Genomic DNA, 69080 nt, shown 5'->3' with positions numbered 1-69080 from the left:
TTTCTGGTTTGTGAGGGAAGAGGAGAAAGGAAGGAAGACGTTATATAGGTTCATTAATGGCTTTGCTGTTGACTATTCAATTCAAAAATGGAGGCTTACGACTTATATATATATCTCCTTAATTAGCAAGGAATTTGACCACTCTCTCGTGGAAAATTTCATATCTTGACCATTTGCCATTTTCATTCACGACCATCTTCGCGAATCCTTCCGTGCATAGATAAATAGTAATCTCCCTTTAACAGTTTTCATTTATGAATTTAATACGAACTAAAAAAAATTGATCTATTAACAGATCGATGTATCCATTCAATTGACATTAAAAATAATTTTAATTTTTAATAATTTTTAAGATAAAAAATTAACTTTCAAAATTCAATCGAATTAATTTATAATATAAAAAGAAAAGGAATCATTTATGCGGAAATTAAAAGACTCAATCAAGCATGGGAAAAAAGATGATAGGAATCATGAAATATGTATTACGTGCCGTCCTATCTTTCTTTGACTCAATTAATCAACTCTAAGGTATTTAAATTCTTTTTCTTATTTAATATAGTGATTACGGGCTGACTTGGGAAATCATTTATTCCACGGTCTTTTATTTACATATATATATATATATATATATATAGAGAGAGAGAGAGAGAGAGAGAGAGAGAGAGAGAGAGAGAATGAGGGTGTTGTTAATTACCTGACACCAATAAGCTTCTTGGAAACAGCAGCTACTAGGGCTTACCTGACACCAATAAGCTTCTTGGAAACAGCACCAGAATTCCATTCAAAATGAAAAATTGAATTAAATCGAGTCAATTCGATTTAATTGATTTAATTTTAAAATTTAATCGGTTCGATTCGATTTTACATTATAAAAATTTAATTATTTTGATTCGATTCGATTTTGAAGAGAAAAAAAATTGATTAAATCGAACGGAACTAAATAGTAATTTATATATTCAAATCGAACCAAATCAAATCGAATCGATTTTTTAATTGATTTATTTTTATAGGAAATTTATGAATTATATTTAATTATATATATATATATATTAATTGTTTAATTTCTTTGATTAATAGTTATTAGGTTCAAACCAAAGTCAAAATTAGACTAAATAACTTGAAAATCAAGTCTAAATTAAAAAATCAATCAAAAATCAAAACAGATTGTTTTAAACCGAACCGAAGAGAAATAGAACGATTTAGTTCGATTTGATTTTTCACCCATTTCAATTTAGTTCGGTTTCTAAAATTTAAAATTCGATTTTTATAATTTAATTCGGTTCGGTTCAAACCTAATGCTCACTCCTAGCAGCCACTGTCTACAGAGACAAGACTTCCTTTGTGTAAGGTGGTGTCAGATATATTTTAATGGGAAAAAACCTAATGAAGATGTCAAGCTCACTTCTGCTTTGGTCCAACGGGGGGTCGCTAGTCGACCCAGGCTTAACCTAGTGGCTAAGACATCGCTCACCCTGGGTAATGGCCCAAGTTTGACCCCTTCCCAAAAAATGTACCTCTAATAAAAAAAAAATGGGGGTCGCTAGGCCCAGGCTTAACCTAATGGCCAAGACACTGCTCAACCTGGGCAATGCCTCGGTTCGAGCAACCCCCTCCCCCCCCCCCCAAAACAAAATGTATATCTGACAAAAAAAAAGGGGGTCGCTAACCTAGTGATATTGTAAGTTTTTCTCTTCATTTCATTTTATATTTAATTCAATATCCTCATCCAAGTATGTATTTGTATGTGATACAATTTCAGTGAATTATACTTCATGCTCAACCGAGAATCCTCTGTATAGCTATAGAGCTTCCTATCTATATTCATTTACAAAAATTTTCATGTGCTATATATGAGACAAATGCCAGTAGTTTTTCTATGGAGAGTAGACATGTTTCTTTCCAACGGATGATGCCTAACTTGGGCAATGGCTACTATTGGCAGTACTATTATTTGCCTCTGAAATGTCTCAGCTAATGTAAATATTTGATACGATAAAACTTCATAAGGTAACTCATTTGTTACACCATCTATCTTGAACATTATTGCCAATGAGCATAGGCAACTTCCAACAAAGGTCAATGTTATTGTAGCATATGCATCGTTGGTCTCTAATAAATCCCCTTGAGGGTCGAAGAATTAGGGTTTCAAGTTACAGATGGGTATGGTACGATAGAGTTCCTTGGTCCAGTGGTTGTTAGGCCATGAAAACTTGATTCAGATTATTGTAATGGTTCAGTAATACTCACCAATATATTGTCATGGAAAAAAAAAATTCTTTTGGCCTAATTTTTATTCTCGAGTAATTTCATGTAGTTCCACTATCAAGAGTTGTATGAGCAACTTTGCTGTAACACCCCCGGTTGCATAGCCTGGTAGATTTCACTGTTTCGGTGACCGGTGTCGGTTCGGACAATTAAGGAGATTAGGACCACACTTAAGACAACTTAAGAAGCCATAAACACAAATAGTTAGTAATGTTTAATTAGTTGACTATAAATAAGAAAAACAGAACATAAAAAGTTAAAGCAGTAGAGTCACAACGATGAGTGACCTCCTGAACGCATCACAAGTCGTTTTAAACTAAAATTTCGAACCGTAAAAAAGTGAAGCTGCGGTCCTTAGGACCCTTATGAACACAGTGGAAAAGATAAAATGACGAAAAAGAACTGTTAAGCTACCAAATAATTAGGTCGAGGAGCGAAAGAAATATTGGATTATTTGCAAACGGGATGAACCGCGAGGGCAAATTGGTCAATTGACCCGAGTGACTCGACCTAATCACAAATAAAATCGGAGAAATAAAAATTTTTGAATCAAGAATTAAATTAAAAAACTAATAGAAAAAAATAAATAGAAAAAAAAAAAGAAAAAGAAAAGAAAGAAGTTAGAAAAGTCAAAGATGATGTCATAAAAGATTAATTAAATTAATTTATTAATTTGAGAATTTTGGTCTTCAAAAATGGATAAAAATAAAAATTCAAAAACATTTTTTTTTTGCTTCTTCTTTTGCTTTTCCCGTAGCTCTCTCCTCTCCCTCTCTTCTTATTTTGTTCCACCATTTTTAAGCAAGAAAAGCTTGGAATTCTTGGTTCCTTTCCATAAATCCTCTAAATCCCAACCTAGAAATTTTATTTACCAACCTTAAACCTTGTTGATTTCCCTTGAAAGGAAGTTTGAGCAAGATTAGGAAAGGAAAAAAAAGAAGAAAATTGAGGAAGAGGAATTTCAAGTGAGGTAAGCAAGCTAAATTGCAAATTTTAGTTTATTGGTTATCTTTGTGATTTGAGTAATCTAGAAATTTAATTAAAATCAAAAGAAAACATTTGTAGAGGACCAAAGGGAATTTCAGCCAGCCATGGATGTGGGAGAGTTTGATGTATTTTGAATGAATTAAATGTGTTAGTAAGTTTGTATGAAAGTGATAGTAAGATTGAAATGCTTAAATGTGAATAAATACAACATTTTAGTGTAATTAGGGTTTGGAAGCTAGGGTTTATGAACCAAAATTTGGAGAAATGCATAAATGGCATGTTTGACCTATTGTGAAGTGAAATAATGGTCAATTATGACCAAATGGATTGTGTGGGAATGGTAGGAAATCAAACCAAATTCGTAGGTTAATGGTCATCTGCTTGGCAGCATGACCAAACCACTGAAGGACCAAAACTCAAATTTTACAAGTCCAATTGATATGCCACCAATTGGAGATGAAAATAGACATAAAAGAGCACAATTTTCATTAAGGAACCATGGCCAAAAACTGACCAAAACTTGGTGAAACAATTGACCAAAGTGAATTGATTGCAGGCTGCCACTGCACTAAACTGACCAAATGAACAGTAACTGTTCATTTGGTCATAACTCGAGTTAGACAGGTCAAATTGACCTGAAATTTGGCCAGGGGTTAGAGGGCATATAGATCTAAAACTTTCATGAAGAACATCACCCCAAATTATGCCATTAACCCATTCAAATTATTGAGCAAAGTTAGGTTACTAAACCTGCAACTCTGCAGAATTTTCAGTGAGCAGCAATGTTTGGATGGCTATAATTCCCTCTAGAAAACTCGGATTTAGGCGATTCTTGAACCGATGGAAACCTAAGACATAGTAGAACATTTCATATGAAGAAAGTTAGACTAAATTATGAACTTAACTTAATCAAATTACTGACCAAAGTTGGATCAAAATCTGCCAGAACCCAAAATACCAGTATGAACAGTACACGTGAACAGTAAACTTATTTTGGCCATAACTTGAGCTACAAAACTCCGATTGAGGTGATCCAAAAATGAGAATACACTTAAGACAATAAGGAACATTTTCTATGAAGGAAGTTTTGTTAAATTCCAACAGTAGATCAACCAATAGAATAGTGCAACTTCGGAGAACCAAAACCGAAAATTTGCAATTTTGCCAAAATGACCTAAGCTTTGAGAAAATGACCAAAACCAACAAGTTTAATGACCAAAATGTGGTATGTGGGTGAAGTTGGAGTTCCCATACCTATTAAGTCTTAGAAAGTCAACTATTTGACTTGAATAGTGCAGTGAATAGTAACCCGAAACACAAAATTTAAAGAACGTCGAATTTAGCACGTTAGAGCTAGGTAATTATGAAGCTAAATTTATTTTGGATCTGTGTTAAGTTCTAGTACTGAAACATTGTAAAATTGTGTGTTTCAGTTGAAAAGAATATCGGGAAGAAACCCGAGAAACCGAGTCGAGGCTAAGGGACGACTCGTTTGAGGTTTGTGCACAACATATACTTTTATAATCATCTTTTGCATATCATTTTGAATAATATGAAATATCGGATTATGGCATTCTTATGATGTTTAATCTAAATTGTTGAAAGTTATTGTGTATATTTGAAAAGACAATGTTTAGCAAATTGTTAAGATAAGTTTTGAAACCACAGTGTCATGACCACATATTTGAACACCTCACTAGCACGACTAGTGGGGGTAATTAGTTTTGAATTTTGATTCCTTCTCTGGAGAAGTGTTGAGGTGTGCCAGTATAAGAGGATGTGAATGGATATCCATATATTTGAGCTAGCTAGCCTTGTGATATGATTTCTCTTTAGCCTCTAGCTATTGAGATTCTATTTGTTTCGAATGGCGTGATCTAACTGTGGGTTTTATGAAATGTGTTTTGATACTTTGAAATGAACTTGGTTTACATGTAAAATCTCACAATGCATGATTGTATTTAATTTTCATGTTTAGCCAAATTTTTGAATGAATGTGCTTTAAGCTTTGCATAAAGATTATTTTAGTATATTGTACACCACTGAGTCCTAGTACTCAGCGATAGCTTTATTCTTTGTCGCAGATCTGAGAGACTAGAGGAGCAGCATCGAGTTCTTTGAAGTGTGTGAAGTCATCAGCTTGAAGCCTTCGGGTATATATACCCTAACTGTAAATACTTCTTTTGATGTATATATTGCACATAAATGTATGGACATGTAAAAATGGGTCTTGAGCAGCTTGTACACAAATTTGTATGAAGTTTGTAATAAAGTTTAGTTTATGTTTCTTTTGATATAAATTTGTAAGGTTGCGTATAAATTATTTTGTTTTTAATGAATATGAATGATATTGATTGACAGTATTTTGAGAACTATTGAACTTGTGAATTTTGAGAAATTGACTGAGTTTGATTGTGAAACCGAAGTAGTGGTTGAGAAAAACTTTTAGAAGTGCTTTTTACAGATATTCGAAGAACGGTTTTCTCAAAATACAGAGAAAACTCTGTCAAAATTTTTATAAAATTTGCGGAAAACTAAAATGGCCAAAAATATTAATTAGTTTTAATTTCAACTAAATGTTTTTAATACTTATTAGAAATGCTCACCACTTGTCAAAGATAAGAAAATTGTTTTAAAATCCCTTGTAGGGTACTTAATGAATTATCGGTAGGTGAAGTTCAGTAGTTCATTAGGTATTCTACGGGATCATGTTATGCCTTACAGAGGGGTAAGGTGTGACATTTGCAAACTTTAATCTTTGATATCATCTAAGAATAATTAACGAATGTTGGTAATAATGTTTAGTTTGTCATTGTTTGACTGTCCATGGTTTATTTCCTGTAGTTAAACTAGTATGTATAGATATATATGTTAAGAAAATAATAACTCATAAATAAATAAAATGAAATTTAAAGTGATTCATCATAAGTCTACTCTATAAATAAATATTTTATTATAAAAAAATTACAAATACTAAATGTTTTTCTTTCTTGCAAATCACTCAAACCTTTTAACTCAAATACACCTAAAACCTCACAAAAAGTTAAAAAAAAAATATTTCTCTAATTTTCTCTATCTCAAAAATAGGCTACACTATCAAAACTGAGTTGCTCTCAAGTGTAAAGTTTTGATCCTATTTATAGCAATACAAGGCAGTCCCTTTTTGTGCCAAAGAAAGTTGGAAACTTAGTGACAATTAATCCAACTGCTCTTTTCTACTTTAAAAGCTAAAGTTAAAATCTTTGACAAGTTAAAGATTTCTTGACATCAAATTATTGAAGCTCTCAGGTTTGCAGAATCCATAATCAATAATTATCATTAAATCATCATATGTATAATGAATACACTAAATAAAAATTTTCAAATTAATTACTTCAAAGATTTATCTTGGCTCCATTTTATACTTCAAGACTAAGTAAAAAATTCTTCATGGTTAACAACATATGATCCGTATGTTAATAGTATGCCCTAAAGTATATCATTTAGTATGTATCTTGTACATATTTTATTAATAAAAGACAATTTTACTTTTCCGTTTATATAATGTATTTATGTGTAATAGAAAAGGTCTATTGATATTTTGTTAAAAATTATATTCTTAAGTTGTTAAGAATATGAGTAACAATATTTCTAGTACAGAGTATCATAAATTGGTTCACAATCAATGATACTTCACAATAAGGACATGACTTATCCAGAAAGATTGTAATCATGTTTGTTCCCAAGGTATTTATATGAGATATAAATAAGATGGAATAGTGAGTCTCATGCCATATAACAAACAAGATAAGCACTTATACATAATAAGTAGACCGAACTAGTGACGCATATGATAAGCACATGGAGTTTACTCTTGTTAATGCATTGTCATATATCATATCAGTGCATATAATCTTTAGACTTGAGATAACATAGTTATTTTGTATATAGGTGGTTTGAGTTTGATACTGCTTTCATACTTGTATTGTGTATGGGTATATAGGCATGTGTTGGCTCCTACTAGTTATATATGGAGGTAGGTGTTGATCAAGATGGAATCTGTTACCCTAAGTAAACAGGGATAAAGTCCTATATTTATTTAATTGTTCTTGATATTTCAAGTTCCTGGCCAGGACAGACAGATTTAGTTAGAAAAGAGTTTCTGATAAGAAAATCTAATTAATCAAGAACTGAAATTAAAAGATAACATAATATTCATAGCAAATGGGGTTTGACATAAACCATGACTCTAACTCGAATTGAGATTTTATAATAGATAGATTCTAGTGCATGATAACAAATTAAGGTATTCCTTGTTACTGATTGGGTAGTCATGGCATATTATGCTAGGTGTCAACCATAGTCTATGAGATGCCTAAAATGATTTAGAGAAATCATTTATGGTAAAAAGAGTTCTGATGATATTAAGAGTTAATATCATATCTCATTGCCAATTAGTGATGAGCCTAGTAAGTCACACACATACACAAGATAATCACCAAGTAAAATGTGATTTAATTTATTAATTAAATAGTTTAATTAATTAATTAAATAGGTTTGATTTGCAATAAGATTGTAAAGTCCCTAGCATGACTTGAACATAAATCTACATTACTGAATGCATAGTATAAGTTAAATTTATATTTAAAGTGTTTAAATATGAATTTAAGTGTGATAAATTAATTAATAGAGATTAATTAATCAATTTATATTTGATATAAATTGATTTGAAGAGGATAAATAATGATTTTGGGTTGAGAATTCAAAATTACAACATAAGGGTAATTTGGTCATTTCACATGGTGACATGTGGCACTATGAGATGGTGACACATGACATCATATAAGTTTGTCATTTGTCTTCATATCATGCAAGGTGATCAAAGTCAATGTTAAGTATGGTTTTGACACTTGGCTTAATGTGATTAGGTCAATTGAAAAATAAGATGCAATATGGTGGTGACATGTGGCATAGGATTTAAGTGGCATAGGATTTAATTATAAAAGGAAAAAGAAAGAAGAATAAAATACAACACTTCCTCTTCCTCAAGGTGGCGGCACCTCTTTCTCCCTGTCCTCTCTTCATATTTTTTCATCAATTCAAAGAGAATCATTTCATTCCCTTTGAATTAAAATTGCTAAAAATTGTTTCTAGTGTCCTATACACACATACAACATCTCTAAAGGTAAAAACTCAATTTATAATTGGTTGGCAAAGGTTTGAGAAGCAAATTGGAAGCTGCCCATTGGTGATCTTAGTATGGACAAGCTAGAGGGATAACACTTGGGGTCCTAGGTGCTTCATAAAGTTGCAAATCACATCCATATTGCATCAAAGAGGTTAGTGCTCTAACTTCTCTTTTCAACTAGGATTTAAATGAATTAATTTATTAATTCACAATCTTGAATGACAAATATAAATCCTAATACATATTAAAAATATTTTAATATGCAATTGAGCATTGAATTGATTAGGCACATAAAAGATATGGTATAATGCATGTAACCCTAGAAGAAAAATTTTGAAATTCAATACTCTAATGAACTAATCTACATGCTTTCGCTCCTTCACCGTACCACACACATGATAAATCACTTATCACTTGGAATTTGATAGGCCAGAGGTTTTTCTTTTTTCCTTGTATTGGGCTTTCATTCCCTCTATTGCATTGGACTCTTGAGACAGGGTTTAATATGTTTTTGGCCTATATATGATTTTTTTTTTTTAATAAGCATAGGAGAGGAGTTAAACTTGAATCTTTCTAGCTTAATATATAGACAGTTATCATTACATATATATGATTTTCTTATAAATTAATTAAAATTAAATAGCATAACCTGACTTGATTTAATAGCTAATCTGGTAAATATTAAATTTTAGTTTCAACTACTTCAATTCCTATAAAAGAAAATGAATAGAAAAAATTATTTAGAAAATCTACATTTTAATGTTAGAGTTAATGTTAATAATTTGGGTGGGTTCACACAAGAAAACTAAAGTCAATAGACAGTGGTGCATATTTGATTAAGATTCTGAATATAGATCGCAACTAAAATTGGACAGGGTGGAGGCCCATACATGCGGTTCTATTTTTGTTTTGCTCATTCCAATAATTTGGGAGGTGAATAAGTCGCATTTAATGGATTAGACATGGTTCTTATGTTCTTGTCTTTCTTTTTATTTATTAAAAAAATAAAGAAAGAATTTGAAAATTCCAAATTTTTTTAAACAAACTTATTTCTTGTTATTATATGATATATGCATTCCTCTAAATTTTAAATATTGTTGGTAATATTTTTTTTTATTTAATAGAAATAATAAATTAAATAATAATTGATCATTTAATGATTAAAATAATAATTATAAATCAATAGAATTACTATGAATAATAAAATATTTCATATTTTTTTAAAAAAATTAAGTATTTAATTTTTATAAATGAAAAAAAAATTTACGAGAATATCTATAAGGTTTATTATAAAAATAATAATTATGGATTATATATGTAAAAAGTAATATTCTTTTAATAAATATAATAACAATGACAATAATTGAAGCACTAAAAATTGAAATCAATAGACCAAGTTTGTGGGCAGATGGAAGATCTTAACTGGAGAAATAAAAGAGGCCTGTGCATGGTAGGGCCCCTTTAGGAATCTGACTAGATTTGTTGAGGATGAGTTGCAGCCTCATGTTTTATTTAGAAAAGAAAATTAGCAGTGTGTTTTCACACAAACCACATGGCTCCAGTCACTCAATGCTGTTGGCTTCACATGAATCACAATCTTGAAAGCTCCTTCCCACCTATTTATTCATTTCAATGTAGCATCCTTATCACCCTTTTGAAAGTGTTAAAAATATATATTTTTTTAATTTTTTTTTTAAATTAGAGACTGAATTATTAATTATAATAAGTTTGGTACTAATTTTTGTAATTTTTTTGAAAATGAAAAACTTAATTATTATCAATAAAATTATTTTATTTTTTAAAAGTTATTCATTCATTTATAGTTTTATTTATTTTTTATTATCAATTTATATTTTATTAAAATTTAATTGAGGTTATCAATAAATAATTTATCATAAATTTTATTTCTACTGAATAATTTAATTAAAGTTTCAATTAATTTACTTGTCCCTTTAATTTTTAAAAAATAATTTTCTAAAATAAAATTTAAATTAAAAAATTAAACTTAAGTCACAATTTATTGAATTCATTAATATTTTTAAATATTAAAAAGAGAAATTAAACAAAAAAAAAACCTCATAAAAAATCATAAGCCATTAAGCTAACATTATCATCATCAATATTATTATTATTTGGGATTCAACTTGTAACACCCTAAAATTTTAAATTTTATTATTTTATGAGCATTTTTGGTAATTTAATTTTATTTAAATTTTAGGAATTTTTTTGAGATTTTTCGGATTTTAAAAATCGGGTTCGATTTTCCAAAAATATAAACTTTGATGATTTTTAAAATTTAATTTAAAGACCACGTGGCAAAACTAAAAATATATTTGGAGTCTAAGTATTTTTCTGAGTTTTCTGAAATTTTTTCGGAATTTTTGGACCTCGTTTTCAGTCCCGAGGCAAAGTAAAAATTTAAAATTTTGTATATTGAATCGGACCGGCCGAATCGAACCGGACCGGTCGAATCGGACCAGCCTTTTCTTTTTCTTCCTTCTTCCTTCTTCCTCTCGCGCGCGTCGACCTCCTCCCCTTCTCTCTCTCTTTTCTCTCTCCTCCCTCCTCCCCTTGCCGCGCCGCCACCTCCCCTGCCTCCCCAGCTCGGTGGCGCAGCCGTCCCAGCCGACCGGCCGGCCGCCGCCCCAAACGGCCGGAAAACGCGCTCGAACGTCCTCCCCTGTGCGCCCGACTTTTCGACTTTCCCGACCAAAATTCGGCCGATTCGGCCACCAATCGGATCGGGTCTTGTGTCTAAACTCATCTACTCAACGAGAGCTTTCCATAGACACCAAGAACACCGAAATCCATCAAGCGGTTTGTCCGATTTTTGCTCGGGAAGTTTTTAGCCCATTTTGACTTTTGGGCTAGATTTCTCGCAAACCGTGAATCCCACGAGAAAACCGAGAGTACCAGAGCGCTCCATTCGTCGAGAGCTTCGCGGCAACATAAATTTCGAATTTTTCCGACATTATTTTTCGGTGGGTCCCATGGAACTTCGCAGTGTTTTTCCGAGCATTAAATGAGCTTAGAAAATTCTAAAAAATTTATGTATTAACTCCCGTGTTGTGGGCTTCGTGCAATTCGGAAATTCGGCGATTGTCCGGTTGCGTGAATTTCCTACGCATGCTCTGCTACGAAAAGTCTCCGAATTGGATCGAGGTTTTGGCTATCCCCCCATTGTCAGACGCTCCGAGCGCGTTCCTGAAGTCGGAATCGGCAAAGGTAAACCCGAACCTTGCTTTTTTGTATTTTTCTAGTGCTTAAATAGGATTAAAAATCCATAAAATATTCGTGATAGCTTAGAAAATTATGATTATTTTTGCAATAGCCTAGTAATATTGCTAAGGACCGCGGGGCAAATTTTTAGAATTTTTAGAGCTTGTTTGGGTAGTTTTTGCAAGAATGATCAATTACTAAATTGAAATTTTACATATTGTGATGGATGACTGATTTGATGGGCCCAGGAGAGGTTGTGTGATGTGATTGAATGGTAGATATATGAGTTGAAATATAGAAGTGTGTTTTAAGCCCTTTTGCAGGTTGGGTAGGTCCTAGGTATAGGGGAGACTCTGCTGGATTTTCGGCACGACTTATGACGTATTTAGTCTTTTTCCTTGTTGTATGGAGTCAAATTTATTAAATGATTGTAATAAAATTATCAGGTGAGCCGGGACAGCCTTCTTCCTCCGCCCAGCCGCCTCAGTGATCACCGTCAAGTCTGTGAGTAAAATATTAATTTTAATTGTAATTTCGATATTATTATATGTTCAAGCATGCCCATGCATCACTTATATGCATATATTTATGTAGTTAAACTCTAGGCACGATTTATGTTGCATTCATAACTGTTAGCGTGCCATGGATGTTGTTATAGTAATTTGGAGCAGTGTGCGTGCGTTGGCGTGCGTGTGATGTGGTGTGGACTATGGATAGGACGGGTAGACACGGCTTGAGATCTTCGCTGGGACCCGGTCCTTCGGGGTAGACACGGTTTGAGTTCTTCGCTGGGACCCCGATTTGGTTATTAAGTGGAAGTCCGAGCTGAGTTCTTCACGCACCAGTTGGATTTAAGAGAGTCAGATAGGGATCAGCTCCCATATATTATGATTAATGTTACAGGGTGCGTGAGTGCTTCAAATTACCTTTTTGATGTTATGATGTGAAAATGTTGTTGCTGTTGCATTTCACTCCACAGGTTGCATTAGTTCTAGATAGTTATAGAGATTATGGTTAAAATTGATATTTTACTCTCTGAGTCGAACGCTCACTCATGTTCAATATTTTTTCAGGCTACAGGAGGATTTTATTGTGGTTAACCTGCTTTTCTCCTTCACAGGTTGTTTTATCAATATTTGTGTAATTTTATTTACTCCTAGAATTTCCACATGTGTTAGAGATATTTAAATGATTCGGGTCTGTAATATAAATTGTCATGTGGACCTGTAAAATTATTATATGTATGTTTGATGGACTGGATGAGGGAGCTGAGCTCCCATTTATTTTTTGATGCTGATATGAGTATGTGGAGGGTGAGCTGAGCTCCCCAATTGATGATATATTTTGTTTACAGGTCAAGAGAGTCAAAAACTCCCCGTTGAAAGGTCCATTTTATGGCCGGACTCTGTCCGGTTGGTTTCTTGAAATTGGGCCCAAATGGGCCTTAGAATTGGGTTAATGAATAGTTAGGCTTACTACGGGTCTCGGGGGCTTTAGGCTGGCCCAAGTCCTAGTGCCGGTCCAGCCCATAAGTTGGGTCGTGACACAACTATTAAATTGAAATTCAAACCGAGCTAAATCAATTAAAATCTATAAGGAAAAATTATTATTTAATTTTTATATTTAACAAAATTAATTATATGATATTCTTGTGTTAAAAAAATAGATTAATTAATTAATTCATGCATCTTTATACTCTTTAATTCATCTGGCATTAATTTGAATTTTTTTTCATTTATATAATTTAAAAAATACAACTATATATTCATTTTATTTTTTAAATATTGAACTATTCAATTATTATAATCGTAATTTTTTTTATTTAAATGCATTGACTAGTAAAAATTTTAATTTATGCTACATAAAAAATAAAACATAATTAATTAATATATTTTTTAAAATAAGAGAATTAAATAATTTATTTAGTTATAATTGATACACTAAGATTCTGTTTATTTAAAAAAATATTTTTTAAAAAAATATTTTTTAAATTTTGTAGTATTTAAGACATTAAAATTAACTTTTTTTTAAAGAAAAATTATTTTATTTTTTAAATTTTGATAATTTTATTAAAATAAAAATATTTATATATATATAAATTAAATATATATTATTAATATAATATTATAATAAAATAATAAAAATATTTTAATATAAATTAAATAATAAAATAATAAAAATATTTTAATATAAATTAAATAATAAATTTTAAAAACATAGTTAATTAATATTTTTTTATAAAAAATATTTTCCATATATAAAATACCTCACGTACAACAAAAGTGGCTAAAGAACAATTTTAGCAGTCAATTCTAATGGCAGAACCTATGCGTGCTCAATTAGCTAACAACGCCTACAAATCCCTGTTCTTCTACCCGTCAACCACTCTCCACTTTTAGTAATTTAGTAACATTATAAGGCACCAACCGCTTTCATGGCAATTTGTTAGCTTCTTTCTCAAATGGGATTGTGCTTGCTTGGCCTTCAACTCTGTCCCCTCGAGTATGTCTCAGCTTTTGCTCCACATTGTTTCATTCTGTATTTGGTTTTTGATAGGGTAAAAGAACAGAGAATGGTGCTTTTACAATTGGGTTTATTTCATTTGGAAAACTTATTCCACTTCATGTTTTCTTTTGTTCTTTCATTTAGTTTATTGTTTCTTATGTAACCTGATAAAAATGTGTTTTGACTTTTCATGACCGTTAATGGGGGTTTTCCTTTGCATTTCTTAACCATTTGTTTGTTTGCCGAGAAAACGAGATAAAAATAATGGAAAGTGGGGGAATTTTTATGCAATACCAAGTCATATATGAAGCATTTTGCTGGATACCCAGTCGATGTGGGACTTGACATATGCCTTCCATTTTTTACTTTTTGCTTAGTAAACAAAGGGTAAAGAAAAATTTTGAATTCTCTGAGAAAGAATGCACCATGAAATTGATCAAGGAAACATAGTATTGGTTTGTTCTTTGACTAATTTACACATATTTCCCTGACTTTTACACCTTTTTAGGAACTACAGGCCAATCTACTCATTGGCAAATATGAAGGTCACTCAATTGAAGGGCGCAACCTTTTTGGGAGTTTCTGGGAGAAAGTGCGAGAGAAGAGAATTCAAGAAATGGGCCAAAGCTTTCCCATTCGAAGATGCAACAAAATTTCATCATGGTCTTTGTTTAGTGATGAAAAATAACAGGGGAGTGAGATTCAACAATGCCTTCAAGTTCAGGTGTTGTGCGTCAATCAGTGAACAACAAACTTCAGATTACGATTTGAGTTTGTCGAGTTTGGAAGGAACGTTTGATACAAAGAATGAAAGATCATTAAGCAAGGGCATTTTGTACGATGAAAAACTTCTGACTCTTGTTTGTATTTATGTAATTGCCATCTGAACTGCATCTTTTAGCCCTATGCTCCCATTTAATTGATTCGATTCAATTTGGCTGCATCGTATTTGGTGAACTCATAAACATGTTTACTTAATTTAATAATAGAATTGTAATTTTCTACTTATTGGAATTCTGGGTTTCCTCTTAGTGACTCAGCAGGGCCTCCAGTAACTAGTCAATCAAGGCCCCCAAATGTCCAAATGGAGGTTATAATGCTTTCCATACCGGCAACTGCTGGGCAGGCGATTGAGCCACTAGCACAGCTAATGGAAACAGCTTATGTCGGTAGACTGGGTAAGGTTATGCTGGTTTTATGCTTATCTTTTTTAACTTTATTTTCTCTTGGAAACTATTATAATCAAATTCTCTTTCTTTTTACTCACTGCTAACAGATCATAATGCATTTGAGTTGTAGTGGGCTACATCTAGGTTGGTTTGCATATGTTTGTTTTGTATTGGGAGCATCAGCTGTTTGGTATAACTGTTACTAACTTATTATTGTTTAGTTCAATCAAATGTGATTCCGTGACAAATTTATTGTAGGTTTTCTTTTGGTGCAGTATACAATATGCTTACTTCTACATATGAGGGACTTCTGGTTTTTGTTGGGTGTCATGTCCCATGTGCATGATCTAGCAAACTGTAAAAGTCAAATTCATTCATCTCCAGTGATGCTGTTTACAAGTTACCATCAAAATGAAATTATGTTAATTAAATTATTATCACTTGGTTTTTCCAAGACCAGTTCCTGGGAAATTATAATTCCCAAAGACAGATACCTTGTTGTCCCTATGGAATTCTGCTGACTAGTTACAGGAAAGCTACTTTTATCTTTTCTGAAAAAGGGGAACTGGGGTGTGTGTGTGAAGAAATAACTATGTTCTTGGGGCTTTTGTTGGCCATTTTCATTTAGATCCTAAACATTACATTGGACAACAGCAAGCTTAATAAGCTCTTATACCTGTTCGAAAAGGGCCTCTGGAGTTGGCATCAGCAGGTCTTTCCATGTCAATATTCAATATCATTTCAAAAGTTTTCAATATACCCCTCCTCAGTGTTGCAACTTCATTTGTGGCTGAAGATATTTCAAGGAATGATAGTGAATCTGATTCAGGTTAATATACAATTTGATTGAATGCTTAGCATGTTATATGACCATGGAATTTGACATTTTATTTAAAGATAAAGTTGTTTGATGTACAGATGGTGGCCATTCCAATAATAAAATGTCTAAAAGGAAGTCGTTACCTTCAGTCTCCACAGCTTTACTTTTAGCAATCGGAATTGGATTACTTGAAGCTCTGGCAATGTTTCTGGGATCTGGAATATTTCTTAACATGATGGGCATATCATCTGTAAGTAATACAGTCATCTGTATTCCAGTTATCTTCTGTCCTTAGGATGATGTTGATTATGCTTCTAATTCGGTTTCAGTATTATTTTCTGGAACCGAACCCATACTGTTGATATTTCGCCTCTCTCTTCTTTTTATTCTTGTACATAAGATTCATTTTTTACACAAACCTTTTCCATTTACTGGTGAACTATTTTCTAAAATTCATTTTCTAGACAGGCTTCACCCATGCGCATTCCAGCAGAAAGATTTCTCAAACTTAGAGCAATTGGTGCTCCTGCAGTTGTCCTCTATCTGGCCATCCAGGGCATATTCCGAGGGTTTAAGGATACAAAGACTCCTGTCTTATGTCTTGGCAAGTGTCTTACTTACCTCTTGAAATTATGACAAAGGATCATTAAAGTCAGATATATTAGTTTGATTTATTTAAGCATATAATAGCAATGTGGGAGGCCATCACAACACTTATTTTGATTAGATTTACAACAGAAAATAAATTCTTATATGAAGGGGAAATGTATGATGCAAGACAGGCATATACAAAAATCGCCTAAGGGTGTCAAGTGTGACCCACACAACAATCATGCACACTCATAACCATGAATTTAATGACACATAGAATCCAAAGGCATATGCTGGAGGAACTGCGAGACATATGACCTAATTTACTTGACAATGACTGCAAATATTGATCTTTCTTTCCATCGTAAAACTCAACATTTCCAACTCAAGCAACTAAGTCTTAATTTCAAACACATTGGGGTTGTCTTGTTAATCCTTATGCTTCATCCTACCATGTCTAAGATCACATTACCATGGATTATTTAGAAATCAAACTGAAGTCTCTTGATCCATTTGGGAAAGTTACAATTTTTTCGTTACACTGTTCAAGAATTCCATGGAGATACTTATGCTTCACAAAAGCTGCATATATCTGTCTTATGATTTTCCATATTTTCTTCATATAGTTGCAGAATTAATGTTTCAAGTAGTTCATTTTTGTACACAAGGACCCAAAATGGCATGTGCCTTGTATGGAGAACAAAGAGTTGCATTCTTCTTTTAAGCTTTTGATAAATTTGCTAATAAACTACAGGCTCAATGGAGTGATATTTTCATTGAGTTAATTTCTTTTCATCCTTTTCTTGATAGTAAAAGAACTAAAACTAAGTCAATGTTGATTTAAACCAAACTTGACTAAAATATTATTCGCAATTAACTGTTATGAAATGCATGCTTGTCAAGCAATTCTGCCTATATTTATAATTGCTCTTTTAGTATGACCTAATATTTTGAAAATTGAATTGCAGGACTGGGCAATTTATCAGCTGTGTTCTTATTTCCTGTGCTAATGTATTATTTTCACCTGGGCATAACTGGTGCTGCCATTTCTACTGTTCTATCTCAGTATATGCTTTCACTGTTTGATATTTTCTTTTCTTCAATCATTTTACTATAGTATGCATCCTTAATGACTGCTGGGCCTCAAATGTATCAGATATATTGTTTCCTTTCTGATGATTTGGCATCTCAATAAAAGGATGATATTGTCATTTCCGAGTGTAAAAGGTTTGCATTTCGGCGGCTATCTAAGATCTGGTGAGTGTCTTGAATCAAGCTTGATAAAATTTATAAGTAAGATGTGTTCCGGTACAGGGTTCAAAGTAATGCAGCAGAATGTATGGTGTTTTTGTTATGCAAGTTCTTGAGATCAGTCAATCTGCCTTCAGCCTTGAATTAATGTAGTAATCTACTGTATTTAATTAAAAGTACACAATGAACGGCTTGTTGCCTGCTTCTGTTGACAAAATGTTACTACTAATGGTTTAATGTGCGAATCCATGGTCTACCAAATATTATTGAGAATGCTTTGGGATTTTTCTGTTTCTTTCTGGTTAAAGCAGTATTCTAAAGTAAGAAAAGGTGCCCTGTTGATTGCTCGTAATCATTTTCACTTATTATAACTTATTTAGATGCATCATCCAAATTCATACAGCCATTATAGAATTGCAAACTCACTTCTGGTTTCTTGCTTTTAGTATGTAGTTCTCCTTGCAGGCTGGTTTTGTTTACCTAAACATTGGGGACTCATTAATTTTTGTTATTATTTTTGCTAGGGTAAAAGAAATTCTCAATGAATTAGGATTTTGTTTTTCTCAGGTGGTTTTCTTCTTGGGAGAACTCTAGCTGCTGTCCTGACCATAACCTTGAGTACATCTATGGCTGCTCATCATGGAGCATTAGCCATGGCGGCTCATCAAATATGTTTGCAAGTGTGGTTATCTGTTTCACTCCTTGTAGATGCTCAAGCTGCATCTAGTCAGGTAACTGATCTTCAATTCCATCTAACCTCATTTGAAAATTTTAAACATTCAAAGTAACTTGTCTACTTAAATCATAACTTGGTACACATTCGATGACATCCTTCTGTCCTCCCAAGATCACTTAAGGTTGATACTTGAGAAACATGGAACCACCATACATAGAACCACATTTTTAGTTTTAATGTTAGATCCTCTACTTAAAAGAATTAATGCGCAACAATCACAGTTCTTATTCTTTCATTTTTGAGTCCTCACACTGGTATATCCTTATTTTCTAATGGCTGAGAAACATTTGCAGGCACTTATTGCAAGTTCTGCAGCAAAAGGTGACTACAGTAGAGCGAAAGAAATTACTTTATGTTCGTTAAAGGTAAATTTTATTTTATTTTGCTGCATTTTGTTTTTTACTATTTCTCATTGAAGGATATTTCCTTTCACTTTCTGTGTCACAAGATTCATACAATATCATATATTTTCCCCAGACAGGATTAATTACTGGCATTTCCTTAGCTATCATGTTGGGTGTATCATTTGGTTCTTTAGCAACTTTGTTCACCAAGGATGTTGAGGTACTCGCAATTGTTAGAACTGGGTTACTGGTACGTATGTATAGTGCTCACTCTATTTTTTATTATTTCTTTGAACTTTTAATTCTTTTTATTATTTGATTGGTTTGATTTTCAGTAATTTACTTTGCTTTCTAGTTCATTAATTTGCTTAATGAAATTCTACCTAAATTTACTGCAGTTTGTTAGTGGCAGTCAACCAATCAATGCCCTGGCTTATATTTATGATGGTCTCCATTATGGTATATCAGACTTTTCATATGCAGCTTGTTCTATGGTGAGCTGCCATCTCATTATATATATATGTCTTACATCTCATTACAATCATGATTTTAATACATTGGGTTTAATTTTTGATCTGTGGTAACATATGTACAAAAAATATAGATGGTGGTTGGGGCGCTTTCTTCTGCATTTATGCTCTATGCACCCTCCATTGTTGGTCTTTCTGGAGTTTGGTCTGGATTAACTCTTTTCATGGGCATGAGGACAGTGGCTGGATATATGAGGTAATGGAATTGTGTGACCTTAAATTGGGCAATCTTTTCCTCTTGATGCTCCTTTTAGTTTTAGTATCAGCATGTTGATGCTCTCAATTTTGTTCTCAACTGCATTTCCATTTTCTCACAGATTATCATCCAAAGATGGCCCATGGTGGTTCCTACAGGAAGATATCAATAAAAATTTGAGAATAGTTGATGTAAGCCAGGATTGCTTTTAGTATTCTTCTGTGTAAGCCAGGATTTCTTTTAGTATTCTTCTCTTCTCCTCTTCTTCTTTTAATCATTTGTGTTGAACTCTGTAAGTTACCTTCAGGCTTTTACATTATTATATATTACTAAATCTGGGCACACTTTTACTGTTCCTACGAATAGTAAAAGTACCCTTTTGCCCATAAAAGACTAACGACCACCAATTTGAGCTCTGCTTCAACAGTATATGTGCATTGCCAAGTAAAAATAAATATCGAATATATTTTATTTTTTAAGATAAAATAAAAAATGTTTTCTTTAATATTTATTAAAAATTGAATTATTGATGTTAAAATCTATGTCATGTTTATTTTTAATTAAAAGCATTTTTTATATCTATACTTCAATATTTAAAAAAAAAATTAATTTTACTTCATATTATATTATATTACATATTAAAAAAGAGTGTAATTTTACTCCTCCTAAGAACATTAAAAAACTCTTTAATTAATTTTTACTATTCTTAAAAAATATTATATGTACATATAATTATTTTTCTCATTTTAATTTTTTATTTCAATTTCAATTGCTTTTAAACTATTTTAATTATTATTTTTTCATTGAAAGAATTTTGAAATAATTTTATTTGTAATGAAGTGAAATTCACTGTTTTAATAACATTGTTGGAATTATTTTACCTTGATGAGTTTCTTCTTTTTATTGTCTTTTTTTTATTTTTTATTTGATTACTAAAAGATAAGAGTTTTTTTTTTATGATATATAGAGATTTTAAAAAAAAAATTGTATGATATATTTTGGAATTTTTTGAAATTTTACCTTTTTTTTCCTTGAGTCTCATTTAAATTTTTTATTTAGGTATTTTATTTTATTAATTAAAATTTAAATTTCCATTTATTTATTTATTTTAATCTTAAATCATCTAAGTGTTCATATATGAATTCTCTTAATTGTTAATTATTTTAAATTATTTAAGTATTAAATTTATGTTAATTATTATTATCTTTTTTAAATTAGTTTTAAAATGATTTTATTTAATAATAAAATAAATTTTAATTTATATACCAACATTATATTAACGAAATATTATATTTCCATTTCGTTATAAAAAAAGTATAATAACAATAAATTGTTCATTTATTTTAGTAATATTTTTTACACTTATGATTTGTTATAAACACTACTTTAAAATAATAAAATTTTGATTAATATTATTACTCTTTTGTTATAATATTATACTTAATATTATTATTATTATTATGTAAAAAATATTAAAAAATATATTTTTATGAAACCTATTTCGAGTGGTTAGTCTATTAAATGTGAAAATTTGATTTATAACTGACAAATAATTAAATTTAGTTTACTCTTAAATTTTGATATAATTTATAATATATTTAATTTATTTTTAATAATTAAAAAATAATTTCAAAAAATATACATTTACATTATTTTTATATACTAAACTTGTCACGACCCAACCTATGGGCCGGACCGGCACTAGGACCTAGGCCAGCCTAAAGCCCCCGAGGTCCGTAGTAAGTCTAACTATTCCTTAACCCAACTCTAAGGCCCATTTGGGCCCAATTTCAAGAATTCAACCGGACAGAGTCCGGCCATAAAATGGACCTTTCAACGGGGAGTTTTTGACTCACCCGACCTGTAAACACATTATATAATCAATTGGGGAGCTCAGCTCACCCTCCACATATTCATACAACATAAAAATAAATGGGAGCTCAGCTCCCTTATCCAGTCCATCAACATGCATAAAATAATAAGTTTACAGGTCCAAAATAACAATATATATTACAGACCCAATTCAAATAAATATTTCTAACACATGCGGAAATTCTAAGAGTTAACAGGTTTATACAAAAATAAATAAACGACCTGCGAGGGAGAAAAGTAGGTTAACCTCAAAAATATCCTCCTGTGGCCTGGAAAAATATTGAACAGGAGTGAGCGTTCAACTCAGAGAGTAAAATATCAATTTTAACCATAATCTCTATAACTATCTAAAGCTAATGCACCCTGTAGAGTGAAATGCAACATCAGCAATAATTTCACATCATAACAGCAAAAAGATAATTTGGAGCACTCACACACCCAGTAATATCAATCATAGTATATGAGAGCTGATTCCCTATACAGCTCTCTTAAATCCAATCTGTGCCAGCGAAGAACTCAAGTCGGACTTTCGCTTAATAAACCAAATCGGGGCCCTAACGAAGAACTCAAGCTGTGACTACCTCGAAGGACCGAGTCCCAGCGAAGATCTCAAGCCGTGACTACCCGTCCTATCCATAGCCAACACCACATCACACGCACGCCAACGCACGCACGCTGCTCCAAATTACCACAATAACATCCATGGCACTTTAACAGTTATGAATGCAACATAAAATGTGCCTAGAGTTTAACTATATAGACACATACATATAAGTGATGCATGGGCATGCTTAAACATATAATAATATCGAAATTACAATTAAAATTAATATTTTACTCACAGACTTGACAGCAATCACTGTGGCGGCTAGGCGGAGGAAGAAGGTTGTCCTGGCTCACCTGACAATTTTATTACAATCATTTAATAAATTTGACTCAATACAAACTAAGAAAAGACCAAATACGTCTTAAGTCGTGCCGAAAATCCGGCAGAGTCTCCCCTATATCTAGGACTCACCCAACCTGCAAAAGGGCTCAAAACGCACTTCTATATTCACCAACCATACACCCACAACTCAATCATATCACACAGCCCCTCCTGGGCCCATCCAAACATCCTCAATCACAATATGTAAATTTACAGTTTAGTCCTTATAATTGATCATTTTTGCAAAAACTACCCAAATAAGCTCTAAAAATTCTAAAACTTTGCCCCGCGGTCCTTAACAATATTACTAGGCTATTGCAAAAAGAGTCATAATTTTCTGAACTACCACGAATATTTTATAGATTTTTAATCCCATTTAAGTACTAGAAAATTATGAAAAAGTAAGGTTCGGGTTTACCTATGCCAATTTTGACTCCGGGGACATGCTCGGGACATCTAACAATGGTGGGGTAGCCAAAATCTCGATCTAATTCGGAGACTTTTTCGGTAGCCGGTCTGTCTGGCTGGAAATTCACAGACCCGGACAACTGTCGAATTTCCACGAATTGAAGATACCTACACGAAGCTCACAACACGGGGGTTAGTATAAAATTTTTACGGAATTTTCTAAGCTCATTTAATACTCGGAAAAACACTACGAAGTTTCGTGGGACCCACCGAAAAACGGTATCGGAAAAATTTGAAATTTATATCGCCGCGAAGCTCTCGACGAGTGGAGGGCTTTGGTACTCTCGGTTTTCTCGTGGGGTTCACGGTTTGCGAGAAATCTATCCCAAAAGTCAAAATGGGCTAAAACTTCCCGGGCAAAAAATGGACAAACCACTCGATAGATTTCGATATTCTTGGTGTCTATGGAAAGCTCTCGACGAGTAGATGGGTTTAGACACAAGACCCGGCCCAATCGGTGACCAGATCAGCCGGATTTCGGCCGGGAAGACGGAGCGTAGCATTAGACGCTTGGCGTTCTGTGGCGCCGTGAGTGGAGTGGTCTGGGAGGTGCGCCAGGCCGGGTGGTGGGAAGTGGGCCGTGAGGAGGTGAGAGGAGAGAGAGAGAGAGAGAGAGAGAGGAAGGAGAACGCGCGCGGGGAGGAAGAAAAAGGAAGAAGGAGCAAGTTCGATTCGATCGGTCTGATCCAGTCTGGTTTGATTCAGCCGGTTCGATTCAGGATACAAAATTTTAAATTTTTACTCTGCCTTAGGACCGAAAACGAGGCCCAAAATTTTCAAAAAAATTCTAGAAAACTCAGAAAAATTCATAGACTCCAAATATATTTTTAGTTTTGCCACGTGGTCTTTAAATTAATTTTTAAAAAATCATCAAATTTTTTGTTTTCGGAAAATTCGAACCCGATTTCTAAAATCCGAAAAATTTCAAATAATTTCCTAAAATTCAAATAAAATAAAATATCAATAATTACCCAAAATTAATAAATTTAAAAAAATTAGGGGTGTTACAAAACTTTTTACAATAAGAATAGTTTAAAACTTTTTTTTTGTTAAGTTAATTAATTTTACTCTTTTAACTATTATTATTATTATTATTATTATTATTATTATTATTATTATTATTATTATTATTATTATAACTAAACTCTATGAATTAAATATTTTTTATTATTAATATAATTTAGTCTTAAATTAAATTATATACACATAATTAATATGCAATATGGTGAATGGTTAAACTTTTATTTCAATTGAATTGGTTAAATAATTTTAATAATTTTGGTAGATAATAATTTTATTTATTAGATATAAGCATATTATTTTATATTATTATAAAACAAAATTAGATATACTTTTATATAAATATTTTGTTATATATATATATATATATATATATATATATATATATATATATATATAAGGTTGGACTCAGCATGGCCTTGGCCCTCTTCTGCTATAATATTAATAGATGAGATGCTGCATTTCATAATTAACATCGACTTTTGGTTGGACTCAGCTTCCAATAAAAATTCCGTTTCTGATAAATTTAATATTATTGAATTAAAATTTTATTAATTAATTTTTTATTTTTAATATAATTATAAAGCTTTTTTATATTTTAAATTTTATCAATAAATTTTAATTTAATTATATTATGATCATTTTAAAATTATATAATTTCAAATTTGAATCTCAATTAACATTAAATAAATTTTTTTTAAAAAAGAACACTTCATGCTTTAAACAAAATGGGAATAGAAAATCTCTTCATATATCGTATTATATAACTTTTTTTTTTTTAAAATTGCAAATCTCACATTAATTTTTTAAATTATATTAAACTTTTGATCAAGTGTCTTTATTACAAAAGGAAAAAAAAAAGGTTTTAAATTATATATATATATATTTGGCGGCAATAAAAAAAATGGAGGATACACTTATGCTATGTTTGGATAAATTATAGGAGGGGAAGGAAAATAAAGGAAGGAAATTTTTTTTTATTTTCCATACTTTATTTTTCTTTTTGTGTTTGGAAAAGGGAGAAAATATATTTATTTTCTCTTGTAAAAGAGTGAAAGTAAAATAATTAAAATTATTATTTTATTCTTATCTTATAAATTATTTTTTTATGTGAATAAAGATTTCAATTTAATAAACACTATATTAATATATAATTATGAAAAAGGGTTCATAAAATATTACTCCACTATTTTATCATTGATGTTAAAAATATTAAAAAAATATATGTAAATAACTAAAAGACATAAATAAATATAAAAGTAAAAAGATTATCATGTAATTTTATAAGTTAAAAAGGTGACTTTACCCCCACACTGTTTCTTTTCTCTCTAAATCGGAGAGAACGAACTCAATCCTCATTTTCTCTCTATTTTTCAAAAAAAAAATATCACATCATATATATTTTTCATATCCAAAAAAAAAATATCACATCATAAATATTTTTCATAGCTTATTTTCCTTCATCCCTCTTTTCCTTCAATCCAAACAAGCTCTTACATTGTGTTTGGAAAGGGAGGAAGGAAAATAAAAGAGGGAAGGAAAATAAAAATGGAAAAATAAGGAATGAAAATAAAAATTATTTTTCTTCCTCTTGTTTGGATTGGAAGAGGAAAATATTAGAGGAAAAATTATTTTATAAATAATAAAATTATAATTTTACCTTTAAATTAAAAAAAATATTATTAAGTATAGGGATATTTTTATATTTTTAAACATTTTTTTCTTACTTTCCCTTCATTTTAGAGAGAAAGGAGAAAAAGATAAAATAATTTTATTTTCCCTCCAATATTTTTCCTCCCTCAATATTTTCTACTCAATCCAAATAAAAGAATAAAAAATAATTTTTTTTTTCCTCACATTTTCTTTTCCCTCTTACTTTCCGCCCTTCCCAGACATACTCTTAATCTCTTTATAACTCTATTGGATATTAGTGTTGATAATTACAATGAATAGAGGAGAGATATTAATGGAGAGGAGCTTTATTGAGTTTGTAAAACTCACCAATGAACTCTTGATGATTTGATCAATTAATGTAATCAGTTTTGAAGAAATATGAGCTTTTAGTGGTAAAAATTAAATAAAGAAAGAATGTTAAATTCTAATTTTCCAATAATAATATCACACTGAATATATTAATTCAATAAATTTATTAAACTCTATTTTTAATTAATAAAATATATTTTTTATATATAAAAAATAATATTGAAATTTAGATTTTTTTTTTCTGATATAAAAAGGTCTCCCCCATCTTATTTCCGTTAGTCGTTAGTCGTTACTACCAGCCATTGCAATGAACCCTCCGAACAACACAGCTCGGCCAATCTCCTCAAGGAGGGCCTCATCATGCCCCTTCAACGCTATTCTTTTCTCTGTAGTTGCCCCCGTTTTAGCTGCTGTACTCCTTTTCCACCTCGACTCCTTCGACCCAGCTCCTTTCCCTTACCACGAGTTGACTCACCCACTGCCAGAGCCTTCGTTGAAGAATGGTCGCCTTCTTCAAGGAGCAGAATTTCTTGGCTTCGGGGAGTTGCCGGGAGCAGAAGATATTGCGTATGACAGCAAATCGGGAGTCATTTACACAACTTGTGAAGATGGGTGGATAAAGCGAGTCACGGTGAATGACTCATCAGTTTCCGATACGGTGGTGGAGAATTGGGTCAATACTGGCGGTAGACCCCTAGGGCTTGTCCTGGGGCGCGACAACGATGTCATTGTAGCCGATGCCTATAAGGTGAGTGTCTACGTGAAGACAAAACTTTATTAAATCTTTCCCCTTAATGAAAAAAGAAATAAAAGCTATTTTCCTGTCTATTCACAAAGAAAATTCTACGGTCTACCATTCATGCAAAGATCCACACTCATTGCATCAACTTGTGGGCCATCATGTTCGATGATTATAAAAATGATATTATTTTGGATGAATGAATTCAATTTTTATTTAAATTTGATTACTAAAATATATATATATTTAAAAAAAAAGGGTAAATTCAAATTTTAAGATTAATATGTCCTTTATGATTTCTTAGAGCTTTTATTGAGTAAATTATTTTTTTAAATATATTATTTAAAAAATATTAAAAAATAATTTAAAATTAAATATAATAAATTTTAATCATAAGAATATTTGTAATTTGAAATTATTTAATAAAATTTTTTGATGAGCAACAGGGGCTGCTGAAGATAAGTGCAGAAGGTGCAGTGGAGTTGCTGACAGATGAGGCAGACGGTGTAAAATTCAAACTCGCAGATGGTGTAGATATAGCAGATGATGGAATTATCTATTTTACAGATGCTTCGTGCAAGTACTACCTTCATGATGTCACGTGGGACTTTTTAGAGGGTAAGCCTAATGGTCGTTTACTGAGTTATGATCCTGCAACCAAAAAGACCAAAGTTCTGCTAGCTGATCTCTACTTTGCAAATGGGCTTGCAATTTCTCCTGATCAAGAATCTCTTATCTACTGTGAAACCCCTATGTAAGTGAATTTCAATGAGAATATTCAACTCAATTGCTATTCTTTTCAGTTAAATTGGAGAATATATATATATATATATATATTTTGCAGGAGCAGGTGTAAACGATATTTCATAAAAGGAAATAAAAAAGGGCACACAGAAAAATTTGTTGATATGCCTGGAATGCCTGATAACATTCATTATGATGGAGGTGGCCACTTTTGGATTGCATCAGTCTCGGTAAATTCTACTACCTCATCATATAAAATCTCCATTAGTAGCTTAAAAATTTTTTTTTTATTTGATTCGGTGTTCAAGATTTCACACATTTTGGATTGGATTCATGGCGAGTCAAGAAAGATTTCACGCATGTATTAAAGCCAAGTTGATTAATTCTGTGCAACTGTGACAGGAAATTACACCTTTCTGGAAGGTAGCATTCAGGTATCCTGTGATCCGAAAGGTTGCAAGAATTGTATTTAAGTACATTGTAAACTTGCGAACACAGAAGAACGCTGGTGTATTTGTGGTGAATTTGGATGGGAAATTAATTACACATTACCATGATCCAGGGTTAATACTGATTTCAAGTGGGGTAAAGATTGGAACTCATCTATATTGTGGTTCTGTCATCTATCCCTATATTATCCGTCTGAATCTGGCTGAGCATCCTGCACATGCTACCACATGAGCTACAAGTCCAGAAATCCTCCACCACTCTTCTGCAAATGCTAAAGAAATTTCATAAATGATCTATAATTAAGACATTTTCACGTTAATGTTTTTCATGCCTTTGGTGCTTGTAAGGTTATAGTACGTTGGATTTCTAAGCATTTTCTTCAATGTCTTATCAAATTTGCTTCTTCTTCGTCGTCTTTTTAGTTTTATTTTCTAATTACATTCCTCGATTAACAGATTAGCGTGGCTGGTTAATAGCCCTTTTGCCTGTTTGCCAATCCTAGTCCAAAATTTTCCACTAGGCCATAGCTGATGTGATGGGCAGATAGTGAGTATTCTAAAGCCCATTAAAGATGCATTATTCATTTATTCCCTTTTGCCACATGAGTTGGGTTTAATAGGACGGAAGTGGCGCTAAAGAATAAGCCAGAGGGTCTCAGGTCTCAGTTTGAAGCTCACAGTCACAGACGGTGTGGACATAGCAGAAGCACGCTTCATACAGCATCATGAAATAACGAAATTCTTATTTTCCAAGGAAACATGGATTTACAAATCGTTATTATTATTTTTTTTTATCTCAAGAGAGGCTGCCCATTGCCTTTGCTTTCTCCCTCAGAATAAACTTCTGCACCTTCCCCGTTGAGGTTCTTGGCAAATCCTCAAAAATGACAGTCCGAGGAGCCATATAATGCGGCAAGTGGTCCCTGCAAAACTTGATTATATCTTGTGCACTCACATCAAAACCCTCTTTTAACTTAACAAATGCACATGGTGTTTGTCCCCAGTGATCATCTGGCCGTGCAACTACTGCAGCCTCGAAAATTGCGGGATGACTATATAAAACCGTTTCTACTTCAACTGTGCTTATATTCTCTCCCCCAGAGATTATAATATCCTTCAAGCGGTCCTTTACTTCTATGTAACCATCAGGATGTTTCACAGCAAGATCCCCACTTCGAAACCATCCACCTCTGAAAGCTTTCTCTGTTTCTTCCAAGTCTTTAAAGTACCCACTCATTACAGTGTTTCCTCTGAACACAACTTCACCTATCGTTTTACCATCAGCAGGCACACTTTCCTCAGTGATAGGATCTCTTACATCAACATCCTCCAAGCCAAGATGGTGCACCCCTTGTCGGGTTTTCAACTTTAATCTCTCATTATGAGGCAGTGAATCCCATTCAGGTTTCCATGCACAGTAAGTCCCTGGACCGTAAGTTTCTGTAAGGCCATACAAGTGAGATACACCAAAACCCAATTCTTCCATCTTGAGAAGGATTTGAGGGGGTGGTGGTGCACCCCCGGTCATAACTTCCACTTTGTGAGGAAGTGGTTTTTGGTCACAAACTGCTGAATTCACAATCATGTTCAAAACAGTCGGTGCCCCTCCCATGTTTGTCACTTTGTGATGTACTATACTGTCAAAAATGTCCTTTGGAGATACTTTTCTAAGGCATACGTTAGTGCCACCCTGCGCTGCCACTCCCCAAATAAGGCACCACCCATTGCAATGAAACATGGGCACAGTCCAAAGGTAAATAGGCATTGCTCCGATCCCATGAAGGAAAACCGTTGAAAGGGAATTAAGATATGCCCCCCTGTGACTATAAACAACTCCTTTGGGTCTTGATGTTGTGCCAGAAGTATAATTTATGCTGATGGGATCCCATTCACTTTTTGGTCGTCTAATCTCAAATCTATTATGTCCATTTGCCAGGAGACTTTCATACTCGTAAGTGCTCGAATTGAAGCCAATGGGCGAGAAACCATCAGATTCAGAAATAAAGACCAGCATGGGTGGTTTTGCTTCGGTCTTTGCAAGATGCTCAAATGCTTTACGAGCAACATCAAGTAACTGATAGTCTACAAATATGATCTTAGCTTCCGAATGTTTCAACAGGACAGAAACCATATTTGAGTCGTGGCGTGCATTAAGTGTACAAAGAACTGCTCCTGCCATTGGGACTGCAAAATGCAGCTCATACATTGCTGGAACATTAGGGGCCAATGTCGCAACCTGTATAAATGATTTTATGATTTCAAAAGCCAAGACACATTTCAATACGAGTTGAACATACACAAGAAACATGATAACTATAATGCAAGACAGCATATTCAGAGCCTCTGACAATGTTATGTACATCAATGAATAAAATAAGAAAGTAATATCCAAAGAGGCTTGGAATTGGTCAAGGAATTAGAATGTTTTCTTTTCTCATGAATTAAATAATAATGACAACTGCAATGTGGGGTTACCCAGGCTAAAAATCCCTTTTCAAAAAGCATCAGTTGTGCGATAGAAATACAAGTTCAAAATCCAAAATGGCTTATTTTAATGAACTAAGTTGACCAACGAGTCAGAGAACCTAATTTTCACTATCTAGAATCTATCCGAACAGGACCTACCATTCATGAGCTTTATCTTCATTATTAAATGAAGTCCATAACGGAAGAAACAAAAGATCAAGTACCAAGATGAAAGCAATTAGCATCAGAAACGCTCCATGGACCTGTCGATGGACCACCATACGTCCCTTTGGGACATCCCATAAAATTGGAGAGATGACCACCATAACACAAAGTGATCCAAAGCAAAAGTTACAAATCAAATCTTTTACCCCGTATTGGAAATGATTTATTCCAAACAACTAACTCAAAAAAGCAAATTTCTTTCTAAACCATCAGAATAAGAAGAAAAACCAAAATCAACTCACCACATCGCCACGGGAAATTCCCAACTGAGTTAAGGCAGAAGCCAGCCTGAGACAACGATCGTAAGTGTCACTCCAACTATACTTAACAGAACCATATATAACAGAGGTCCTGTCTCTATACACCTTGGCAGCTCGCTCCAATAAGCTTATAGGAGACAAAGGAACGTAATTTGCAGAGCAACGCACAAGACCCTCTGCAGAATTCCATGATTCCTGCTCAAAATCACCGGAAAAATGAGAGAAAACACGAGAATTTTGAGGGAAATTCGATTCAAATCGATTGAAGCTAGTGCAGATGAACCGAGTCCAATGACGATAAGATTTCATCTTGAACAAGATCGTCGTTATGGTCGTAGAGAAATTTAAACTGCTGAGTGGGAATGAAGGCAGCTGCAAAACGGCAATTCAAGAAAATGAACGAATTCAATACAAACGATAATGCCAAACAGGTCGCTTTCGTTTCTAGGGTTGAGAGCCTTTTTTTTTTTAGCAATTTTAAATTGGAAATTCTTGAAAATATTTTTTATTAGAAAAACAAAAAGGGGTTCCATCATCCATGCTGAGAAAGATAACCACCACGTTGTCGATTTATCATGATTTTTTTGGGTTTCTCTCCGATCATAATTGGATAACTGGATAAGTTTTCTACGGTTTATAGTACAATAATTGATAATTAATTGATTTTGAGTTTTCTAGAACCTTAACTCAATTTTATATTTTTAAAATATTTTCAATTTGTTTTTTATTGAATAAATTGATTTAAATATTTACATAAATTTTGCCTGAAACAAAATATTGTACATTCACCTCGCATCTATTCTAAATTCACCTCGCATCTATTCTAAATTTACGTTGTGTCCAGTGACAAAGGCGAAAATTCAAGTGAGGAGGTCCAATTCAAGTTACAACTCAAATCTTCAAAGCAATCATAATTAATAAATAAAGCAATATTCAATAATAAGTAGAAGGAATTAAACTATATAGAGATCCATCTCTAAATAATTATTCATCTTATTATATTTATCTAAATTTTATTTTTTTTTTCTCTCTTACCACAAAGCATGAAATGAATGAAATTACATACAAAATTTTATAGCATGATATACCAAAATATTCCTTAATCATATCTATTAATTAGGTAATATATATTAGACATAATTTGTGTACGTTCATTGAATATACAAAATAGAATGTCTAATTTCACTACTTTACAAATCTACTAAGCTATTCAATAGAATTTTATCCACATATAGCCAAACAATTGATTTCACTAGTCATTGTTTTATAAATATAAAGATAAAATTAATCGTAAGTACTCATTTTTTAAGTAAAAGTATAATATGGCTTTCAATATTTTAAAAAAATGCACAAATCCTTCTTCTTTCAGTGCAAGCAATAAAGTTTCATCAAAGAAGAATGGGGTAAATGGGAAGTTTTGAAAAATATTAAAAGGTTGAATGCTCTGTAAAAATTTAAAGTTTTTAAAAATAAAGCAATTGCAGAAACTTAGCTTTTGGTTTGATAATTGTAATTTTAATAATTTTATAGAAAAGAGAAAAAAATCAGAGAAACTTAGCTGTTAACTCTAATTTTAGTGGAGAAAATTTGAGTTTATACAGCTGTACTAAAGCTTTTGTATTATAGGAAGTTGTAAAATTACATATACACCCTCAAAAGTTTTTAAAATTTTAAGGGCCCCAATGCCTCATAGCCCTACATTGGCTCCGTCACTGGCCCTGTCCCTATATATATATATTACTTGCCTTTGCCTTCCCCTTTTTTCTTAGTTTGTCACTTTCTAATTAAACTGAAGCCATAAATAATGATAGATCCGATTAAGATCTCATTGAGGAGGAAGTGACAAAACAAAATAATTTAAATTTGGTTTCAAAATTAAAGAAACAAACCCTTTCTGAAGGAGGAAGAAAACTCCGGATCTGAAAGATTCATATTTGGCATTTTTCAATAATTGTTGACATTTAACCATTAAATACATTTAGATATGGTTAGAATTTAATAACAAACAGAAAATAAAAAAGATTAATAAAGGGAACAACGTACTACATGGCCCCGACCAATTCCTAATTGGGCATAGGCACATATCAGATTAAGACAACGCTCGTAACTCCATATGAATAATGGTATATTCAGCGCTTTTATGGTAGATTAAGCTCTATTAGAGAGAGTTTTTGTTAATCTATCATGTTTGTGTTTGTTTGTTATTTGCAAGTTGGGGTGGTTGCGTGCAGGTCAAGGCTTTCTTCTCTGGCTATGGGAGGGGCTTACAGTGTTAGGAGATTTAGGTTGGGGTCATAGTCGGCATTTAGGATATTTAGGTAGGGGTCATAGTCGGCATCGGCCTTCTTTTTCATATGCCTACCGAGTTTCACTTCATTACCTTTCACGAGCTACTTGTACCACTTGCCATACTATCCATATCTAGGTCTAGCCAAGGGTCAATTAAGAATTGAAACTGATCAAATTTGTTTGAAACTGATCAAATTTGTTTGAAATTGAATCAAAACCAAACCTGACAATTGCAAGTGGAATCATTTTTTTTTCATTTAAACAATTAAAAAAATATAGATCGTTGAATTTAAACCAAAAGAGTTCATGGTTTCTGTTGACCCTTTTAGGTGAACTAGAGTTGGCATGGTGAGCGGGTCTACCGATATCCATGGCCGATTATCTGCTTGTTTTCTATAGATCTAGCTTTGGTTGTGTTTGGAATAGTCCTCTTGCTTTTTGGAGTCTTTGTTCGGCCTTGAACAGCGGCTGGTCCATCGTTCTCCTCTGCATGATTTTTCCCCTAGGCTTAGCTAGGTCTCTATCATTTTCTGGGTCATGGCTTTGGGTCTGACCAATTATTAATGGAATTAATCTTTTCCAAATATATATATATATATATATATATATATATAATAAATCAAATCTAAGCAAATTGCAACAGATGTCCGTTTCTTCACCATAACATGAAAAACATGCCCTCTGGTCCGTAAAGAATCAATGTTATCCACTACATCAGATTTGAGAACTGCTTTTCAAGCAGTCTATATAAGATTAAAGAAATAAAAATTAAAAAAAAAAAGAACCTTCAAGACAACTCCAAAACAAATTTCCAACATCTGCGCTAAAATGTAGAGAAAAATCAAAGACACAAGTGGACAAAATTATAATAAACATCCTCAGCCTCGGGTTTCAAAACTCCTTGCCTGGCCAGGTCTGCAAAAAGGTAAAATATCAAGTGCAACCATATTCGAGATCTACTTCGCTCAAATATGGCCATGATTCCGCTAAAATTCAAATAGTGAACCTGATAATTGCAGCAAACACATAATATTGCCTCTTCCCTATACAGGTATTTGGCTTAATTAACAATGACATTTTATCATCTTCAATGGAGATTATTTCAAAAAAAAAAAAAAAAAAGAAATGATAATTTTCAATGGTATGCGGGAAATTGAAGTACCAAATAAAGAATACGAGAAGATCAAACTTCCAAGTTGGATCGGCAAATGTTTAAGTAAGATCAGCAGCTTAACGAGCAACCTACCCAATCAGTCTAGAGCAGCTATGACTGCATCAACGACCACTTGGGTGCTGCTCTGTCCTCCTAGATCTTTTGTCCGGTACTTGCCCTCTGAAATGACTCGTTTCACAGCAGTTTCTAATCGATCGGCAAATGAAGGAAACTGGAGATGTCTGAGCATCATAGCAGATGAGAGCAGCAGTGCCACTGGATTTGCTTTCTTCTGTTCCACTATTTTCTCATTGCCCACATTTCCTGCTGAGGCACCTTGCTCAAAAATAGCGTGATCAGCCCCAACATTGCCTGCACAGTACCCACATTTTAGCACTTAGAGCAATTCTAAATGAAAATTGATTTAGAAACAACTGACCCAAATTTTTCTCAAAATTTCACAGTGGGGAGCTTGGGGGGCAGGGATCATTAGCAAAAGAAAATGTTGAGCAATATTCTAAATTCTCACACGTGATCTTTCTCTCCTCTCCTTCCACACATACAATGTTGTTCTTTATGGCCTATTGACCTTTCAACAACCGTATTCTCCAAACTGGATGGGATTTATATATTTAGAGTGCACCCATAACCATTTCCCAGATTGCAACCTTCCCTATATTACTCTAAATTAAGACCAATAGTATGCATGCCTCTTCTTATGTCAAATTCAATAAAATGTTGACTCTTACTATAATCCATAATGTAGTTTTTAGCTAGAGTTTGAATTGTTTACGTGAATGGATACCATAGTAAAGAACAATTGACAAGAACATATGTATCTTCCATCATAGAAGAAAATTTCCAAGGACTTGTAAAAGACATACATGTTGGTTCCCCCATCAAGATCTAGGCATGTGTTTGTACAATAGGTATGGAAATGTTTTAGGAATGCGTCCTCTAAAAAATCAAACGTTCCCCAGTAATAAGCATTTTATTTTTGAGCTCAACATTTTCAATAGGACTACATAACATATAGGTTGAGTCAAGTAGGTCATAACCAAATTCTCACCTGAACTGCCCATTCGGTTTCCAAATTTTAGACACCAACCATGAAATTATAGAAGAAAACCATTTTTATCAAATTGTACAGGAAGCATGCAACTTTATTTGGTTTTGGGTTAAACCATATTCTCTATGAGCATGAACAGTTCTAAGTCAAACGCCTATGATCAACATCAATTATACATTGAATTAAGTTCCCAATTTCAACTAGAAGCTTCAATTAACTGTAAACTCACATGCAAATGCAATAAAAAAACCCCAATTCTGGATACTTTCACACACACAAATACCTAAAACAAACATTTAGAGAGTAAAAATAGAGATTTTCATTTGAGCTGCCAAATAATTTTCCAACTGGGGACCTGATCCGAGGAATGATGACAGAAAGATTTTTTTTTTTTGACAGCTAAAACTGATGACAATTTTTTTTTTGGTTGGACAAGAGATTGAAAATGAAAGAGACTTTCAAGGGGGAGGGGAGAGGATGTTGGGAGATTGAAAATGAAAGAGACTTGGGGCGGAGAGAGAAAGAAGGTGGAACAAAATATTAAAAACAAAAAAGGAGGAGCATAGAGATTGTGGAGCTCAAAGATTAGCAAGTCTTTGAAGCTAATATCTGGCTTGGGAATTGAGGGTCAAGGGTGCTTCATGTTTGTTGATTGGGTAAATAGAAAGGAGAACAACAAGGAATCTGGGTTTCTAAAATGATTTATGTTTTATTATTTAGTACCCACGTGTTAGATTGGGTTCAAGTGGGTTTCTAACTTTTAAAACCAAAGCCAGCCTACAAACTTGATTTCCTCTCTCATTTTAACCGGCAGCAGCCAACCCAACACTCTTAAAGCCCATTGACTCTAATCCAGGCTCATTCAGTTTCTCACGGTTGGTGTACAGTCCTAATTTTTACAATGACCACTAATTGGCATCCCAAGTTCCCAACATCAAATTCATGACACAAATTTTTGCTAGAAGATAGTTCAACAATTTTAATTCATGACACAAATTTCTGCTAGAAGATAGTTCAACAATATTGCAACCTTTCAAAGGCTCTTAGATAAGCAAAGACAATCAAATTTATTTGGTTAACCAACACTCCTAAAGCCCATTGACTCTGATCCAGGCTCATTCAGTTTCTCAGGGTTGGTGTACAGTCCTAATTTTGACAATGGCCACTAGTTGGCATCCCAACATCAAATTCATGACACAAATTTCTCCTAGAAGATAGTTCATTAATTTTGCAGCCTTTCTAAGGCTCTTAGAAAAGCAAAGACTATCAAATTTATTTGGTTTAACCAAAACTCAAAAGTTTGTAAGTATCATGCAGACTTGAATATACTCGAAAATAAGCCAATTAAGTAATTATAAGGAGAATAGATACCAAACAAAGTTTATTAAAATTAAGCTTTATTTAGATGCATCAAGCACCAAATGATATATATATATATATATATATATATATATATATATATATATATATATAATTAGTTTCTCATTACCAAATTTTTGCATTTTTTCTGTTACTTATTCCAAAACAGCAGAAGATATAAAGAAACAAGAAGTTCTAAGACAAAATATATTCGTGGATTTACCTCCTGGCATGACTCCTGTACCACCAGCAATACCTGCAGCAGTATTTGCAACAAGATTGCCATAAAGATTAGGTGTCACCTGCAAAATGTAAAACCAGCCTCATCAGCTAAAGAATTTGTAACTACTTCAAACCATGGAAACTAACTATTTAGACTTGAAGCAAAAGCCAATTATTAAAGCCAAGGACAACCAGCAATATCATGCAGGAAAACCAAGCAGCAAGGGTTCTTATGTCAACCAACTGATACTTCACTAGCTGAATGCTTTACCACATTCTTAATGATAAATTTTGATGTCCTTCTCCAGGCTCTAATTCTGACATAATCCAACTATTAAAACAAATTCCTAACCCTTCTCATTAGTAAAATGTATGAGAGGAACTATCTATAATAATTGTGTTCACATTGTTGGTATTAAGAGTCACCAACTGCATGAAAGAGGATATTTTTCTCCACCATCTAATTTCAAAAGTTGAAAACATCTGTTGTCTTGAGATATCTAGATTTATCCTCACCCTAGCAATAGTAAGAACAGTGGACTTCTCTCATCATAGAAATGACAATAAATGTTTCTAACAGAAAGAATATGTGCTTGCCGGAAATTAAGCTCATAAATTTCCTAGAATGACAGCATGTACTAATGTTAATTCACCTATTTTCCTGAAAGATATTGCTCGAATCTGAAATCTAATGCCCATGATTTATTTCTCATTTTCTACATTTCTTTGATTGCAAGAATTAGAAATAGTTTAAATAAAGGTTTTCAATTTATTCTTTTAGGGACATTTGAGTTTCATTGGTTTCTCTAGAACACAATCTAATTTTATTAAAGCATGAGTATTAATAGTTTAAATAAATTATAACATTAAATATAGGATCTGAATTCTCCACTAAAGATAAGATTGCATTAGTTCAACACTGAACATGTGCCAGCAAATACATGGAGACGAGACATATTCAGAAAATAAAATATCGGTAATAAGCAACCATAGAATTGGTTGAATGGATAATCAAATACCATGACATCAAACTGCTCTGGCTTTGAAACAAGTTGCATGCAGCAGTTGTCCACAATAATTTCATTGTATTTGATTCCAGGATATTTTGTAGCGACCTCCCGACAAGACTCCAAAAACAAACCATCTGCAAGCTTCATGATGTTTGCTTTGTGCACAGCAGTCACCTTCTTCCTGTTGTTCAGGTACGCATACTCAAAAGCGTATTTTGCAATGCGCTCGGAGCAGAACTTTGTAATCACCTAACAAATGATTAGTAATGAGATTTTTAAAATAAAATAAAAGCCATTGCACTAATAGCCTAATAGTTAAATTTCTATAATAAATAAACCAAAAATAAAAAGACAAATACTTCTAGTTATTCAATCTAAGAACTAAGAACAGAGACATTGCACCAACAACAGCAATTAATCGCAATTAATGCCAAATCCAATTCAAAAACGATAAAATCAAGCCAGCAAAAGAAACAAATAAATAATTGGTAAGAGTACCTTGAGGCTTTCAACTACTCCAGGAACGACCTCATGCTCGAGGCCAGAGTACTCTCCCTCAGTATTCTCTCTAATCACAACAATATCCACATTCTCGTGGCGCGTTGGCAATCCCGGCAAATTGAAGCAATTAACGAGCGAAGCGTACAAATCAAGCTCCTTTCTCAGCTGCACGTTCAATGAACTAACACCTCCGCCCATTGGAGTGGCCAGTCCTCCCTTCAAGCACACCTTATTCTTCTTAATCGATTCGATTACCTCCGTCGGAACTTTCTTCATATCCCCGTGCACCTCATACCGTTCGAAGTAAACCGGCGCGTGCATCGCCTCCATCACTTGTTCCACGGCGCCTGTCACCAGAGGACCGATTCCATCACCAGGGATCAGGGTTACAGCGCGAGGCGAGCCGTCGCCAGGACGGGGCATGTAGGTCACAGATCGGCGAGAAGTGAATCTGGAGCATGGCGATGGATTTTGCGACGAGGAGAGGAGTTTCTTTAGGACAGGAATGGATCGTCTGGCCATCGGGTTTGGTTTTTTTTTTCTCTTCTTTTTCGGGTCGGAGTTTTTCGCTCTGATTGATTTTATGATTTGATAAATTTAAGCGATCGGAGAAGCCATAAATGAGCAAAGAAAGGCGATCGATAAAAAGACCCTTCAGAAAGAGACCAATATATTTATATATAAAAAAATAATTGAATTTTTTATTGTAAAATGTTTGAAGGTGTGATTATTCCACTGCGCTTAAGACTACTGAAAGATCATGAGGATAGCCAATAGGAGGAAGCTTTGTGTTGAGAGGCATATCGCGTGTTGAGTTTGGTTGGGTATATTAGTCAAATAGTCCTACCGCAGAAAAGTATTTGTTCCATGGCGCAGCCGATTTTTAGATGGCGACCAAGGCAAAAAACAGACGGACTATGGTAAGGAATGGTACCGTACCCATTCAGGCTAAACCCGTTTGGATATAAATCAATAATTTATTTATAATATAAATAAAAATACAGATGATATTAAAAAAAAAAAAGGCGAAAGATTTTTTATTTTTTATTTTTTGTAAAATTGAAAAGTTTATGCGGCATTAGGTGGACGCATCTCCCCATAATAATCCTATGGAAACAATTCTAATTTGTCCAATTTTAATTTTTTTAATTATTTAATTTTTTCACTAATTAGTGTCGTAATTTAAAAAAAAAAAAAAGAGATATATATTTTTTTAAATTCACTTCCCTCAAAACAAACAAAATTGGAAGGGTTTGAGGTTTGATAATGCAAAATTCTTTGCATGGTATAAGGGTGTTTCTATTTAGTTTCAAATCAATATATAGATAGACTGAATTTTTTCCCTCGTAGTTTGATAGCATTGTATATAGCTTGGAAAGATAAGTGACTTCCAATCGTTACTATCAACTTGCAAATACAAAGTTCTTTCACGTTAGCGGTAATTGTTCAAGCTTTGATATAAAGTCATTTTGATCAGTTTGAGTAACCTGTCCGTGTTTTCATTTATATTCACATTGCTTTTGAAACCAAATGAAGCCTTACGGCACGATTGAGTGATACATGCGTTTGTGATTATTTTGGAGACAGGAAGGTTCTCTGGCACTGTTTGCTATTTTATAGTTTAGATTATGTTCAATGAATAGGTGAAAGGCCGGGTTTGACGGCAATGGTGAATCTGGATCTTGATTGTGATTTTCCTTCATTTTTTAAGGCGCTTCAAGATCGGAATCCTGCTTGTTCATCATATTGTTTGGCTCTATACTTCTGTTTCCCCTCTCAAGGATCAGAAGTGGCACTATAATACTCTTATAATGTGATTTTTTTTTTCTTTTAAATTGGTAAAATTTAAGAGAGTATTTTATTTGATTATTAATTTTTAATTTAAAATATATTTTTTAATTTATAAGTTAATTTAAAAAGAGTAATTAATTATTTAATAAAACTATTTAAAAATAAATTTAAGCTTTTAAGTGTTGAGTTAAAATATATTTAAAAATAATTTTATTTATTAGAATGATAAAAATAACCTGTAATTAATTATTAAAATTATTAAAATAAAGATAATATTAATATTTTTTAAAAAATATTAAAATAATGTAATTTTTATATTTAAAAAATAATTTTGAAATAAAAAAAAAATATAAATAAATACATTTACTTGGAAATCAAACAAAGCATTTGAGATTTATGGAGCCGTGGGGTGTTTTCTTTTGCACTATGAAAATCCTAGGCCTAGCTTAAATGGTAACAAAGTATTGGAACAGAAATAGTTAGTCTGGCCATCCCTTTACAAGTACTTCGCTTTTCCAGGGTTGCCATCTCTGCAATTCTGTCGAGTAGCAAGTGTTAGAACCAAGGACGAAATGTATTGGCATTGGCATTACAGAGTCGAATCATTGAGGTAGTTTCATACTTGACTAATCTTCATGTGCATTTATAATGTAGTTCTTTTAAGCCTCTTTTCCCTGATTTTTTGCTTTTCTCCCGGAGGATCGTTTTTCTTTTTTTTTTTTTTTTCCTTTTGTCGTTTTAGCAGTTGTCGCTATCCCTGTGGACAAGGATAGTCTTCCCTTCCTACCAAATGTGGATTTCTCTCTCTCACCTTTGTGCGGGTTGTGTAGTATGATGGCTTTATAAAAAGGAGTTTTTTTTAAACTTTTCGTGTGTGTTTAGCTGTGATTCTGTATCTTTGTGAGAGAGAAGTGTCTCAGAGACATCCTGTGACTCTCAATTTCTTAAAGCCTATACGAGAGGAGGAATTGCTCTTGGTGTACCTAATAATTAGCCATATGAGGAATTTGGCCAGAGTACCACTCTCATGCTTCATTTGGCTTTCATTGGTATCCATGGCAGATGCTGCATGTGCTTTCTTTCTACTAGTGTGATCGTTCTCTAACCTTTTTGGCTTGGAATATTTGGATCTCTTGCGGTGTTCCTCTCGATTCCCCTAGTGAAGGATTTGCTTTCCTCTCTGCCTTTTGGTGCTCTGTTTTGGCCTACACAAGCTGATGAGGCAAGATACATGTGATCCTTTACTCCCAGCTGTTCCTCGGGATGCTATAGTTGGGGTGCTTTTTATCAAGCATAAGGCCGAGTTTAATTCCTATTGGAGCTTCAGTACGACTTGTCTTTTCACCCAATGATTATGGCAATTGGCGGCAGTTTCCCCAAGCGTTTGGTGGAGCTGCTTCTTTTCTTCCAAGTAGGTGTTCGGCTTTAGTGAAGCTAGGGCTCCTATTAATGGGCTGGGCCTTTTGTAATTGGGACCGGGTTTAGCTTTATCGCTATCTTTTGGCCATCAACTTCTAATATATTTATCTTACTTATCAATGAATCTCTAGCTTTCGATTAAAAAAAATATATATATATATTGTAGTTCCTTTTCTTTGTTTTTAGAATATTTATACTGCAGTTCCTTTTTTTTTTCTTTTTTTTTTTCTCCTTGTAATACTTATATTGTTATTTTGCAGGTTTTTGGAGTTGACATATTTCTTTGTTACATGTTCTAGCGAATCTTGTCTATAAACATGTCTTTGAGTCTAGCCCAAATCAGGAAGGCATCCACCGTCCCTTACATGCAAGGTGATTAATACTTTTGGTACCCATTGTAGGTAGAAGCTGCGCTTCATCTTGGACGACATATTAAATTATTAATTATTAAATATAAAATATGTACTTATTTAAATATAATTTTCTTTGTAATGTATATAAAAAATTTAATGGAAAGATTATTTTATCAATAAAATAAAATAAAATCTTTATCGTACTATTTACCTCTATTTTTTGGTTTTTAACATGTGAAATGAAAAAAATAAAGGTTTATTCAATCACTAATACCCTTGGAAATTCAATATTCGAAGCTCGAAGGACTTTAGAAGGCAACGGAAGCGTCCATGCGCTCTTGTTCAGCAAACAAGAGGGGCGAGGGCGTGTGGAAACGGCAACGTTTTCTATTTGGCCCTCGCGCGCAAGGTTGGCAGCGTCGGATCCAATCGTCATCTATTTCCTGTCATGACCCCAGTTGAATTCCCTAATTCAAACTGAATCAAGATTAGGGATTTAACGTTTTAGATCTCCTTCGAAGGTAATAGCAAAGGTACATTCACTGCGCTTCCTCTTGAAATCGATGGATTGCTGTATCGTTGTGATTAGTTTTGAATGAGTTGGGATGTGATCTGTTATTTAGCTGTTGAAATTTTTTGGATGTGATGAATTATCATTTGGCTGCTCTTCAATTTCAATTCTATTTAAATTTTACGAAAAATGGAAGACGTGACTTCAATTTGCCTAATTCAGCTACAGAGATAACCAGTGTGTATCTGAAGTTACGCAGTTAGTTAGCTTCTGATTTGGAGAAAGTTCAGGAATTGCATGTGTCTGGATTGCGATAAATCTCCTCTATGTACAACATCATAAATAACTAAGCCTTATTCCCAAATTAGATGGGTCGATTGTCTTTTTTCATCATTCAGTTTTGTTTGAAACCAATTCTGCACCAATATCCAGAAATATAAATCTTTTAATGCTACTTCGCTCCACCTCATTGAGGTTTCTACAAATTTTATTTCTACTTTGTCTATTTTGGTTTGGTTTTGGTTTTGCTTGGCTTCCTTAGGCATTACTAAACCATGCAGTGAAATATGCAAGTCTTGTTGCTGTGTTATGTTCCTTTGTTTAGCTCCTTCAAATATTTTTGTCAGGTAAGAGTTCAAAAGTTGAGAAGCTGTGTGATTCCCAAAGATTACAGCAATGTCAATGGAGGAAGGCAATGTTGATGAAGTGCCGGAAATTCACGTTGAAGGTTATACCGTAAATCCTGAGAAACAGTTTTCTGGCACCCACCATGGAAGGAATGGGAATCTCGCCAAAGAAAATGGATTGCATGATGACAGTCCGTTGACAGAGACTGCTCATGAGCAGCTTGTACAAATGGTTATTGAGCTAAAGTTTCAGAATGAGTTCTTGAAGTCTCAATTTGAGGCTTTGAAAAATCTTCAGTCAGCAGATGATGAATCTCAACAAAGGACAAAAGCAAGTGGTAAAAAAACTGGGGAATCTGCTGATATGGAGGAACTCCATAAAAGAATTGAATCTTTGAGTAGAGAACTTCACGAAGAAAAACAAACACGAGTTGCAGCAGAGGAGGCTTTGAAGCATCTTCGTGAGGCACACTCTGAAGCAGATGCAAAGGCCCAAGAGCTCTCAGCAAAGCTTGCTGAAGGTCGGATGTTGTCTGTTTATTTGAAGTTTAATACTGAGTTTCAGAGAGGTCTTGTTATGATTCTCTATAGATACAACTTTTAATTTTGGAGAAAAGAATATTTATGTATGTGGACAAGAGGTTTAGATTTTCCTTGAGAATATCTTAAAAGAGAAGAAAAAAAAAAAGAAAAAAAGAGAGTTTTTGTAATTGCTTACATCCTGTTTGGCATTGAGTTTTAAATGCTGAAATTGCTTTTCTGAATAAAAGTACTATTTTAGATGCCGTTGAAAAAAACAGTTTGGAAAAAACTGTTTTGTTATTTTAATTTTCTTATGGTTAAAACTTATCAAATTCAATTTTTAATTATTTTTTAATACTTTCTAACTAGTATATTTAAAAAAATGATTTTTTCAACAGCAGTTTTAACAGTAATGCCAAACAGGCCTTTAGTGTTCACATTAACATAGTTTGAGGAATCATTGCACTATCCTTTTATTCATTATTGTGTCAAAATTCTGAATACATGTTACATGGCATGGTTTCTTTGGGTAGCTCAACAGAAGTTAGATCAAGAAATAAAAGAACGTGAAGAGAAGTACTCTGAACTTGATTCCAAATTTCAAAGGCTTCATAAAAGAGCAAAACAACGTATTCAAGAAGTTCAGAAGGTAATTCTGTCCCTGGTTCTTTTTTTTGTTGCACAATTTTTTTGTGATATTACTTTGTGTTCTAAATTATTATTGATGGAGGGAGAAGAAAAGAAGGATATGCACTGTTATTTTTCCATATCAAAATGTCAAGATTTGGTTGAATTAGCATTGAATGTTGGACTTTTACATCAGTTGTTTGCTATTTATACATTTTTCATATGTGTGGATGTTAATAAGATTGTGACTGGTACCATATTCAGTCATGAACAGTTCTGAAACACTGTTAGCAAACTGGTGTAGCTCCTGGGGTTTGATTTTGTGGATAAAAATAAATGAAAAAGAAAAATGAATGGCAGAGGTTTTATTAAATTCAATGGAAAATGCTTCTTTAGAGTTTCTTTGTTCTTATGAAATTTTTTATTTTGCTCAGGGGCATACCTTGTTTGTTTCTTGATCAGAAAGCCCATGGAAAAAACTTCTATGAATATATTACTTTTACAGTTAGGGATGGCCTTAACTCCCTCCATATCCTTCCCTTCTTTTCCCTGGAAAATCTCTCCCTGTAACTAAATAAAGCCAAACAGAAGGTTGTGCTATCAAGACTAACGATAAGGGATACACCTTTGTGGTTTAAAACTGATTCAATTCACTGCCTTAGTGTTAAGGGATTAGTAGACAACTTTAATAAGGGGAAACTATATTAACAATATTGTTATTATTATTATTATTATTATTATTTTGGGGGAGGCTAATGGTTGCATCTCTACTTAAAAAAATGATATAAGCATATGCAGATGTGCAGAAACTGAGTTCAAATATTGTTTGGAAATTTTCATTTCAGGAAAAGGATGATCTTGAAGCCCGCTTTCGCGAGATAAATGAAACTGCTGAGCGAGCATCATCACAACAGTCAACACTGCAACAAGAGCTAGAGCGCACGAGGCAACAAGCAAATGATGCATTGAAAGCAATGGATGCTGAGAGGCAACAATTACGAAGTGCAAACAATAAGTAAGATATCCAATTTCTACATGTTGAATTAATCATTCCTTTTCCTAGATCCCCACCCACCTTCCTTGAAAAGAAGAAGAAAAACTTTAAATTAAGGTCAACTTGTTCACAAATATCAGAATGGTGTGCCTGTACTTGATTGCAAGGTGGTGAGTCTCTGCTTCTAGATAAATTTGTTGGAAAAAATTCTTTATTATTTATAATTTGATTTTGCATTAAAAATTCTTGTTATTTATCATTTCATTTTGCATTATTGATATGTGTCTCCATTAAATTTTATGTTAAGTCTTTCACTGAGAGAATCAAACTTTCACTCTCTTTTTGTTTCTGAGCACGTGCAACTGTGGTTTTTTCTCCCTTCTCTAGGTAGTTGGGATTGAGGCTTTGTTGAGGTCTTATTGGTTTGATCTTGTCTGAAAACCAAGCAAAAATGTGTGTGTGTGTGTGTGTGTGTGTGTGTGTGTGTGTGTGTGTGTATGTGAGAGAGAGAGAGAGAGAGAGAGAGAGAGAGAGATCTAAATTCTTCTCCTTACTCTTTGGTGCAAAATGGCAGTGTATATGCATGTTCATTTGCAATCAAGTTTCCTTTTAATATATATGTATATAGACAGAGTATGAACAGCTGTGGCAACAACTATTGCTGGCAATCTTGTTATCGCTTGATCGAAATTTGTTATGCACTGCATCATTATATGAGTACATTCACATGATAAGCCAAACTTTTGTAACTTTTCACATGCATTATAAGCTTTTCACATCATTTGATGGGCTGATACTGGAACACATTTCTATAATTAAATGGAATTTCCATGCGTAGTATTTTTTTCCATTTCATTCTCCAAATAGTAACGATGTCACTGTTATCCAGACTCCGTGACAATATTGAGGAGTTGCGCCAATCATTTCAACCCAAAGAGAATGCTCTTGAGGCATTACAACAGACACTTTTGGAGAAAGATCAGGTGCTGAATGATATGTTCTCCCTTGAAGTTTACTTTTTCATTGCTCTCTCTGTCTCCCTTCCTCTCTATATGTGCATGTGTGTCTGCTATGCTTGTGATATACTTATTGCATCTTGTACTGTTAATGGATGTACTCAATTTTGGTATATCTTTTTTACTTCAGTTTCAAACCTATTTCATTCAAGCTACAAACAAATTATTTTTTCTATTTTCTGTTAAATTGTCCGATGATATAGTACTCTTTTTTTTTCCCCCCTGTTTGCTTGTGTGGAGAATTAATATTCTTTTGTTTGTTTCCTATCTTGTATATTAACTTGCTTTACTTTTAGATGTTGGAAGACATGAGAAGTTTATTACAATCTGCTGAAGAGAAAAGGCAAGCTTCAATAGCTGAGCTCTCTGCTAAACATCAGAAGGTAATTTGTTTTAGAGGCATGCTCTTTTTCAAATATCAAGATTGGTTATCCTTGCTGTTCTAGTTTGCAAGAATGAGTGCCTGAAGTTTGTTTCTGTTTCCTAGAATATAGAGAATTTGGAAGGCCAACTCGCTGATGCTTTAGCTGATAGGGTTAAAGCTACTGAAACTATATCTTCACTGCAGGTGAGACTCATCATGCCATGATGAACTCCATTTCCAGGATTTGAAGCAGAGTTTACATTTGTCTTTCTCTTATTTTTTTTTTTTTTTAAATTTACAAATGTCATACTTAAAATGTGGCACACAATAACTATTTAAAGATAACATCCTAACTTTAAAGTGCATAAGGGGCACTACTTTTAGCTACATTCTGCTTGATTCTTGAGAAAATTTCCAAGAGATGAGTTCAACTGAGGATGCAATCTTTTTGCAGGTGCTGATTGCAGACAAAGAATCTAGAATTGCGGAGATGGATGCTGCTTCAAGTGGTGAAGCAGCTCGGCTTAGAGCTGCTTTGGAAAGTGTAAAAGGAGAGCTTGCTCACCAAAAACAGGAGCATGTATGAGTTAAATATTTAGACTGAATAATTGAATACCTTCATGGAGTAATAGGTTCCACAAAATGTTTCATGCTCTAGTAAATAACGGGCTTTATGTTGTGAATTGTCAAAAGTTTTCCCTAGTCTTGGTTACTTAACTGTGAGTTGTTTGATTGCCATTCTGTATTTTTTCTTGTATTGCTCTGATGCATCTATGAGATTATGCTTTCAAATTGACTAGCTTAAATCATCATTGGAGCTTGGCATCATGGTGAGAACTGAGGATATTAGCCAGGCACCATTAATCTTAATTGACCACCTACTGCAACATGGAGATGCCCCAGGCCCAAATCCTGATAATAACAATACTTATCTAGAAGAAAATAAAATCTTCGTTGGAAGGAATGATGGCTAACAATCAATAAATAATTCTTTTCTTTTTGAAAATATCATCCGTTACTTCTTCTCAAATTCACTTTTATGCTTTTCTTTTTTGTTATTCCTTCAGAATATAAAGGACAATTTGTTGCCATGTGTATTATTTTGTGCTTAGCTAGTGTATCTACATATATTTTGGGTTTTATTCCCATAGTGTGTTTTGCTTTCAGGAGAAGGAAAAAGAGAGCTGGGAAGCTGCCTCCCAGGCACTCAAAATGAAACTTGAAATTGCTGAGAGCAACTGCATACGTTCTGAAATTGAGGCAGCTAAAATGAGAAGTATGTGTGCATTCTGTAGTTAACTTTCATTCACTTTTATGCTGATTAATTTTGCTTTTGTGCTTTCACTGTTGGGCAGGTCAGCTGGAATTAGAAGTATCTGTACAAAACCAGATGCTAAACAAGAAGGACAGCGAACTGTTGGCTGCCAAAGAGGAGGTATTACATTGTTTTTCCTTGATTCCATGTTGGTGAGAGTGAGGAATTTTACAATGGCTGACTTTGCAGAGAGGGTGTGTCTTTAATTCTTTCCAAATATGAAAAGACTGTCCCTTCAAATGCTGTGTTAATTGCTGTGTAGAAGAGCTCATGCTGAGGACAAATTTGCCCTTTTATCTTAAACCTACATATCCAAAAAGGAACTAAACTATCAACCATTTGAGCCAGAGACTTTGAGTACAATTTTCATATCTTTGTTGACAATGATGCTCTAAGCAGTAAACTAAAACATTAACGAAGAGCACTATAAATCATTAGGAACTGGGATACATCGAACATAAGACTTTGTCACTCATGGCTGAAGCTAATTTATGGTTAGCAAACATGGTATGGTTTTTTCTGTAAAAGTACAATTTATTGTAGTTTGATTTGGCACATTTCAAAATAGAGATGGTAATTTAGCTTCTGCTGATTTTTGTTTTGAGAAGTTATTCTGCTGAATTGGAAGTGTGCATTGATGAACGTTTATTGGAATTCTGATAATCCTCATTTACTTTTTGGAATTGATTTAGAAATTTCTTAGATAAACCTTTTATCTCCATCCACTCAATTAAATGTCGGCAGCAAATCCTTAGTGATTAATGACATTAGCCAGCATGGAAACTCCTGCGTCAGTGACAATGACAAATTACATTGCAATATCAATGTTTTCTCAATAGGAAGTGGTATTGATTTAAGTTTTGTCTGATCCTGCTTTGATATATTCCTCTATCAATTCATGTGTTGCAGATCAACCACCTTGAAAGTGAATTTTCCTCATATAAAGTTCGTGCTCATGCACTACTCCAGAGAAAGGATGCTGAGCTGGCTGCAGCTAGGGACTCTGAACAGCTTAAAGCTTTGGAGGAAGCCATAAATGTACATGTCCATATTATATTGCCTTTAATTTGTTGTAAGAGTGAGCTAATGTATAAATTTTCTTTGCTGATGACGCTTCTTCCATTCTATAGGAGGCTGAAAGAGAAGTTTCATTGGTATCTTCAGAAAGAGATAAGGCTCTCCGGCATCTTCAGGATGCATTGGCTAATCATGACAAAGAACTTGCTGAGAGGTAACTCAATTGCTCAAAATTTTTGTGATGGCCTATCTTTATTCAAATCACTCTCTCTGCGAATGTCTGTCTTTCTGTCTCTCCCTCTGTGTGTATGTCTAATATTGCAACAAATAAGATATATGTATGTAATCATTGATGTGGACAGTGAAGTCCACCTGTTCATGGGCAGTTGGTGAATGCTACCAAGTTTTTTTTGTGCCATAAAAATTCTTTTGGAAAAGGATTGGTCTGTCATAGTGCAACATTTGTATCTTGAGGGTGCAGCTCTAGCTGACTGGCATACAAACTTTGATTCTTCTTCACTGCTGGAGATGCATGTTGTCAATGCTCTGGCTTCTAGGGCTGCACAGGTGTTGGTCTGTGATTTAGTAGGTGTTGCTTTTCCTTGCATGTGTATGATTTAGCTTTTGGGGCTTTTGCCCTGTTAGTAAAAATAAAAAGGATACGGGCGGAACTTTCTTTTGTAAGGAAGTTTAGAAAATGGAAGACAAGGGAGCCTATTGATAGGTGGTTTTCTTTTCTCGGAGTATTTGATTCCATTTTTACTATGGATAATATGGAAGAGAGGTTTCTCCTTGGACAGTGTGTTAATTTGTAAAAAGGAGTAGCAAATGGCAGCCTTTTGCTTGTTCTCTGTGAAGTTGCTGTGGATCTGTGGGCATTGATTTAAGCTTCCATTGGTTTATAGTGGTTGCTTTTGAGGATAATGAAAGAATTCTGGATGGGTGGTACTGCTGAGTTATTCCTAAAGAGGGGAAGAAAATGTAAAAATTTAGCCTATGCTCTTCCAAACTTGGCTAAAATTACCACCAAAGTAAAAGGAATGGAAGAAATTAAAAGGAGTGGCCATAATTACAAATTTCACCAAAGGTTTGCATCTTTTTTTGGTCATTAATTCTTGTTTTTATTATCCTTGCTCTTTCTTTGTGTGTGTGTGTGTGTGTGTGTGTGTGTGTGTGTGTGTGTGTGTCATGTTGTTTAAATTGTATTGTTGAATTGATTCAGTCTCATTTTACAATGCTGTCATTAATGTTTGTGTTTTAATAGTTTTTATTTCTCTTGTTGGCAATGCTGTCTTAGTGTTATTATCTTATAGAATACTGTCTTCCAACAGTGCTTTTACTCTCAGATGTCAAAAATTTTTAGTACAAAGCATCTATCTTAAACTTTAAAATTTACTACTATTTCAGAGATGCAGCTCTTAGCGATTCCAAGCGTCAGATCAAGAGTGTAGAAATGAAACTAGATTCTGCAAATGCTCGCTACCAATTAGAGAAAGAAGCATGGGAAACAAACCTTAAAAATTTGGAAGACTCGTGGCAATGTAATACATCTGTGCTTAATTTGGTCATATTTCTTACTATTTTCTTCCTTTCTGCTCCCTTTCCCCCGAAATTATTTATTGATTGAGATTTGAATCAAGTTTAGAGTTGGTGACAAATTTTGCAGTGAGATTTGAGGCATTGAAGGCAGAAAAGGAAGCAACTTCTGGGCAAGATATACGAAAGGAATTAGAAGAGTTCAAACTACGGTATAAAAAACTGAAGGTATCTTCCTATTTTTCCTTTTAATTTTTTTGTCTTACATAAAGCAATTAATTCTACTTCTTTATGAATTAATTGGATTCTTAACATGCAGGAAGAGCATGACTCATTTTGTGGCCTTGCTGATAGAATGATTGGGGAGAAAGATAAAGAAATCTCTAAACTTGTTGATGATAATAAGAATCTTCGCTCCTCTCTGGAATCAAGGCCTCAAGTATGCTTTTCTTCTATTCTTTTTTTTCCCCCTAATTGGCTAAAGCTAAGCCTGGTATTTAAAATTTTCTCATGAAATAGTTTTGCATCATCATAATCCTTGGTCTCACTTGTCACAGGATAATCAAAATGAAAATAATATCACAGGTATGACTATGAGACATGTCCTTTACTTTTTGTCAATGTCCATTATTGGTTGTCAAATGTGGTTATAGCTTATTCTTTATTTGAAATGGTATTATCAGCCATGAAAAAACAGGATGCACCAAATTTAATTGCCTCTGCTGCAGAACAGCAAATTCTGGTAAAGCATTCTCTCTCCTCAAAATTATCATATGATATAATCTTCCTGGGTGGTATCAATTTCAAGATACCTAAAACCACCAAACAGTAAAATTTTACTGAAAGCTACAAATCAAGAGCTTATTTCAACCATGTCTGAAGCTTGGGTTTTATATAGTTGTAACACATGCTGGTCTAACTACATTCAGTGGATTTTTTGTGTATTTTCGTCATAATTCCAGACTTCAAGTCTAGCAATATGTTGCCACCAACACTTGATATATTTCTCCAAAGTGAAATCCGATGCTCTATTTTTCATTTGAGACTTGTCCAAATAATTCTTGATGGCTATTTTTATTCAAAAAAATTTAACTTTTCTTGATGCATAAGAGTAATATCAAATATGTATTTTCTGATATATGAAAAGATTGACACGCATGTGTTTTCATAGTTAAAGAAATTGCAATGAAAATTGACGTGAAAAGTATTAGCCACAGCTTGCAGTGGTGGACTTAATAATAAGCAAACGATATTATTAATTCATTGTAATAATGTGCATACATTATTGTTCAATGCATACATGCGAGCAGTTCTTTAATGGTTGTTTCAGACTATGGCTTGAACTAGGAAAGTTAAACAGGCACCAAATAATAGCTTTGTGATAAACTTTGTTTATATGTCAGCTCTTGGCAAGGCAACAAGCGCAGAGAGAGGAGGAACTGGCACAATCACAGCGGCATATTTTGGCACTTCAAGTATATCTACAGAATTTAGATTCTTGTTTCTTACTTTCATGGAGTATATTTTCTGATAATTGTTTTGATTTAGGAGGAAATTGAGGAACTTGAACGGGAAAATCGTCTTCACAGCCAACAGGTATGAATGCTCTGATCCCTGGTGATTTCCATTATCCTTGTCTTCTATTCCTTAAGTTGATCCAGGTGGAGCCATACTGTTGTCAAGAAATCCCTTTGTGAAATCAGAACAGTTGAAGTGATAATGTTGAGATAGATGAATATGGCTGTAGATAAAGCTTAAATGATGAAAGAAACCAGCCTGCAATAATAGGGAATGAAACTATTTTGAATATCTGCTGGATTGTTTGGTTAAAAGGGAGTAGATGTGGTGGATAAAAAATACCAAGTTAGCAAGCTAAAGTCAACAATGATTTATCCTTTTTTTTTAAATCTATTTTTGCAACTAGTTCCTTTTATGTGAAGATGACAAGAATTCAATGTGATGAATACAGGAAGCCATGTTGAAGGCTGAGCTACGCAACGTGGAAAGAACACAGAAAAGGGAGGGTGTAGATATGACATATCTGAAAAATGTGATACTGAAACTGCTTGAAACAGGTACTCATGTTGCAAATCAATCACAAAAGCAGATTTTTTTTTTCCTCCCTTTCCTCTCATTGATTGAAGTATTGAGGTATAAGGGATGTTTCAATTCTGACGTTTTTGATTACCCTGTTGAATTTTCTCTGAAAAGGTGAAGTGGAGGCACTATTGCCTGTGATCGCAATGCTTCTGCAATTCAGTCCTGAAGAGGTGAAATTCTTGTGGAAACCTAGTAGTTTTTGTGTATTTCCGTAAATGAGCGATGGGATTTGCATATAGGAATTACCATAAATAGAATCAGAATTTGCCTGCCTTTGAGATCTTTGTGTGTGCTGAGGTATTAGGAAGCATGTGTAGCCAGATGTACAAAACTACAATGGCCATTTGATGACCGTTCCAAGTTCATTGCTCTTATGGCATGTGCCATTGAGGGTTCACAATCATATTAGTATCATATGCCACATTTCAGTTCCAAGTACTGACTTCTCAAGCTTTTATTTGTTTCCAAGTATCTGCCACTACAATTTACCTAACTTTGCTGTCTTACGTATTATTTTATTATGAAATCAGGTGCTGAAATGTCAACAAGCATACCGCACATATGGTGATGTTCCACCAAGTCCAGCAAGTGATACTTCTGGATCCACGCTCTCACTTTTCTCAAGATTCTCATTTTCATAACACGAGCAGGGACTACCTAGAGAATTCTTTTGTTGCAGAACTGTCTGCAAATGCTACCGAGCCACAGCAGTGTTGGGTGCTTGCTAGGAGATTCAAAGCAGAGGTGACATCATAGTATGTATTCTTTTTGTATCACGACCCTTCTTATCTTTTCATGCAACCTCTCAAATATTGTAAAGAAAAATCACATGAGAATGATATGCGATAACCATGGAGAGGACAACATCTTGGCAGCTTTCAGTTACGCTTTGTGGACGAATTGCCATGAAGCCCTTTTCTGCTGAGATGTTTATTTCCAAATTTCCTTTCTGACAGCTCATTGTATAGGTGCAAAAGAAAAACTTGTTTGATAAACTAATAATTATTCCTTAAAATTCATTCAGAAACAAAAGAAGTGCCTTTTTTGTTCCAAGCTTGGAGATCTTGTCACACATATGGAATTACTGGATGTGGATTGTTGTGGTTTCTTGGATTTTAAATGCCATAACAATGTATTCTGCACTGAACTGGTTATTTAAACAAAATGCTAAACAGACCCATTTGACCATTTACGTACTTCAATCTGATATTTTTTATATAGTTTCTAAAAAGGGAAAAATTATTTGTGTTTGGTGCGCATGAACCGACAGATGGGACTAATCCTATAGTTCAAACAAGGTGCGCATGGCACATCGTTGAACTTTACTAGGTCCCCTTTTGTATTAGTCCTAGGCAATGGATTAATGGTCATCCATCGTTTTCAGGGTGGGTGGACTAGTCTACTACTAGTAATCGTTGTTAGGTGGCTAGGCTCCGTCGTCAAAGTCACAGGTAGGCTGTGTAAGTTTAATTTTTTTTTTTTTAATTTAGGAATTATATGTATTTAATACATTCAGATAAAGATATGTTTTTATTAAAAATTAGAACACAGTGTCCCTACTTGTAATAATAAGGAAAGCCAGTTGAGCACTACCAAGCCATCCTAATGCCCATGAAAATTATTTTATTCGGGTGTACCAACCTACACTTAAAAAAAAAAAAAAAAAGTCGGTGTACACTTTTTTCAGATTTTTTTTTAACATTTAGCGGTTTTTATTTTTTTAGCCATAACAGTATAAGATATATAACTAGTAAATTATTCCTCTAGAATTAATTTTACTAATTCATCCTCATAAAATTTGGACACTAACGGGTATAGTGTCTGTGTCAATGTAACAGGCATCAAAGAAGACTTCGAGTTGTGACAGATCAATAAATAATTCTAAAGTTTATTTTAATTATAAAAATATTAAAATAATAAAATGATTTTTAAATTATTTTTAACAATATTTAAAATAATATTTTTTTTAACCTTTGGCATTTTATTATGTTAAATTAAAAAAATTATTCTAAATTAAAATACAAATAAAAAACTCTATATTAATAATAATGAAAATTAAACTTCATCTTCATATAGATAGCAATTAGTTCGCAGTATCATTCAGAAGCATATTATTATTATATAGTGGCATCCCACAACTCAATTTCTGTTCCTCCCAACCCAATGAACGCATTAATTCAAACATTCACCGTGATTAATCTCAATCCCTCATTGATAAATATACAAATAGACGTAGGATTAACAGAAAACTTCAAGTTATTGCTCAAAAAATGAATTAAATTAGTGTATATGCAAATTGGTAAAAAAAATGCAATCAACTAAACATGTCAATTTTAAGATTGCATTAAGATACAAACTAAACAGAAACAAGAGAAGTCCAAAAATTTTATGCATCTCTAACAATATTATCATTCATAAGAGGCCTTTGAAGCCCCACCACCAAAACTAAAGGGAAATTGGACTCTCAAATCAATCACTGATTCAAGCATGCCTTGCCTGGAAGTTTTTCATGAAAGCAACCAACTTTTCCACTCCAGCCAGCGGCATTGCATTGTAAATGCTAGCTCGCATTCCTCCCACTGATCTGTGCCCTTTAAGCTGAACCAACTTCTCCTTAGCAGCTTCTTTGATAAACTCAGCTTCCAAATCAGACTTCTCAAGTGTAAATGGTACATTCATCAATGATCTTGCAGATTTTTCAACAGGGCACCTGTAGAACCCATTACTCTTATCAATGGCACTGTAAAGCAATTCTGCTTTCTTCTTGTTCTTCCTTTCAATCTCTGTTAATCCACCCTGTGCCAGAAGATCCTCAAAGACCAAACCACACATGTATATGCCAAAACAAGGAGGAGTGTTATAGAGTGAATTGTTCTCCGCATGGATCTTGTAGTCCAGCATCACAGGAGTTGTCTCTTGAGCATTTCCAATCAGATCTTTCTTGATTATCACGATTGTAACCCCAGATGGCCCTACATTCTTCTGAGCTCCAGCGTAGATCAAACCAAACTTGGAAACATCTACAGGCTTTGAACAGAAATTTGAAGACATGTCAGCCACCAAAATCCCATTTTTGGGAGTTGGGTAATCCTTGAACTCAACTCCATGAATGGTCTCGTTAGCGCAAATATGCAAATATTTAGCATCTGGACTTTGCTCTAAAGCATCAAAAGATGGAATTTTCGTATACTTTTCAGATTTCCCAGACCAAATCACCTTGGGCTTGCAAAACTTCTGTGACTCCTTGAAAGCCTTATCTCCCCACGACCCAGTAACCACGAAATCAACCGGGTCATCGGGCTTGCAAAGATTCAACGGGATCATAGCAAACTGGGTGGTCGCGCCACCCTGGAGAAACAGAACGGCGTAATCTTCCGGGATATTCAAGAGAGCACGGAGATCAGCCTCAGCCTTTTGAATAATAGAGAGAAATTCTTTCCCTCTATGGCTCATCTCCATTACGCTCATGCCAGATCCGCGCCAGTTATAGAGCTCCGCCTGGGCTTTCTTGAGGACGTTGGCAGGTAAGATGGCAGGACCGGCAGCGAAATTGAATACACGGTCCTCGGAATCTTCGGTTGCGGGGATTGGCGAGACTGGAGCTGTTGATGCGGCTGTACATCTGATTGAAATGGGCTTGTTATGGGTGGCGAAATTAGCGAAGGTAGCGGTGGAGGAATTAGGTTTAAGGGGGAGGAGGAGGTGGCTATTAGGATTTTTGGGAAGGAGAGAATTTGGTAATGAGGTGAGTTTTGATGCCATTGGCGGTTGAGATTTCAAAAAGAACAAGAAAAACACAGAGAGTGACTTTTTTCAGCAGAGGAACAAGAGTCGTGCTTCTGCTGTTGAGGCGCTAAAAGATACGAATCGTTTGGAGGCAAAAATAGGGAAAGTGCATACAATTAATTATTATATAAATAGTGAATATTCGCACTTCTTGTTCTGTTGGTAGGGGGTCTAAAACGCTGTCGTTTAATGCCATCAGTGTTTTTATAAACATTAGATATTCGCACTTTTTTTTTTTTTTAGCCTACTGATTACTGACTGATTAGGGAGAAAAAAATGCAAGTTGCCAACAACTTTCCTCAGTATTTTGACAAGTGTGTTTTCAGTTTTTAGGAGGGGTTTCACAATTGCCTGTTGCATCAATGGTAGATTGTTCAACTTAAAATCAAATATGAAATGGTAGATTGAACTCATATGGGACTTGTCTAAGTTCAAGACAGTAAGAATTTATAATTGCATCTCTTCATTTTTCTACCGTTGGAGTTTCTAATGTTGTTGATACAGTGAAACATCCATTGAAAAAAGAAGGGAAGAGACAAAAAAAATTATGGTGTCATAAAATTATTGTTTTCAATAAAACAGGAAAAAGAAATACAGTGAGGGAATATGAATGAAACAGAACATAGCATATGGCTGTAAGGTATTAACAACCAAGGCTGCAGTATTTAAAAATTCACAATATATCAGCTCCCAATAAGTTGCAACCAAAGTTGCTGATTATTATTGTGTAACCCCACCAACCCCAACCCCAACCCCAAAAATTCCCTGTTATTTTTGAGTCTCTAATAAGAAAAGTGCCGGTTCACATTTTGAAGTATAGCCAAACTTAGATGTATTGTATTTCCTGTGTGCCCCAGTCCCTGTCCCAGCTTTCTGGTGGAAACCAACCATTAATCTTGAACATTCTCTGTGGGTATGCAACAAACCAAATTCATTAGTGCTTTCCCATTCAAGAAACCCTGTGTGAATATGAAAGAAATGCTAATTGGAGAGAGATACTCACAGAAGTTGATCTTCTGAATAGCTGCTGTGACACTCACAGGTTCTACTCCACTGCTTGAATCCATAGATAGTGCACTGAGCAGTATAGATTGCTGCGGCCGCCAATAAAGATGGTGGGAACTTGAGCATTTCATACTCCACAATTGAAAGCTCAATCAAGAAGAAGGACAACAGCTCAATCTGTTTTCAGGTCACATGTTAATATATTTATTAATAATGCCAAAGAATTACTTTGCACAATAAAGAGCTAAAAGAAAAACAGACTCCTAACTGACCTTCTTATCACATTGAGCAGCCTTGAGGAACCTTTGCATGAAAACATATGGAGTTGGAAATGACATATTAAACTGTAATCTGTTAAGCATCAAACTTTCCTGCAGGTTGTGGAGGAAGAAAATGTTTACTATTTTTTGCTTTAGCCTGTATTGGTTTAGAGTTTTGTTCAGAAAGACATACAGGGGAAAGTTTACCATTTCAAGAACTTCTTTTCTATTGTAGGCCTTATCTGATATAAGAATTAGATCTCCTACCACTGGAACAGAAACCTCCTCATACTTGCAAGCTAAGAGCATAGCAACCAATCCAACCAATTGAAGCTTCTTCCTTACAACTGTCTGCTGTGATAGAAACCTATCAATAAGATTAACCGTGAGAAATAATGTCTCTTTCATGAGTTCAAACTTATCATGCACCTGCAGATTCAGACAAGTACGATTATTCAGAATTAGCATTGATTTAGAAGCTATTGAATCAATTTATTACCATTTTAATAATATTTTTGTGGGGAAACATTTCATATACCTCAATAAGCCAGTCAATTAGTATAGCTCTCATCTTCTCATTAATGTCGAACTGTTGTTCCATATAGTTTGGAGAGACACAGCTAAAACTCTGCACAGATTGAGCTGTATTTAGTCAACAAACTTAGATGGAAATTTTTAAGTTCCGCAATAGGAATTTATCTTTCAAGCATATCATACAATTTTACAAAAATAGCAATTAATTAAGGTGTTCTGCCAACTTGAATTCAAGCATCAGCCGCAAAAATAATAATTTAGCAGTTAAGATTCAAGCCATACAAGTAATAGAAAATAAATGAAGAACAGAGACTATAGGAGTTATTTCGTAATAAATATTGATAGGATAGGTGTTCAGATGTTGTCAAGTTCAGTTTACCTCCTTTTTTCTATAGGAGGCATACATATCTTCAACATAATCAACAACAGCAAGTGGATTCTTTGCATCACAGCCATCAATATCCAAAATGGGCTCTTCAATTATATCCTCCATGTCAACCTCCTCCTGATAGATTGGCAGATAGTTAATTATGGGTTTTAAAATTAAGAATTTTCCATTGAGAGAGAGAGAGAGAGAGAGAGAGAGAGAGAGAGAGTGAGTGAGATTACCATCTGATCCATTTCATAAAGGATTGCTTCTGTTTGTTCTAAAAACATTGGTACTGGATGATCTGCTGGTGCCTTATTTTCTTCAACATCTATGAATATACAGTCGCCAAACCCATTTGTGCTTGGAACTGATGGTTTCTGCTTCTTAGTCTCCTGCTGAACATTGTGTTCCAAGAAATTAGCATTGCCTTACTTGGATAGTAAAGAAGAAATTGCAGGTACTGATTCATCTTTTCTTTCTGAGAGAGTAAGAAAGGGTACCTGTGGACAATGCTGATGTGTACTTGACTGTTGTGCAGCAAACTTCCTATAAACAGAACTATCAAAACTTGAACATAACTTTTGATGAGAAAATTTTTTAGAACCCTCCATTATTTGTTTGCTAAAATGAGGAAAATAGAAGTTACAAACTGTTGTGCCCCATGCTGTTCTAACAGCTGAAAAGTGAAAACCTATCGCAGACTCAATCATAAAGCTCAGTTAAGTTGCAGGCATTGTTTTTCTATCTCCACCACATGAAGAGATCTAAGATTCAAATTTAAATCTTTTTGCTTTTTCTTTCTTTCTTTGTTCCTTTCTTTATATCAGCCAAACAAAAGAAAGGAAAAGTGAAAAACATAAAAGATCATTTTTCTAACCTTGTGATCGGTCGATGTGCAGGATTTGGTGGGTTTCTTTGAGAGACTCCATGATTTCTGAGTAGAAAAACAACACAAAATTATTTTTCAGGAAAAGAAGAAGAAGAAGAAGAAGAAGAAGAACAAACTATCCTAGTATAACTTCTCAGTCACTAACTAAATAATTAGCATCAAGAACATTACTCTGACAGCCCCCTCTTGTTAACAACACAAGGATATGCTTGTGCTCCAATAAATTTCTGATTTAACACATTTAAAGCTCTTCTGTTGTGACTAATCTCCAGCCCAAACTTTCTGCTACCCATCTCAAGCCCTCCTATATGATCCATGAAAAACACAGGAACCCATGTCAGATCCAAAAGTTTAACAGCTCTAAAATATAACCAAACTGCTCGTAAGTTCAATTCTCTACCATGAAAATTTGTGGGTTTGACAATGTTAGGATTGTTCTCATCAGATATATTCATTTTCTCAACCCAAAAAGGAAAAAACAAAAATCTGATGGAACAATCACGCCCTCTTCCTCTTCCTCCTCCCTCCTCCTCCTTGAAGAACCCAGTACCTTAAAGATCTGAACTTTAAGTAAAGTGCATTTAAGGCAAGTAAATCTACAAAACCCAGATGGAGAAATAAAGTGTAAGTTAAACAACGGCTACGGGCAAATGATCCTTTTTTCAAATCCAACGGCTAGTGAAATGTGACCGTTAGATCATGGGATTCGCGAAGACTATACTTTGTTGTCGTAAAACGGTCACTCAGTGACTTGGCATGTGACGTGCCGCATCTGATTTCAAATTATTTCTGAGTTTTTTCATTGGCTGTCGGGTTCATTATTTTGCTTTTCGTTTACTCCTCCTGGTATGCGCTCTTCCCCACTGGGGCTTTTGTAGGGTCCGTTGACCACTGCACCTGATGCGGACCAATTACGTCTTGCCATTTCAGCATTAGAGCAATTTCTCTCATCTTTTTGTTTGTTACGGTTGTCATTATTATCATTATTATAATTTCATATATTTTAGAGCCATTCTGTTTTACTTGGATTATTAATTTTACTTTTATTATTATTAATAATATTATTACGTTTCCATCAAACCAAACTCACAGCTTACTTGAAAATAAGTTTGTGAAGGTAAAAGATGAATTTTTAAAGTGTAGTATTTCTTTGGAAGGAAGGAAGGTATTTTAAAGAAAGAAAAGTTTTTAGAGATTTCAAAATCTTTAAAATTGAAGGGTTAAGAAAGTTTTACCTTTTTTCTTTTTTTACCTTATTTTATAAAATATTTTATTCACTTCATTCATCCAAACACACACACACTGTAAGTATTTGTGTGATAGGGGTGCATTAAAAACTTTTGTATAGAATTAAATGCTTTTTAACAATTATTTTAAATATCAAATTGTATTATGAACATATCTGGTTATTGATTAAATGAATTATCATGCAAATTATCAAGCCTAATGAGCTTTTTGAATGAAATGATAATTTTTTCAAGATATTAAAACCCAATTTTATTTATGGACTGTTATGTGAGTTTTAGGCTTTTAAATTAATTGCAGAACTTCAGCAACTTTTAACAAAATCTGGCTACTTAACGTGAAGAAATGTTTGCTCATGTGTTAAGGGGTAGGGTTTTAGGTATATATCAAAGTCGGATGCGGAAAGGAAGGTTCCGGGTAGTAGTGAGGGAGCTTTTGAAATTTGAAGTACAAAAGGCAGGATGTATGATTTCAAAGGCAATGAATGAAAATAGGAACTATAACAACAATTTTAACTTTGGAGGGAATCCATTTTGCAGTATCCATAAATACTGTCAAAACAATCATTGGTAATGATCTCGAAGTTTACCGTACATTTGAAGAAGCATGCGCTTTTTTACTCAGCACAAATATATATATATATGAAATCCATTTTTCATAATTTATGAAAATAATTTATATTTATACAAATATAAAAAAACACTAAAATTTAATTCCAAATGCACTTAATAATTCTCAATAATTCAAATTTTTATATACTAAACTATCAATTTATTTTTACTTAATATCAATTGAAATATCAAATACCTTAATATCAATAGATAGACAATGTTATTTTTCATGAAAAGAAAAATAATGAGATATAGAGCAATGGAATTAAAGAAGAATAAGACAACCCTTAAAAGGAATAAATTGAAGGCATATATATATATATATATATATATATATATATATATATATAGAAACAGCAGCAGGTTACACCTATGTAAAAGTTGATGAAGATTAGACAAGATCATTAGTAAATAGCTCACTCATGCTTATCCAAAGGTTAAATAAATCAAGAGAAGCAAAACTTCAATTATCTATTAGATAAGCTTCATTTCCTAGTCAAGTGTACAACACGCATCCTACAAAACTAATTCAAAACTGAATGGATCACATGAGACATTCCATGCTCTTACACTATTCAAAACTTGAAAAAAGGTAATATTATACAGCATTTTTATGCTATGGTGACTTTTCAATCCACTAATGGTAATTCTATCAAACTTGCAAAAAGAGAGTAATCTTTTCATTTTGTTATAAGTTGTTAAATCTGAACAGGCTGCCATCAGCTTTCAGTTTCATTCAAAACCTGCAGCAAAAAGGAAGATAATGTTATTTTATGCAAAATTCATGACATGCGTGCAAACACCAATCCACAAGTGCAAGTTTGCAGAGAGAGAGAGAGAGTACCATTCATTTCATATCTTAATGGCAATTCTGATCCCTAAAAATAAAGAGACTAGCAACGCTGCTCCACAATGTTTTGCACGTATTTTACGTCAAGTAATACTCTCACCTCCTGAAAAGACTCGACAGTGAAGGTTGACCATGTTTCCTCTCAACCAATATCTTTGAGAGTTTTTCAGTTTTCTCCTTTACCAACTCTTGCAATAATACATGGCAATCTTTCTTTTCTTCCCACTTCATTTTCTCAGCGTTGCTTAAATTACTACTCCCAGACACATTTAACTGCTTAGATTCATCATCATGTAACTGATGATGCTTCACTTTGTTTATCACCTTCATATGTTTTCTAGCCATATCGTGGCTCTTCTTCTGAACAGTTCCAGACCTTTTATCATTCTTTGCCTGGCATTGCAACTGATGCTTTTTTTTCTCTAACAAATTCTCTTGCATCTTATTTAGTTCTCCTTCAGGCAATTGACTTGTCTCACCTGCTTTCTGGCGCTTCTTGGGCACCTCCTGGGACTTATCTTCCAAATCCACCTCGTTCTTACGTTTTTTATCCTTCCGCATTTCAGTTTGATACTTTTCCAGATCAGAAGGTATTGGATCATGTTTCTCATCAATGACCTCAGGCACCTCCCTCCCAACCTCCATTCCTACTTTAATAAGTCCACTACTCAAAGTTTCCAAAATAACTTTGCCAAGTACAAATCTAGTCTCATGTTGATTCCCTTTTCCAAGTTGGAAGTAGTCAATCATGAAATTCTCTCTTCCACTTTCGTAAGATTCAACATCATTCAACAGCACATCAAAAAGTTGAGCAACATGATTTCCTGTTTTCTTCGGTACAAATACCTGAAGCAACATGGAAACAGACAACGCTGTAGATTATACATAATTGGAAGACATTTCATTCCAGTATGAATGTGGCAGTATTCAATCATGCAGCATCCTTTCAGTTTGAGATTATATCAGTTATTAGTAGTTGTTGGCAAGGTCCATGGGCTCTGGATAGAGGGGAAGATCTAGCTAAAAAAATAGCTAATTTATTTAACTTGACTAGATGAAGAACCTGCCCTGATTATCCAATTAAGACATGCGATCATGCTTGGGGAAACTAGTATAGGATAAAAGCTTACACAGTCCATTAACAAATATTGCCATTGTCATTTGCCAACCACTTATATAATCATCTAACAAATGTACTATTAACTTTATTTTTCTTTCCTAAGAAACTATTCATATATAACTTTTTTTTTTCTTTATATGTACTATCCTTCCCTCTTTGTCTAAATAAATATCAGTTCATTACAGTTTATGCCATGTCCAAATTTAGTATATACCACTACTTCCTAAAGATATCACAATTTAAACTTTCCCAATATCCTATTAGATATATCCAAAAATATTCTTTTGCATGAAAAGCTGTAGTTGCAGACATGTCACACTGCAAATAGTAACAATGGACTTCTTATATTTATGCAATCAATAACAAATCAGCTCTAACAGAGAAAAGGAATGCCAGTCATTGTGTCATGGCAGATCATTCTAAGATATAAACCAACAAAATTAGCCTATGCAATATGCAGAAGTTAATATGATAATTCCAAGCATTTGCCTATGAAAGTAAAAGTTAAATGAAGCACACTACTGTAGAAAATTAAAAGCACGCAAGTCAAATAACCTCTAAATTTATCATATATATATATATATATATATATATATATATATATATATATATATATATATAAACTTACCAAACCAGAACTTGGGGAAACTGGGTATTTGGACATGGAACGGACAAGAATATCTGTATCAATCAAGGTACCAACAGAATCTCGAACCAAGGCTGCTAAATGACTAGCTTCTTTTGCAAGTTCTTTATCTGTTTTAAATTCAGAAAACCCTGAGATCTCAGGTACAAATTTAACTTGCAATTTGGCATTTTCTCTCGCAAATTTAACACCTTCCTTCCACTTTCCATGATACAGGACAGAAGCAAAGACCCAGACAACAAAAGCATCTTGCGGATTAGTTACTAATGCTAGGTGAAATGCTAGTAGTCCAACCCTGTTCCACACACAAAGCAAGATCAGCAGATAACCTTGATTGCATAATATATTCGTGAATTTATATTTGTCAAAACAACTCCAAGATGGTTTTGAAAAAAAATGCCAAACTTCTTCAAACTAAAAAAATTTCAAGAAAGTCAAATTAGTGGCCCAATAACTGCATTTATGATAATTGCGCTAGAAATGACAGGCATGATGATAATAATGATATCATCATATTATTAAATTTTAGAACTGAACATTAAAGGTAGCAGCTGTCTCACCATAGACTGCAGTCACAAGGTTGATTGCAACTGACCAATGTATCCAAATTGAAGAACAATTTCTATCAAGGAGAGAGAAAAAGAGAGATTTTTAGAAACAAGGATCTACATACAGAGAGAAATTATTCAAAAAGTACGAATCTCACAGGAAATCAATTACAGAACCTTTCCAAATTAAATCATGACCTTGTGAAGGAAGTGCAAGCAGAAAAAGAAAGAAGACACAATATACTACTGTTGTGAAAATTGTTTCAGTAGAAAGGGACAGGCTTCAGTCAAGTATTTGCCACTTCCTGTTCCAGACATGGCAGGGTTTTACAAACCCAAGAGGGCTATAGATGGATCCCCCTTCCACCAGTGGTTGCGCTGATAAGAACATTGCCATGTCTGAAAGAGAAACAGCCAGTTCAGTCCCCTGATAGAACCAAACCTCAACCATATTGGTAAATTCAAGTAGCCCTTGTTCCATAAATATTTCATTAATTATCATCCCAATATGACAAAATTTTATGTTTGGTTGGAAGGATTTGAACGTGATTTTAGTTTAAATTGTTTGAATAAAAGTTAGCCCACTCTTTAGTTAATTAGATTTATAAATGAATTTAAAATTCATGAATATGGTTGACAAGTTACTTTTTTTTTTTAACTTTTAAAGGGGAAGGGTGATGCCAGGTTTTGAACTCCTAACCTCTTGTACTACAAGTAGGCAGTTAGGCACACAACCATTTGGCTGTTTGAGGTGGATTTGAAACTAAACTATAGGTATATCAAACACTCAATTACCCACATATATTAACCTAAACTAGATTTATAGTTTTATTCAATCATAGAAAACCAATGCATCATTTCAAATATCACAATTTTAAATCTCTCCATCCAAATGAAAAAGGAAATTCCTTCAAATTACATATCATTCCCATTTTCATTTTGAATACAAAAAAAAAATCACATTACACACACACACACACACACACACACACACAGAGACAGATGTTCCTGATAATTAATATATTAAAGTTAACATGTTTTTTACAACAGCATTATTTCTCCAACCAAGATTATCTTGCATACATGCTCTTAGTGTTTCCAGCATTTTACTATAATAATGCAAAAAAAATAATCAGTTCTGAAAATTTAATTTTTACTGAATCCCAGCTATATCCTTATATGTCAAAATAATGGCATCTTTATAATTGATAAAGCTATTCGCATTTTAAGCCTTTTTTTTTTGGTATAGCTAAAGCTTACCATCAACATCGAGGAACTCCGATATGTTTCACCAACCTGTTGATTAAGGTATGCTGCCTGCAATCAGGGATTCCCAGTCAGATGTAAGCCAAACTAATGGTTATAAAAAAGGGGAAATTTTTGAAATGCATCAGGTTGGAAACTGAAAATTTACAAACATGAAATGGAAGAAAAAGTTCAAGAAGGTTGAATCTCTGAAGCAAACAGATAGTAGACTCAGCAGCTCCATAAGATAGCATGTAGTTCAATTCCATCATTATCTTGGACTGAAAAGACACAGAATGCCATTTTGGTGAGAATATGATGAAGTTAGAGAACTTAAATTAGACAACCAAAGGAATCAGCACAAATGATTGCAACATAACCACTGTGGCAACAGACATTAAATAATGGAAAAGGAATAAAGAAAACATCACCCCTGTAGAGGCCAAAAACAATATAGAATCTTAAAACAACAAATCAGGCAGTAGGTTATCTTACTTAAGCCTTAAAGTACCTTGTCCAAACTCTTGACAGAAGATGAAAGTTTACGCATAGCAATTTCAGTGTCCTCTGAAATTGACAATCCCAGACGGCCTGCAATTCTCAATCCCCGCAAGATTCTTGCTGAATGACATGGTTTGCAATACAATTCCAGTTTAGTTGAACAAACAATATAAGCGAGTCGCTGCATCCCAAGTCCTGAGGCGCTAAAAGAACTTATATATAAAGGTGGAAGTACCTACCACAATCCTCTTGGAATGACAAGTGAGCAGGGAATATGGTTCGTAGCTGACAATATCACAAATTAAAATGGACAAATCTTAGAAAACTTCACATAACAGTTGAAATAAACATTAAACTGGAAAATATTTTGCTAACAACATATGAAAAGGGGGAAATTACCTTTAAGGACTTCAAATCTGCTAAGCCATTGACATAATCACATATTTGATTCTTGAAAGGGTCAAAGAATAAACTGCTCCCACAATTTTAAATGTAAAATTCCAAGTTAGATGATATAAAACTAAACTTAAAGAGTTAAGATCTTGTATCCATTGTACTTTACAACATATTCATGATAGCATATTTCATCACAATCTTATTACATGAATTTTAAAATGATTGTCCCTGAAATAATAAAAACAACCAAGAAACCATACCTGTTAATTGTGAAATCCCGATGCATGCTATTTCTCCAGCAGACAAAGTCTTTTTTATCACTGCCACTTGGCATTTGAGATAAAAGTACCTTTTCTTTTTCTTCAGCATGTTTTGCTACTGTCTCAAAACTGGATACCTATCACCCAAACAATAATAATAATAATTATAATAAGTACATGTCAAAATTATTATTATTATGATATCCTTCCTGCAAGAATAAAAGTGTCTGCACACCAAACTTCAAAAGTCAAAGAAAGGAATAAGCATCCATTCTATTGTAGGTGGTAAATGAACACTTTCAGACCTCAACTACTGAACTTCTAATATGCACCCTGCATATAGGAAACCGGCGTCCAACAATCACAGAGCGAAAAAATTGCTTCTTAACCTGTAATAAGATTTTAAAAACCAACACAAATTTTTTAACTCAACCAATCATGAACTCAGTACCATTAGAAATCCACCAACAATAAATGGAATAACGTAACAGATGAGGAAAGGACCAAAAAAAGCTGGAGAAAACCTCTTTAAGCTTAGCTGTCGTGACCACATCAAAATCTTTAGGTATTCTATTAAGAAGTAAATCTCTCACACATCCACCAACTAAGTAAGCTTGAAATCCTGCAATTCACAGGAAAAAATAAACCATCTGATCAGAAATCAAGTAAGCATTCATGTCAAGCAAGATTGATATTTAAACTTGCACACTTAACAAAGGGCCAGAATCAAATAAACAAGCTCCAATGAATGGATTGGCCAGCCATAAAGATTATAATGCACAATTCAGCTATGAAAAGGTATAGGTTGATGGAAACACGGTTATCCATCTAATTCACTAATGAAATAGTTCCCAAACGTGGAAAGCATATCATACAATTACCTTTACCCTGCAGAATTTTCAAAACAATCCATAGGTGAGCTGGAATCATAGAATGGGTCACACCAACACGCTTTGCATTTATCTTTTTCCAACCCGACATGTCAATAGTGGAGCCTGATCAAGCATTAGAGTTGAAGTCGCAAATAAATGATTCATATAAGTACTTGAACCAAAGGAAACTATTTAAAAATGTAGAGCTAAAATTCAAACTTGTACTCACTTTGTTGAGCCCTAGAATCAGAGTACCCCATTCCACGGGATAATCGAGCTTGTTCAGTTAAAGTATGGCTGAACCTCTGCTGATGAAATTCCAAAAACCAATAAATTTAACATGAATGTCACAGTGTTCGACGAATTGCCCCAACCAGAAGATAAATAAAAAGTGAGAAAACGTTAATAACCTGTGAGTTGGTTAGGGATTTGAGAGTACATAACAAGCAATTTTTGGCTCTGAGGAATATCGCCATCTAGAATATGAAAACTATAGCGCCATTACACTTTCCAGTCGATCTTGTTGGGGAGGCTACTTTTTAGCTCGCATTAATGATAGAACTCCCAGTTGCTCTCCCACCGTCAAAATGCCCTTTCCTGCCCAAAAGTCGAAAAGCCCAGGGCAAATTGTCAAAATGACCCCTCAACTGAAAAGCCCATGATAAATAAATGGCCACAAATGGATCTCAGACTTGAGTTTGAGAAGGGGTTGAAAATTTATAATCAACTATAATTAAAATATCAATTATTCTATTTATTATATATTTTTATGAAGGATAATTAATTCAATAATAAAAATTATTTTCTAAAATTATGAAATCATGAGATTAAAATTTAAATAGATTTTTTTAAGAAAATATTTTTTTGAGTTCAACCTGATTATTTACTTTAATTAATTAAGAAAAAAATTAATAATGTTTAATAAAAAAATTAATAAAAATTATAAGCGCTAATAATTGAATATTGTAGTTAATACTTTTTTTTTTCTTTTAATTTATGATTTAGTTTTACAATTAACTTTATAAAAATTAAAAATTTAATAATTTAATATTAATTAAATAATAATATTAGAGAAAAAATCTCTCATCTTAAGTTTTCAATATTAATAATAATTTTAAAAGTAGGTAAATAAATATTAAGCTTCATTTGCATTATATCGTTAAAAAAAAATGGCAACAGCCAATGAGACAATTTTTTTTAAAGGGGCAAGTTGG

At 33.6% G+C, this 69080-nt stretch overlaps 9 protein-coding genes across 19 annotated transcripts in view; 3 read left to right on the top strand and 6 right to left on the bottom strand.

Annotated features, from left to right (window-relative positions):
- The window catches only part of LOC110659065 (endochitinase), a 1466-nt gene extending 1432 nt beyond the window's left edge, over positions 1–34 (bottom strand). Inside the window, exon 1 of the mRNA XM_021816897.2 lies at positions 1–34. This exon is cut by the window's left edge and continues 441 nt beyond it. The gene's annotated coding sequence lies outside the window, so the exon portion shown is untranslated.
- A 14002-nt stretch (positions 35–14036) lies between these two features.
- On the top strand, positions 14037–20171 carry LOC110638714 (protein DETOXIFICATION 45, chloroplastic). The gene is made up of 14 exons (XM_021789346.2): positions 14037–14140; positions 14652–14978; positions 15176–15321; positions 16001–16141; positions 16231–16382; positions 16601–16736; positions 17692–17788; positions 17880–17980; positions 18542–18705; positions 19004–19075; positions 19188–19304; positions 19453–19548; positions 19659–19780; positions 19902–20171. Exons 1-14 carry the CDS (start codon positions 14100–14102, stop codon positions 19990–19992), a joined length of 1803 nt encoding a protein of 600 aa, XP_021645038.2. The 5' UTR covers positions 14037–14099; the 3' UTR covers positions 19993–20171.
- Positions 20172–26312: 6141 nt separating this feature from the next.
- LOC110638716 (protein STRICTOSIDINE SYNTHASE-LIKE 5) lies at positions 26313–28399 on the top strand. 2 transcript variants are annotated; one of them, XM_021789356.2, is made up of 4 exons: positions 26313–26799; positions 27237–27544; positions 27641–27764; positions 27937–28399. In XM_021789356.2, the coding sequence occupies exons 1-4, from the start codon at positions 26359–26361 to the stop codon at positions 28213–28215; spliced, it is 1152 nt and encodes a 383-aa protein (XP_021645048.2). In that variant the 5' UTR covers positions 26313–26358; the 3' UTR covers positions 28216–28399. The 2 variants fall into 2 exon arrangements, with proteins under 2 accessions (XP_021645048.2, XP_021645046.2); XM_021789354.2 differs by having other exon boundaries at positions 27635–27764.
- A 310-nt stretch (positions 28400–28709) lies between these two features.
- Positions 28710–31461, bottom strand: LOC110638715 (isovalerate--CoA ligase AAE2). The gene is made up of 2 exons (XM_021789352.2): positions 30917–31461; positions 28710–30219 (listed from the first exon to the last, which is right to left on the bottom strand). The coding sequence occupies exons 1-2, from the start codon at positions 31241–31243 to the stop codon at positions 28780–28782; spliced, it is 1767 nt and encodes a 588-aa protein (XP_021645044.1). The 5' UTR covers positions 31244–31461; the 3' UTR covers positions 28710–28779.
- A 2593-nt stretch (positions 31462–34054) lies between these two features.
- LOC110638729 (isocitrate dehydrogenase [NAD] regulatory subunit 1, mitochondrial) lies at positions 34055–39196 on the bottom strand. 2 transcript variants are annotated; one of them, XM_021789379.2, is made up of 4 exons: positions 38535–39196; positions 38046–38273; positions 37028–37106; positions 34055–34748 (listed from the first exon to the last, which is right to left on the bottom strand). In XM_021789379.2, the coding sequence occupies exons 1-4, from the start codon at positions 39057–39059 to the stop codon at positions 34474–34476; spliced, it is 1107 nt and encodes a 368-aa protein (XP_021645071.1). In that variant the 5' UTR covers positions 39060–39196; the 3' UTR covers positions 34055–34473. The 2 variants fall into 2 exon arrangements, with proteins under 2 accessions (XP_021645071.1, XP_021645069.1); XM_021789377.2 differs by having other exon boundaries at positions 38046–38285; positions 38535–39195.
- A 3201-nt stretch (positions 39197–42397) lies between these two features.
- LOC110638717 (protein GRIP) lies at positions 42398–53781 on the top strand. 2 transcript variants are annotated; one of them, XM_021789359.2, is made up of 22 exons: positions 42398–42621; positions 43238–43758; positions 44293–44408; positions 45232–45401; positions 46270–46363; positions 46693–46779; positions 46884–46964; positions 47215–47340; positions 47928–48036; positions 48116–48195; positions 48985–49113; positions 49206–49306; positions 50500–50633; positions 50759–50856; positions 50948–51067; positions 51186–51213; positions 51312–51370; positions 52032–52103; positions 52177–52224; positions 52598–52703; positions 52840–52898; positions 53259–53781. In XM_021789359.2, the coding sequence occupies exons 2-22, from the start codon at positions 43287–43289 to the stop codon at positions 53367–53369; spliced, it is 2400 nt and encodes a 799-aa protein (XP_021645051.2). In that variant the 5' UTR covers positions 42398–42621; positions 43238–43286; the 3' UTR covers positions 53370–53781. The 2 variants fall into 2 exon arrangements, with proteins under 2 accessions (XP_021645051.2, XP_021645050.2); XM_021789358.2 differs by having other exon boundaries at positions 42398–42633.
- A 1266-nt stretch (positions 53782–55047) lies between these two features.
- On the bottom strand, positions 55048–56614 carry LOC110638711 (phosphoserine aminotransferase 1, chloroplastic-like). The gene has a single exon (XM_021789336.2). The coding sequence runs from the start codon at positions 56488–56490 to the stop codon at positions 55210–55212; it is 1281 nt and encodes a 426-aa protein (XP_021645028.2). The 5' UTR covers positions 56491–56614; the 3' UTR covers positions 55048–55209.
- Positions 56615–57048: 434 nt separating this feature from the next.
- On the bottom strand, positions 57049–60177 carry LOC110638713 (G2/mitotic-specific cyclin-2). 7 transcript variants are annotated; one of them, XM_058153102.1, is made up of 11 exons: positions 59973–60173; positions 59744–59876; positions 59561–59617; positions 59184–59229; positions 58923–59078; positions 58693–58818; positions 58318–58407; positions 57987–58208; positions 57792–57890; positions 57518–57696; positions 57049–57421 (listed from the first exon to the last, which is right to left on the bottom strand). In XM_058153102.1, exons 1-11 carry the CDS (start codon positions 60025–60027, stop codon positions 57283–57285), a joined length of 1302 nt encoding a protein of 433 aa, XP_058009085.1. In that variant the 5' UTR covers positions 60028–60173; the 3' UTR covers positions 57049–57282. The 7 variants fall into 7 exon arrangements, with proteins under 7 accessions (XP_058009085.1, XP_058009086.1, XP_058009083.1 ...); XM_058153103.1 differs by having other exon boundaries at positions 58923–59075; positions 59973–60172; XM_058153106.1 differs by having other exon boundaries at positions 57288–57421; positions 57518–57615; positions 57793–57890; positions 59973–60175.
- Positions 60178–61865: 1688 nt separating this feature from the next.
- LOC110638725 (uncharacterized) lies at positions 61866–68492 on the bottom strand. 2 transcript variants are annotated; one of them, XM_021789369.2, is made up of 15 exons: positions 68277–68492; positions 68096–68174; positions 67876–67989; positions 67519–67616; positions 67300–67383; positions 66995–67131; positions 66738–66810; positions 66578–66623; positions 66349–66458; positions 66011–66118; positions 65853–65909; positions 64605–64666; positions 64027–64339; positions 62273–63124; positions 61866–62171 (listed from the first exon to the last, which is right to left on the bottom strand). In XM_021789369.2, exons 1-14 carry the CDS (start codon positions 68340–68342, stop codon positions 62375–62377), a joined length of 2097 nt encoding a protein of 698 aa, XP_021645061.2. In that variant the 5' UTR covers positions 68343–68492; the 3' UTR covers positions 61866–62171; positions 62273–62374. The 2 variants fall into 2 exon arrangements, with proteins under 2 accessions (XP_021645061.2, XP_021645062.2); XM_021789370.2 differs by having other exon boundaries at positions 68096–68171; positions 68277–68491.
- Between the last annotated feature and the right edge of the window lie 588 nt (positions 68493–69080).

The sequence above is a fragment of the Hevea brasiliensis genome, chromosome 9, assembly GCF_030052815.1.
Source record: "Hevea brasiliensis isolate MT/VB/25A 57/8 chromosome 9, ASM3005281v1, whole genome shotgun sequence".
Lineage (NCBI taxonomy): Eukaryota > Viridiplantae > Streptophyta > Magnoliopsida > Malpighiales > Euphorbiaceae > Hevea > Hevea brasiliensis.
This window is presented reverse-complemented; position numbering and strand designations above follow the sequence as displayed.

Bases quoted from the DNA above. Each gene is read 5' to 3' on its own strand.
- LOC110638711 (XM_021789336.2), bottom strand. From the start codon at position 56,490: ATGGCATCAAAACTCACCTCATTACCAAATTCTCTCCTTCCCAAAAAT.
- LOC110638729 (XM_021789377.2), bottom strand. From the start codon at position 39,059: ATGGCCAGACGATCCATTCCTGTCCTAAAGAAACTCCTCTCCTCGTCG. The intron at 37,107-38,045 runs GTATTTGATTAT...TACATTTTGCAG, and splicing joins CAGAGCAGTTTGATGTCATG to GTGACACCTAATCTTTATGG. The intron at 34,749-37,027 runs GTAAATCCACGA...GGTACTGTGCAG, and splicing joins TACAGGAGTCATGCCAGGAG to GCAATGTTGGGGCTGATCAC.
- LOC110638717 (XM_021789359.2), top strand. From the start codon at position 43,287: ATGTCAATGGAGGAAGGCAATGTTGATGAAGTGCCGGAAATTCACGTT. The intron at 44,409-45,231 runs GTAATTCTGTCC...TTTTCATTTCAG, and splicing joins GTATTCAAGAAGTTCAGAAG to GAAAAGGATGATCTTGAAGC. The intron at 52,899-53,258 runs GTGAAATTCTTG...TTATGAAATCAG, and splicing joins TGCAATTCAGTCCTGAAGAG to GTGCTGAAATGTCAACAAGC.
- LOC110638725 (XM_021789369.2), bottom strand. From the start codon at position 68,342: ATGGCGATATTCCTCAGAGCCAAAAATTGCTTGTTATGTACTCTCAAA. The intron at 68,175-68,276 runs GTTATTAACGTT...GAATTTCATCAG, and splicing joins AATCCCTAACCAACTCACAG to CAGAGGTTCAGCCATACTTT. The intron at 65,910-66,010 runs GTTTGTAAATTT...CCCTGATTGCAG, and splicing joins AACTTTTTCTTCCATTTCAT to GCAGCATACCTTAATCAACA.
- LOC110638715 (XM_021789352.2), bottom strand. From the start codon at position 31,243: ATGAAATCTTATCGTCATTGGACTCGGTTCATCTGCACTAGCTTCAAT. The intron at 30,220-30,916 runs GTGAGTTGATTT...TCATTTATACAG, and splicing joins GAATTTCCCGTGGCGATGTG to GTTGCGACATTGGCCCCTAA.
- LOC110638714 (XM_021789346.2), top strand. From the start codon at position 14,100: ATGGGATTGTGCTTGCTTGGCCTTCAACTCTGTCCCCTCGA. The intron at 15,322-16,000 runs GTAAGGTTATGC...CTGTTCGAAAAG, and splicing joins AGCTTATGTCGGTAGACTGG to GGCCTCTGGAGTTGGCATCA. The intron at 17,789-17,879 runs GTATATGCTTTC...CAAATGTATCAG, and splicing joins ATTTCTACTGTTCTATCTCA to ATATATTGTTTCCTTTCTGA.
- LOC110638713 (XM_058153100.1), bottom strand. From the start codon at position 60,027: ATGAATATATCTGATGAGAACAATCCTAACATTGTCAAACCCACAAAT. The intron at 59,877-59,972 runs GTAGAGAATTGA...TGGATCATATAG, and splicing joins CAAACCCACAAATTTTCATG to GAGGGCTTGAGATGGGTAGC. The intron at 59,230-59,560 runs GTTAGAAAAATG...TTCTGTTTATAG, and splicing joins GCACATCGACCGATCACAAG to GAAGTTTGCTGCACAACAGT.
- LOC110638716 (XM_021789354.2), top strand. From the start codon at position 26,359: ATGAACCCTCCGAACAACACAGCTCGGCCAATCTCCTCAAGGAGGGCC. The intron at 26,800-27,236 runs GTGAGTGTCTAC...GATGAGCAACAG, and splicing joins TTGTAGCCGATGCCTATAAG to GGGCTGCTGAAGATAAGTGC. The intron at 27,545-27,634 runs GTAAGTGAATTT...TATATTTTGCAG, and splicing joins ATCTACTGTGAAACCCCTAT to GAGCAGGTGTAAACGATATT.